Consider the following 72,089-nt stretch of genomic DNA (forward strand, 5'->3'; position numbering starts at 1 on the left):
ATCCACCTCACAACAGCCTCCAACCCATGCACCTTCACCCAAACTCAGCAGACGTACACCTCCTACAACCACTACCTCTTCCTCTATTCCCACACCCCCTCCATCTTCCTGTCCCAGTGTGTCATAAAAACTTTTCCTAGCTAACTTGAACCTCTTCCCTACACCTCCCCCCCATCCTTCCCCTAGGGCCAGGATGTCTAGATCCCAGCCCAGCACTTCAGCCACCAAATCTGCATCCACTGTGGTCCCTGCTACTCCAGTATGGTCTAAGGGGGCACCCGTCAGAGCTGCCAGTGTGCCACCGACAGAAAAGAAGGACCACCCTATTCCACCACCTGCAAAGGTCAAAAAGGGGCTGGCTTCCAGCATGGGACAGTCACGCCACCCACCCAGCAAGGCCTCACCCAAACACCGAGTGGACAGTGCCAAGGTCCCTGCAGCGACTGTCAAAATGGGGAAGGGCCACAAGCCAAAGGTCACGTCACCTCTGGGCACGATGTCTCCTGGTGAGTGGCTGGTGACCACCATATCATCAGGAATGGCAGCCACATGCACCACAGTCACCACCGCCGGTCCGACCGCCACCTGCACCGCCACTTGTACCGCCGCTTCCACAACATCACTCTGCAGCATCCTCCCCAAGGATCAGCCATCCGAGGCTGCTGGAGACGGTATGGTGTCTCCATCCACTACAACAGTCACTTACACCACAGCCAGCACTGGCATCATCTCCGCCGCAGACACCGCCACCTGCACCACCATCAGCACTGCCACGAGCACATCCGATGCCACTCTGTCGGACGTCAGCCCCATCCCCAGTGTGCAGCCATCAGAGTCTCCAAGTGACACCCTGGACCCTGGACACACCACTTGAGACACCACCTCCAGCACTGACACGAACCAGCAATTGGCAGCCAAAGTCACGGCAGGGTGGCGTGTGGCTCTGCCTCCATGGAGTATCATGCTGCCTGTTCCAGGTACATCGCGTGGCTAAGACACCCAGGTGAGACGAAGTGAACTGCCACACCCCAGGTGCAGCATCACTGGGCACAAAGCCCCCTCCAGAACCAGTGGAGAAAGGCATCCACTCACCCAGTCCTTGGCAGGATGAAGCAGACTGGGCACAAAGTCCCCTCCAGAACCAGTGGAGAAAGACATCCACTCACCCAGTCCTTGGCAGGATGAAGCAGACTGGGCACAAAGCCCCCTCCAGAACCAGTGGAGAAATGCATCCACTCCCCCTATCCTGGCAGGATGAAGCAGACAGGGCACAAAGCCCCCTCCAGAACCAGTGGAGAAAGGCATCCACTCACCCAATCCTTGGCAGGATGAAGCAGATTGGGCAGAAAGTCATCCACTCACCTAGTCCTTGGCAGGATGAAGCAGACTGGGCACAAAGCCCCCTCCAGAACCAGAGGAGAAAGGCATCCACACACCCAGTCCTTGGCAGGATGAAGCAGGCTGGGCACAAAGCCCCCTCCAGAACCAGTGGAGAAATGCATCCACTCCCCCTATCCTTGGCAGGATGAAGCAGACTGGGCACAAAGCCCCCTCCAGAACCAGTGGAGAAAGGCATCCACTCCCACAATCCTTGGCAGGATGAAGCAGACTGGGCACAAAGCCCCCTCCAGAACCAGTGGAGAAAGGCATCCACTCACCCAGTCCTTGCAGGATGAAGCAGACTGGGCACAAAGTCCCCTCCAGAACCAGTGGAGAAATGCATCCACTCCCCCTATCCTTGGCAGGATGGAGCAGACTAGGCACAAAGCCCCCTCCAGAACCAGTGGAGAAAGGCATCCACTCACCCAGTCCTTGGCAGGATGAAGCAGACTGGGAATCAAGCCCCCTCCAGAACCAGTGGAGAAAGGCATCCATTTGAGAGACTGTGGCTTTGCACTCCCCAGGAACAAGCAGTGGGCAGTGAACCCACTTGAGAGACTTGTGAGACTGTGGCTTTGCACTCCCCAGGCCCAAGCAGTGGGCAGTGGACCCACTTGAGAGACTTGTGAGACTGTGGCTTTGCACTCCCCAGGACCAAGCAATGGACACTGAACCCACTTGAGAGACTTGTGAGACTGTGGCTTTGCACTCCCCAGGACCAAGCAGTGGGCAGTGAACCCACTTGAGAGACTTGTGAGACTGTGACTTTACACTCCCCAGGAACAGGTAGTGGGCATGGAACCCCCTCAAGGAGCAGTGGCGTCGTACCATCATCCAGCTGAGGTGCCCCCCCTCCCCTGCCCCCTGAGGTGCCTGTTTTTTTTCAACCTAATGCCCCTGCAGTGTTCTCTCCGTTTTGAGGCAGGTGTCATGTGTGGGCTTTGCCCCTGCTTTTTGGGACCACTGGTCAACTGACATTTCATGGGACAGTGTACGGACTTGTGTACATGCTGTAAATATTTGTGTATGCTGATTATTTGCTGTTCTCTTGATCTATCTGATTGTTCCAATATTATGCTAGTTAAACTCATTTCGTTTGGTCCTTGCGTTCTTCCAGGGGGTGACGGTGTATCTGTGATGTTATTGGATATGAGTGTGTGTATGTTGTTGTGGGTGGGGGGTGGGGGTGTTGCGTGTGGGTGTCACTCTCTTTTCCCTCCTGCCCTCCCCTGTGTGCTCGGTGCAGTACTCACCGTCGTCATAGCCGCCGCCTTCTTTCCACTTTGTGGTGTATTAATAGATACAGCAACATGGGTAGGATCTGCAATTCGGGCTCCATGGCGTCCTAGTTCTTCCTTGGGTGTCGAGAGGTGAGTGGTTTCCCTTCTGTGTTTTGTTTCCGCTGTGTTTTTGATGGCTTTGGTACCGCCCCTGAAAAGCTGGCAGATTGGTGCCTTGTAATAGTGTAGGCGGTACGTTGTCTTCCGCCTTTCTATTGGCGGTTACCGGCGCGATGTTTGTTGCTACCGCCGTGGCAGTCGGAGTGTTAAAGTGGCTGTCTGTGTTGGCGGCTCACGCCATGGTCGTGATCCCATTTTTTTTTACCGCCGGCCGGTTGGCAGTATTACCGCCACTTTAAAACTGACCGCCACAGTTGTAATGAGGGCCTTTGTGTCCTTCTGTGCCCTTCATTGTATTCCTGCTCTTCCACCTCACTTCCTTTGTTGGGTTGCCAAAGGGAGTCATTACCCAATGGTGTATGCCGTGAACTTGGCCGACAGCAAAGGAATGAGAGAGCACGTGTTTGTAATGCATAGTTGCAGTTTTGTATGTTCTACGGCGGATGTTAGTTTTAGGTGGAGTGGTCACTCCAACTTGCTTCTGGTATTGTGTGTGTTCCTTTTTTGTAGTATGGTTCTATTGGTTTGTGTTGATTGACATTAATATCATGGGTTGTGGCTCAGGGACGTGGTGAATGTCTAACTATTCCAAACTGACAGTTCAACCATGCTTTACATGTGTTGTGTTGTCCATATTTGAGGCTGTGTCCTATTGATAGTGGGACCTACCAAATCCTTGCACCACAATAGTTTCATTGTTCAGACACTATCGTAGCCCTACCAAGCCAAACTCAGGCCTCTATTTTACCATTTGACACTACGCATGCAGTGTAACACTTTGTGACCCTTTGTGTCAGATGATGCTTGTGCCAGCCATCATGTGTACAAGGTTGTGATTCTCACAATTAAAGGAGTAGCAAAATAGGTGCAGTGGAATCTTCAAGGTTCCTATATATGATTTCTCACAGACTTTCAACATATGCACAGTGCAGGCTTTGCGAGGGAGAACATCATATTTTTGCATGGGTCCCCATGTACGGTGCATGAAAGGTTAGGTATGTTCTCAATACTCCTACAGAGTCCTACTATGGCATCCATTATCTTTACAGTATTGCACCTACTGTGCCCCATGGTGGTACCTTACTGTACGGTGCACACATGGTGGGGTTACGGGATGCTAAGGGCCGCATGTGAAGTGGCATTGGACTAGGTGCAGCACCACTTCTCATTTATCAGCCCCATGGTCTTTCATGGCTGGTAGTGTTGCATTCCTATGTGTGTGGCACAATGCAGCAGACAGGTGAAGGTGCTCACTACAGGTACCTCAGGTACATGCCGGTGATATGTAGTTGGTCATGCCAACACTTGTGTGGCATTTGACATTGGAGCCGCAGGAGACTTGTACACCAAATGTGGGGCTGTGCCAGTGTGTGACTTTCTTTATATTGACATGGCCTATGTCACTCACATGGCTGAGCTATTCATTGTTTGGTGTTATGTGTGTGGGATCAGTATTTAGTTGTCAACCAGTGAACACCTGTAGTGGGTTGGGCCTAGCTTCTGTATGCAAAGGGGACATAGCTCCACCTGTCCTTCCTGTACTGTGCCCGTCAGGTTGTGACTGCATTATGGACATATGTGTGTATGTGTGTGTGATGTGCAATGAATGAGGTGTAGAGTGTCATGTGGCCTATCTGTTGTTGTCTGTGCATCTGTGTTCCCCTGCCATTTGTGTTTAGTGTGATGTGTGTCTTGTTTGTCGTGCAAGGTTGGTGTGTTGTCTGTGTACTGGTTGGTAGGGTGGCTTACCTACGAGTAGACCATTGTCATAGTGCCGATCCTGGAACTGCTCGTTGATGGTGGAATGCCGGAATATGTCAGCATCATGGGTGCTGCCGGGATATTTGGCTAGGATGTTTGTGACGAGCCCAGGGTGTTCCACAATGGCCTGCACATTTATGGAATAGGTGTGATTGCAGTTCCTGTAGAGGTGTTCTGTTACAGAAGGTGGCACAAGTTGGACATGGGTGCAGTCCATTGCACCCAGCACATGCGGGAACCCAGCAATTTTGTAGAAACCTTGCTTAGTCTATTGCAGCAGTTGCTGGGTGTTGGGGAAGCAGATGTGGTGGGGTGTGAGGCAGATGATGAACTCCAGAACCTTTGGTAGGAAGACCGAGAAGGATGGCTGGGAGATACCAGCCACTTGTCCACCCGTTGTCTGGAATGATCCTGACACCAGCATATGGAGGACTGCGAGGAGTTTGGTCATGGGTGGTATACTAGTTGGAGTTTCCATCCTTGTAGTGATGTCTGACGTTATGTGGTGCAGCAGGTGTACAATGGACTCCCACTTCAGACGGCACGTTCTGATGACATCTTGTTCCCTGAGAGCATGGAGGGTTGTGTACTGTCAGAATATCTCTCTCGCCTTCTGTGCTGCCTTTGTGGCTGCTTTGTTGGTGTTTGGGGTTGCTGTGGTGGTGCCGGAGGTACCTGTTGTCATTGCTGTAGTCTGTGGCGTGTGCCAAGCTGGAGCATTAACAGTTCCATGTTGTCCAGGAGGTTGCCAATGCTTATTCTGTGTGTTTTGTGAGAGTTGCGGTGTGTGGGCCTCATTTTAACACCTGGTCTGACCAGGCATTAAAATTTGATGCATTTTTTTAGACCGATTCCTTCCTTTGCATCCTTTTAGCATTGGACAGTAAATATGGGGCTAGAGGGCTAGCGTCTTTTTTTTAAGGGAATGCCTCCCTTGCATTTCATTGTGGCAAAACGACACAAGGTGGGTGGCACTCCCCAAAAATGACGCTAACTCAGATACTTTGACGCCAGATGAGTCTGGCATCAAAATATAAATATGGCAGTAGGTTTGCCCTGGTTTTGCATTTAACAAAATGACCTAAAAATGGGGCAAAGTTTTCATAAATATGTGCCATGGTGTCTCTCCTTGAATAGCCTTAACCTTTTCAAGATTAACAACCTGAGTGGCAATATTTTGACATCCTTATTTATTTTCGCCACAAGATAGATTCATCCATTCCAGTACACCTCTAAAGACCTCAAACCTCTTATCAATAATGGGGGGCAAAATCCTTTTAAATGGGCCATACTTGGTGTTCATGCTCTGGATGGCTTTGGAGTTTTAGCTCCATTTAGCTGTTGCAGTAGCTGCCCTAGTCCAGAGTTGTTAATGGATTACACCTTCTGCAACACCTAAAATTCCAGAGTTAAATACCACCAAATACTGGCCAAGAATGATCTGGAGTACACCGTTTGTGTCAAGAGGTATGTAGTAAAGGAAGCCTAGATGTATTGTACCATGACACTTGGGAGACAACTAGCCCACCTGCTAAGCTAAAGTGGTGATGGTAAATGTCCCTTGGAATCTCTTCTACTACTTTGCTTGTCATCTGTGCAATATCAGACTACAGAGGTTTCAAAGACATGCCAACACTGCACAACACAAGACCCCATCTGAGATGAACCTTGGCCTGAGGCAACCAACGTAAAGCCCCCACCGATGACCAACAAGAACCTGAAGACACTATGGAAGGAATCAAGCTGGACGGCTTTGCTAGGTTCTGACAGGTGGTTCCTATCAATAGAATTAGGTAAGAACATATTTCCTGACTAAAGATTGTGTCATGTTTGTGTACAGAGTGGTAGCATTCGCTCTGGCGGTAGCTGGGGCAAACATGCGGTTTGTAGTTTATTGTCCATATTTTTCTCTTCATTATACCTATTGTATGTCTAAAATGTGTTTTTCTTTTGACAAGTGCATGAGATTAAATTTGATCATTTAATGAAGCTTGATAAAGCTGTGAAATGGTATAAGGACATATGTACTAGCGATCAAACTCAGCGGTATGTTGTCTAAGTAATTTCATACACTTGGCATTAGACTGTAATGGTCTGAGCAGCACCTACAGAGAACCACAGTAAAGATAGCATTGGGCAGAAACATGGTCATGTAAACGTAATTTCAGCCCCTAGATGACATAATCACATAAAAAATAATGAAAAAGAATATTGCAGTGTAACCATATAATAAGTCCATGGAGGGCATAGTGTATTACACGCTTTCAGGCCTAGAAGGCCTTTTAAATATCATTTTACTGTAGAGTCAGTGGCACAAGGGTGCAGTGCCACAGGTCATTACTAGATGTCTCTGTAGAGTCAACAGCAGAAGGTGCAGTACCAATGGTCGTGGCTAGATGTCTCTGTAAAGTAGACAGCAGAAGGTGCAGTACCACTGACCATGGCTAATTGTCCCTGTGGAGCCAAAAGCACTATCAGAAATAAACTGTGTTTGTGAATTAGCAGAAGGTGAAATACCAATGGTCAAAGCTAGATGTCCCTCTGGGGCCTACTGAGTTAGTCATGCCTTGGGGCAATTATCATCCTTCAGCCCTTGGACAGCATAGTGCATTACACATTTGCAGGCTGAATAAGGCTGTCAGAATATTATTACCAACAAGGCCCTTGTAGCACAAACTCCTTTCAGCTGTAAAACAATAAATGTTCGAGCTATAAAAGAGTTTAAACAAGCATTGAATGGCGGAAGAGGTTATGATTTTTGGTCCCCCTCCAACCTAGATGTCCCTGTTGAGCCAACTGAGTTAGTAGTGCCTTGGGTAATTACCATCCTTCAGCCCTTCAAGAACATAATGCAGTACGCATTTGCAGGCCAAGCAAGGCTGTCAGAACATTATTACAAACAAGGCCCTGATAACACAAACTCCTCTCAGGTGTCAATACCAAGATTTCAGCTATGAGGGACTATAAATAAGCAGTGAATGGTGGAAGATGTTAAGACCCCCCCTAATAACCTTGTGTGACCCACAAGATGGACTGGACAGAAAGAGCACATAATTCTGAATGTTTTGGTGGCTGTCCCATTGCCCTAGATCCACCACAGGCCGAGTTATGGGCAAACATGTGTTATAAAAGGAATGCCTACAAAGAATTATGGGGTGAGTTTCCCGAGTGCAATGAATATTATAGTATTGGTGTGCCGGGAGAGCCATTATTGAGGGTTCATTCCTGGGTCGATTTCATGCTATATAAAGTAACAGGAAAAATGTAAAAAACACATACATGACACAACTACTTGTAATTACTGATTATGTAAAGTAAGGACCAAGTGAAGGGCAAACTTGGAAAACAAATGTGCATGTGAACACAAGTGCTTACTGACAAACACGAGAGGCAGGAAACAAAGGAAAATAGTCCGTCCAAACAACAGAAAAACATTCCAGGCGTAATTAAACTGTACGTGGCTGGTGCTCCTCAGCCAAGTACAGGAAGTGGCGTATTCGCTGCCAAACCAGTTAGGAGGCAGCAAAACAAGAGCAACACTGCCTTTAACCTATTGTAGGAGGCAGGCAGCTCTTGTGACAACAGGTCTTGGAGACAGGGCATACGTACTGTCTCGGCTTGACCTAAAAAGCACTTGCACTCAAAAATAAACTGCACAGGTTGGGCTACTAGTACTTCATTATAGGTAGTGCATCCTGTCCTCTGGGATTATGTTACAGTTTCTGGAACAGTTTGTTTGGATGGGGTGCAATGCACAACAGTTTGTTAAATAGCTGACAAAATTCAATAAGCAACTTGCTATTTTTTCATTTACAGCAAGAGACTGCTTTTGTCAGAAGGCCAGAACTGAACTATGGGTTATGTATTTATTTATTTTGGGGAGTTAAAAGTGTAAGTCTTGTGTTTCTTGCCATAACATCTGTACATTCACTCATTGGTATCTACACACTTTACAAATACTACAATCAAAATCAAACAGTAGTTGTTTTACATATTGATACAGAACTGCAGGCAGGGCTTGGAGATATTACTAATATAGGCCGTGCTTGTTAATTGGTCAATGTTTTCTGACCCCTGCACATATCCCTGTTTGCGCAGGGGCCTGACTTCCTTGCTGGGTCGTACTTACTGCACCCGGTGTGCTAAACATCTCACCTTTCATTAATGTTATAATGAGGAGAATAACGATTTCCACTTTTTGAAGTCAGCCTTTATTTTCCATCTCTACTGCTCCATCTCTTCATGCTCTCCATACATCCTTCCCTCATCACCTCCAACTCAACATTCTACTGTGAACTCCTGTCTCCCTGTCAATTGTCGGAATGTTCCACTCAACAGAGGAAGGGGAAGTGGAACATACTATAATCTATAATAATAAACCTACCAAACTATTACTAATACAAAACATATTTACCAAGGAATATTCCCAGCATCACTTATACTTTCAGAGAGGTATATTACAACACATCTTCCCTCCCAACAATATATATATATATATATGTATATATATATATATATATATATAGCATTGATGGAAAGTGGAGCATACTACAATCTATAATAAAACCTATTACTATAATCTATAATAAAACCTATTAAACTATTACTAATACAAAACATATTTACCAAGGAATATTCCCAGCATCACTTATACTTTCAGAGAGGTATATTTACCTTCCTTCCCAACAAAATATATATATATATATATATATATATATATATATATATATATATATATATATATATATATATATATATATATATATATACATATATATATAAAACATTGTTGACATTTTTCAATGCCCTTATGAGAAATCACATCTGAGTTCAGCTGGTGCAATTACACTCAAGTGGTAAACTTATAGTCTTTATGCCATAGGGGAGATTTAGTTTGTCTGCCACTTGTTCTTTTACTGCAGTCCTCTTCTGCAGAACTCCATGGATCCGTCTCCCTTCTGCAAGCTTCATCGAAGTTTTCTCCACCCACTTCAGGAGATGATGGCTGTTTACATGCTCCAACATTGACAATTTCCCAAGACAACCACGTTGTTTTTAACCTTAGCAATATATATAAGACCCATGAATTTGGTATTTTTCATGCCTGACCCCATTCCACCCCCCGTTTTTTTTACATACACCTGATTCCCCACTTTACACTGTTGTTGTTTCGCACCGTGTTTGACATCATACCAATTTTTATACCTATCTTGGTGCAAAGATAACTTAAACTTAGTATGCAGGATCACATGTTCACTTCTTTCCCTTCCACCTAACCAGGAAGGAAATAATTTTGTGCTTAGTTTCCTGCCCTTTAGCGCTGAAAACGGAGACACTTTCGTAACAGAGTTTGGAGTTGTATGGGAAGCCCATAGCATGTCTCTGATTGCATTTTCAACATTTAATCGATTGACACTAGCTAATCGGATACATTCCTTGAGCATGCGGTTGTTTCTTTCAATCAGGCCATTAGCCCGAGGGTAATTCAGGGCTGTAGTGAGGTGATTTACACTGAGGGAGGTGAGGAAATATTTAATCGTTGAGGATGTTAACTGAATGCCATTATCAGTAATAAGAGTAGCTGGTATGCCATTAACAGCAAAAATATCTTTGAGGAAATTAATAACCGATTCAGTGGTAACTTGATTGACTAATTTGGTAGTGGTCCAATGAGAGTTATGATCAATTAACACTAAGGCAAATCTTTTGGATAATCCAGTCACGTTGATTGGCCCAATAATATCTAAAGCCAACTTTGTCCAAGGTTTATCAGGAATTGATACCGGAGAAATAGGAACTTTACAAACTATTTTTGTTTTGCTACTGTACGCACAAATAGAGCAATCTTTGACCTCAGTTTCAATCGTAGAGTCCATATTAGGGAACCAAAACCAATCCCTCACTAAGGATTTGGTGAGACTCCTGCCTAAATGACCTTCATGGGCAAGCGTAATGATTTTGTGTCTTAAACTTTTAGGAGGTATTATTTTATCATTTCTGAACACAAAGTTTCAGTTTTCATTAATTTCATATCTTACTTCCCAGTAGCTTTTGATGATCTCATCAATATGCTTCCTAGATTCTGGCCGCCCTTCTTTGGCTATTGATTTTAGTAAGGACAGGGCCTCGTCTTGTTGACATGCAGAAATCCATTCATCATTACTGAGCAAAGATGTAGAAACTATCATTACAGGATACTCTGGAATCTCAAAGTCCTCCTTTACATCTAACGGGACCCTAGATAGGAAGTCAGCTGCAGTATTTTTATTGCCAGGAAGATAATCAACTTTAAAACAGAAGCTTTCAAGTCCTAATATCCACCTAGAAATTCTAGGAGTGCTGTCGTAAGACCCCTTCATGGAGAATACATACACTAACGGCTTTTGGTCAGTGCGTATGTCAATTGTGTACCCCACAAAAAAAAACTTCAAGTGTTTGACAGCCCAATCACATGCCAGGGCCTCTCTTTCAATAACTGAGTAATTGGATTCTGCCTTGCTTAAGGCCCTGGATGCAAAAGCTACTATTCTCTCCTTGCCATCAATGACTTGAGATAAGGTTGCCCCCAATCCCAACTTGTTGGCATCTGTAGTGAGAATGTTTTTTCTTTTATGATCAAAGTTGCAAAGGTAAGGTGCTGTCAATATGGCCTGTTTAATCTTTTGAAACGCACAATCGTGCCATTCTATCCATTTGTAGGGGATGTGATTCTTCAGTAATTCTCTGAGATCGAACGAGATTTCTTAGAAATTCCTGACATACTTTGCCATGAACTCTGCAAGACCCAGGAATGACTTAAGTTCTTCTTTATTCTTTGGTGTCTCCGCTTTCCTAACTGCATCTACTAGGGAGTTTTGGGTTTGAACCCATCTTTTGAAATGGTGTGCCCTAAATATTCCACTGAACTTACTCCAAATTGACACTTTTCTTTCTTTAGAGTGAGCCCAGCTGTTTTCAGTTTACTCAGAACACTCCTTAGATTACTGTTGTGTTCGTCTTCCGTGGCTCCATAAATTAAAATGTTGTCTTGGAAGCAAAGGGTTTTGGGAGCATCCCCTAAAATATGCTGCATGATCTTCTGGAATACAGCAGCAGCTGACACAAGGCCCGAAAGGCATCCTATTGAACATAAAGGAGCTGAAAGGGGTGGTAAATGCAGTAAGCCATTTAGAATCTGGGTGTAATTCTACTTGGTGATATGCATTGGAGAGATCAAGAACTGAAAAACATACTGCTTCACCCATGGTACTTAAAATCTCATGAATTCTAGGAAGGGGATGCCTCTCAACCCAAATGCTCTTGTTCAAGTCTCTTAAATCAACAAAGACTCTAATGTCATTGCAATTATTTTTTTTTGCAATAGCGATGGGAGATAACCTTTCTGAGCTTTCAATAGGTTGTATTATACCCAGGGACTCCAATCTCTCAAGTTCTTTTCTACGAGCATCCTTACGTAAATGAGGTATAGGTCTGGCCTTATGTACTATGGGTTTAAATTTGGGTTTCAATTTGATTTTATGTTGGAAGTCTTTCAGTAAACCCAGGCTCTCACTAAAAATTTCTGGAAACTCTTGAAAAATGTGTTCTCCCGAGTTGGATGTGTCAATACTCAACACTTGCTCCTGATTGTTCGGGTCCAGTTTAATTCCTAGTTCCCTCTGATGCTGCCAACCCAATAAACTGGAGCCTTTCTCTACCACATAAACGACCCTTGAACAAAATAAGGGCTCTGAACATACCTTTAAGGGGAGTTGGGTCCTTGTTGAAACCTTTGGGATTAATATCTGGTTTTAATAACTTAGAACAGTGGTCCCCAAACTTTTTAATGCTGCGCCCCCCCAGTTGGAAAATAAAAATCCTTGGGCCCGCTCAGAATTTTTCACAGTTATTTTATAAGGATGGCAATGTTTAAATATGTCTAAGCCTATTTTAACATTGCAGTTAAGTATTGTTACCTTTTAAAAAATGCAATAACATGCTTCTGCTCAAAACAAAGGCCTGTCATCTGTATAATGGTTCTTTTGGCTAGAGTCTGGCACCCCCCTAGGATCAGTCCACCCCCCAGTTTGAAGACCTCTGACTTAGAAACATTCCCATCACCAACTTTGTCAAAATCCGAAGCATTTATGACAGTGAAAGGTAAGCATAAATCAGCATAGACTTTTATCGGATTAACATCAATGAAAATCATACCCTCCGGGTATTGTGAAGGAGCAAACCCATCATTTTTAACTTGTAGGACAATCTTCCTAACCATTTGAGAGTTATCATCCAACTTTTTACTGTCAGAGGGTCTGTTTGGTCTGGACATATCCTTGCAAACCCTAGCAAAGTGGCCTTTTTTGTTGCATTTCCTACAGATGGCTTTTCTGGCTTGGCAGGATATCGAGTTAGCGAGATGGTTGCTGCTTCCACAACGGTAGCAACTCAGACCAGAATTTGGATTATTATTTTTTAGAAATAACTTATCTCCACTTTTAACTTTGAGAACCTTCTCATCCTCTATGCTATCTTTGATTTCAGTAACTTGTTCGAAGGAAGGCGGGGATCTGATTTCTTGTAAGCATATTGCGGTATTCTCAATGGACTTTCCCATTTCTATTGCTTCTTGTAAATTTGGCTGTTTTTGTAATAGTTTCTCTTGTGAGTATGCCGATCGCTGGACCTTTTAGAAAGCTGTGCCTGTCAGCGTTTGCCATTGACAGGATACTTGAACTCAAATCAGGAAAGAAACTGTGCCTGCCAGCAAGTATGCCGATCTCTTAGACCACCCAGTCGTCAACAGGTTATATGGATTGGTGCTGCACAAGAACTCCAAAATGAAGCCGCGCTCACCAGCGCTAGCCACTAACAGAGCACCTGGAAGCTGAGCCCCTCAAAAGTGTTCAGCCCGAACCCAAAGAGAATCGGCAAGGCGCAATGATCCAAATGTCTTGCCGATCTTACTGGAATCAGAGGGCGCCGATGTCCGTAGATTAGGTAAGTCGTGGCCGTCAGAATTTAGTGCTCCGAGCGTGCTCCAAGACAGCTTGTGCTTGAGAGCCCCTTGTCAGGTTATGTTGACGTTAAACTGCCAGTAGCACTTGTGATTTGAGAATGCAATCGCCACAAAGGTAAAGCGGCTGTTAAGAGGAAATATATGCTTTTCAAACGTGGCACCATATAAAAATGAAGTATCTTATGTCAGCATAACTGTAAACCTGTTGGTTTTTCGTAGCTTGGTGCATTATTTATAAATCGTCAGAAGATTTATGTGCAATTCTTTAAATGTAGAGAACAAATTAATCTCTGTTGAAAATTTCTGTCTTATTATTTTATGCTTCCTTAAGAAAATATCAAATAGCAGTACGTTTGTAATCATGAGAGCCAGAACAATTAAGAAGTACCAAAAAGGGGTAGAGATGACAGTACCCCCTTACGCACTAACTCGTCGCCAGTGTTATAATGAGGAGAATAACGATTTCCACTTTTTGAAAGTCAGTCTTTATTTTCCATCCCTACTGCTCCATCTCTTCATGCTCTCCATACAGCCTTCCCTCATCACCTCCAACTCAACATTCTACTGTGAACTCCTATCTCCCTGTCAACTGTTGGAATGTTCCACTCAACAGGGGAAGGAGAAGTGGAACATACTATAATCTATAATAAACCTACCAAACTATTACTGATACAAATAATATGTACCAACGGATATTCCCAGCATCACTTATACTTTCAGAGAGGTATATTACCTCCTTCGCTGCCAAGCCTTTTCCCCTTCCTGTGCCGAGCCTTTTTTTGGCTATTTGGGGCAGTTCGCGCTTAGGCCCTCATAACATTTTGTTCACATAAGCTACCCATGCCAACTTTGTGTCCTTTTTTTCCAACATCCTAGGGATTCTAGAGGTACCCAGACTTTGTGGGTTCCCCTGAAGGAGACCAAGAAATTAGCCAAAATACAGTGAAAAATTAGTTTTTTTCAAAAAAATGGGAAAAAGGGCTGCAGAAGGCAGCTTGTGGTTTTTTCCCTGAAAATGGCATCAACAAAGGGTTTGCGGTGGCAAGATCACCATCTTCCCAGCTTTCAGGAACAGGCAGACTTGAATTGAAAAACCCCATTTTTCAATACAATTTTGACATTTTACTGGGACATACCCCATTTTTACTATTTTTTGTGCTTTCAGCCTTCTTCCAGTTAGTGAACAAAATGGGTGAGAAACCAATGCTGGATCCCAGACAGCTAAACATTTCTAAAAAGTAGACAAAATTCTGAATTCAGCAAGGGGTCATTTGTGTAGATCCTACAAGTGTTTCCTACCGAAAATAGCAGCTAAAATAAAAAATAAATTGAAATTGAGCTGAAAAAAACAGCCATTTTTCTCCACGTTTTACTCTGTAAATTTTTCCTGCGATGTCAAGCAATATACCATTCCGTCAGCTGGACTCTTTTGGTTGCGGGGATATATATGGCTTGTAGGTTCATCAAGAACTCTAGGTACCCAGAGCCAATAAATGAGCTGCACCTTGCAATGGGTTTTTATTCTATAATGGGTATATAGCAAATCATTTGCTGAAACATAAAAAGTGAAAAATAGGTATCAAGAAAACCTTTGTATTTCCAAAATGGCCACAAGATAAGGTGTTGAGAAGCAGTGGTTATTTGCACATCTCTAAATTCTGGGGTGCCCATACTAGCATGTGCATTACAGGGCATTTCTCAAATAGACGTCTTTTTTACACATTGCCTTACATTTGGGAGGAAAAATGTAGAGAAAGACAAGGGGCAATAACAGTTGTTTTGCTATTCTGTGTTCCCCCAAGTCTCTCGATAAAAATGGTACCTCACTTGTGTGGGTAGGCCTAGCGCCCACGAAAGGAAATGGCTCAAAACACAACGTGGACACATCACATTTTTTCACAGAAAACAGAGGTGTTTTTTGCAAAGTGCCTACCTGTGGATTTTGGCCTCTAGCTCAGTCGGCACCTGGGGAAACCTAGAAAACCAGCGCATTTTTGAAAACTAGACACCTAGGGGAATCCAAGATGGGATGACTTGTGGGGATCTGACCAGGTTCTGTTACCCAGAATCCTTTTCAAACCTCAATATTTGACCAAAAAAAACTTTTTCCTCTCATTTCGGTGACAGAAAGTTCTGGAATCTGGGAGGAGCCACAAATTTCCTTCCACCCAGCGTTCCCCCAAGTCTCCCGATACAAATGTTACCTCACTTGTGTGGGTAGGCCTAGCGCCCACGAAAGGAAATGGCCCAAAACACAACGTGGACACATCACATTTTTTCACAGAAAACATAGGTGTTTTTTACAAAGTGCCTACCTGTGGATTTTGGCCTCTAGCTCAGCAGTCACCTGGGGAAACCTTGCAAACCAGCGCATTTTTGAAAACTAGACACCTAGGGGAATCCAGGATGGGGTGACTTGTGGGGCTCTGACCAGGTTCTGTTACCCAGAATCCTTTGCAAACCTCAAAATTTGACCAAAAAAACACTGTTTCCTCTCATTTCGGTGACAGAAAGTTCTGGAATCAGAGAGGAGCCACAAATTTCATTCCACCCAGCGTTCCTCCAAGTCTCCCAATAAAAATGGTACCTCACTTGTGTGGGTAGGCCTAGCGCCCACGAAAGGAAATGCCCCAAAACACTATCTGGACACATCAAAATTATCAAATACAAAACTACCTGTTTTTGCAGGGGGGCACCTGCGTTTTTGGTCCTGGGCTCAGCAGCCTTCTAGGGAAACCTACCAAACCCAGACATTTCTGATAACTAGACACCCGAGGGAGTCTAGTGAGGTGTGACTTGCGTGGATCCCCCAATGTTTTCTTACCCAGAATCCTCAGCAAAACTCAAATTTAGCTAAAAAATCACATTTTCCAACATTTCTGTGTGGGATCACTGCAATGGGACACATTTCATACCACCCAATGTTCCCCTCAGTCTCCCGGTAAAAATGATACCTCATTTGTGTAGGTGGGCCAAGTGCTTGTGAAAGGGAAGAGCCAAAAACATGTCGATATTGAGGGGGAACAAAGGGGGTCCAAAAGGGGATTGTGCAAAAAAACATTTTTAGGCTGACAAGTGCAGCAGAATTTTTATCGGTATAGATGAGACAATGCTGGGTGGTAGGAATTTTGTGGATTCCTGCAGATTCCGGATGGTTCCATCACAAAAACGTGGGAAAAATGTGTGATTTCCAGAAAAGTTGGAGGTTTGCAGGGGATTGTGGGTACAAAAATGGTGCGGGGTGAATGTGAAACACACCACCCTGGAATCACCCAGATGTTTAGTTTTCAGATGTGTCTAGGTCTTGTGGATTTTTCTACATGGCAGCGTCCCAAAGTCCATAAAGTGCAGCCCTCACCATTCCAAGTGGGACAATTTTGAGAGTAAGCCAAGTTCTCATGGCCCAAATGTAAAACAAAAACCAAAAATAATCAAATGTCTTCTTGCTTGCTGTGGGATAAGATGTTTTAGAGTGCGGGGGAGAACTGAAAGACTGTTACCCCCTTTAGTTGAGGTGGGGGCAAACCAGGTCCATACTGGTTGATAGCCACCACCCCAATATTTTTTGTTTTTTTAAAATTCCCTGGCATCAAGTAGACTTTCTGCCCCCGGGGTGTGGATCAGGGGTAATTGCCCCATCTACCCACTAGTGGGCAGAACAACTTTGGCCCCATTTATTTGGGGTGGGGGTATGGCCATTTCCCCACCCTCTTATTTTTAGAAAAAAAACTTCCCTGGCCTCTGGTGGGCTTTCTGCCCCCCCATGTGGCAGATGGGCCTTTCAAAAATAGGCCCATCTGCCCCCAATGGGGGGCAGTTATGGCCAACAGTAATGTGCCCCCATGGGGAGCGACCCTTACCCAAGGGGCTGCCTCCCTAAAGAAAACACACGCATACACACACACCAATCCCTGGTGCCTAAGTGGTTTCTGCCCCCATGGGGGCAGATTGGCCTAACAAAAATGGTCTAAATACAATTTGCCCCACAGGGGAGCGACCCTTGCCTAATGGGTCGCTCCCCATCTCTAAAAAAACAAACAAACAAAAAAAAACACACAAAATTGTTTTGCCCTGGCGCCTAGAGTTGTCTGCCCCCGTGGGGCAGATCGGCCTAATAATAATAGGCACATCTGCCCCCAGGGGGGCAGAAATGGCCTAAAATAAATTTGCCCTCCCCACCCCCCCGGGGAGCGACCCTTGCCTATGGGGTCGCGCCCCTTGCGTGACATTGGCACAAAAAAAAATCCCCGGTGCCTAGTTGTTTCTGCCCCCGTTGGGGGCAGATTGACCAAAAATTGCCCGATGGTCTAAATACAATTTGCCCCCCGTGGGAGCGACCCTTGCCTAATTGGTTGCTCTCCATCTCTAAAAAAAAATACAAACAAAAAAAAAACACAAATTATTTTTAGCTCTGGTGTCTAGATGTTTCTGCCCCCCCTGGGGGCAGATCGGCGTAATAACAATAGGCCGATCTGCCCCCAGGGGGGGCAGAAATGGCATAAAATAAATTTGCCCCCCTACCCCCGGGGGAACGACCCTTGCCTACGGGGTCGCTACCCTTGCGTGACATAGGCGCAAAAAAAAATCCCCGGTGCCTAGTTGTTTCTGTCCCCCTTGGGGGCAGATTGACCCAAAATTGGCCGATCTGCCCCCAAGCCGGGCAGAAATGATCTAAATACAATTTGCCCGCCAGGGGAGCGACCCTTGCCTAATGGGTCACTCCTCATCTCTAAAAAAACAAACAAACAAAAAAAAAAACAATTTTTTTTTTATCCCTGGCGCCTAGAGGTTTCTGCCCCCCTTGGGGGCAGATCGGCCTAATAACAATATGCCGATCTTCCCCCTGGGGGGGCCAGAAAAGGCCTAAAATAAATTTGCACCTCACCTTCCCCTCCACCACACCCGGGGAGCGAACCTTGCCTACGGGGTCGCTCCCCTTGCGGGACATTGGCGCAAAAAAAAGATCCCCAGTGCCTAGTGGTTTCTGCCCCCGTTGGGGGCAGATTGACCTAAAATTGCCGATGGTCTAAATACAATTTGCCCCCCAGGGGAGCGACCCTTGCCTAATGGGTCGCTCTCCATCTCTAAAAAAACAAACAAACAAAAAAAAAACACAAAAAAAAATTAGCCCTGTTGTCTAGATGTTTCTGCCCCCCCCGGGGGCAGATCGGCCTAATAACAATAGGCCGATCTGCCCCCAGGGGGGGCAGAAATGGCGTAAAATAAATTTGCCCCCCTACCCCCGGGGGAACGACCCTTGCCTACGGGGTCGCTACCCTTGCGTGACATTGGCGGAGAAAAAAATCCCAGGTGCCTAGTTGTTTCTGCCCCCCTTGGGGGCAGATTGACCCACAATTGGCCGATCTGCCCCCAAGCCGGGCAGAAATGGTCTAAATACAATTTGCCCGCCAGGGGAGCGACCCTTGCCTAATGGGTCGCTCCCCATCTCTAAAAAAACAAACAAACAAAAAAAAAAAAAAAAAATGTTTTATCCCTGGCGCCTAGAGGTTTCTGACCCCCTTGGGGGCAGATCGGCCTAATAACAATATGCTGATCTGCCCCCTGGGGGGGCAGAAATGGCCTAAAATAAATTTGCACCTCACCTTCCCCTCCACCACACCCGGGGAGCGAACCTTGCCTACGGGGTCGCTCCCCTTGCGGGACATTGGCGCAAAAAAAAGATCCCCAGTGCCTAGTGGTTTCTGCCCCCCTTGGGGGCAGATTGACCTAAAATCGGCCAATCTGCCCCCAAAGGGGGCAGAAATGGGATGATACAATTTGCCCCTCTAGGGGAGCGACCCTTGCCTAAGGGGTCGCTCACCATCTGTAAAACAACAACAACAAAAATCCCTGGTGCCTAGTGGTTTCTGCCCCCCTTGGGGGCAGATCGGCCTAATTAAAATAGGCTGATCTGCCCCCGGGGGGGGCAGAAATGGCCTAAAATAAATTTGTCCCCCAGGGGAACGACCCTTGCCTAAAGGGTCGCCCCCCTTGCGTGAAATTCATGAAGAAAAAAAAATTCCCTGGTGTCTAGTGGTTTCTGCCCCCCTTGGGGGCAGATCGGCCTCATAAAAATAGGCCAGTCTGCCCCCAAGAGGTGCAGAAATGGCCTAAATATAATTTGCCGCCTAGGGGAGCGACCCTTGCCTAAGGGGTCGCTTCCCACCTCTAAAAAAACAAAAACAAAAGATCCCTGATGCCTAGAGGTTTCTGCCCCCCCCCCGGGGGCAGAAAAGGCCTTAAAAAAAATGCCCCCCTGGGAGCGACCCTTGCCCAAGGGGTCGCTCCCTCATGCCAATTTCCTAAAACAAAGTAAATCCCTGGTGTCTAGTGGGTGTTTTAGCAGCCGGATTTCTTGCAATCCGGTGCTAAAACGCTCAGAGAGACTTCAAAGGGAAGGAAATTAATTTCCTTCCCTTTGAAGCCTCTCCAGCCTCCTCCACGTGATCGGAAGAGAAATGCTTTGCATTTCTCTTCCGATCGCTTTCCAGCGCGATGGGAGGAGGCCTCTGTGATTGTCAGCACGCGATCGCGCGCTGACGTCACGGGGGGTCGGGGTGTAAGGGGAAGGGCTTCCCCTTCCATCCCTGCCTTGGGGGGTGGGGGAAAACCTCACAGAGGGAGCGCTAGCGCTCCCTCTGGGCTCTATGCTCAGGACGTAATGGTTACGTCCTGGGCACACGAGCACTGTGCCTCAGGACGCAACCATTACATCCTGGGCACAGAAGGGGATAAAACAATTAAGTCTCAACAGATCAAAACTGGCGGAATTTAACAGGGCAAAGAAGTACAGTATTTACTGCACAGATGGATTTGGATGTGTTAATTCATTTCCATATATATACCAGATTTAAGAAAAGTGGCAATTCATTTCATAAAGCACCACTTTTTTGTGGCCCATTGTGCGCCCCTGATGCTATTATGTGCGCTGTATTTAACGTACGGCACACCACGGCGCAGGTTAGGGACAATAGCACCATAATTTTTGATGCCATTGTTGAACTTTGCAGGATTAGCACCAAAACTTTTGGTGCTAATCCTGCAAAGCACATAGAGGCCCATTAAAATTAATGGAGTGCCTCCTTTTAACACCTGCTCTGTGTAGGCATTAAAAATGCTGCTAAAAATAGCGATGTGGAATCTCACGGATTCCACTGCGCCATTTTTGTGGGCCCCCTAATGGGGGAAGGCCCTCTTGCATACATTATGCCTGGCGCAGGCATAATGTGGCGCAAGAGTTTACAAGGTGGCACAATGCAAGCATTGCACCACTTTGTAAATATGGCGCAGCCTTTTTGGCACACTATCACCACATTAGCATAAACAAATTATGTTAATGTGGCGATAGTTGGCTTTAGGCCCTTCTTAAATTTGGGCCATAATTTTTCAACTACATTTTATTTTTTGCTTTTGATCAAAAATAATGAATTAAACTGACTTCAACGTCCAACGTGAAAACGTGCACTGAAAGAAAAACATTAGCAAAACAATAGTCACTCAGGTAACCATGTTTTAGTATTTTCACATGTGGCTGTATATTTTGCTATATAGTAACACATTAATAACAGGGCCACTGGAATTATGAAATTCTCTGGCTAATGCATTTTCTGGGCACTTAATAATTCCTCTAAAGTGACACGTAATCCACCGTTTGTTATAATTTATAATTATCAAACTTAAACAAAGATAATATTGTTTCAAACTGAACTGAATTAAAAATACAAAGTACTACTGCTTTAAAGAATAAATAACTGATACGCATAGCAACAATTAACAGGTCATGCTGTACTTGGGATCCTATGACCTGCTGGGATGGTACAACATTCCCCCAGCAGGCCTTGCCACATACCACTTAGCCTGAATGTCAGGAGGAGGGACTGCAATGCGTGGTGCTTCAAAAGTGTATTTCCCTGCCCACGGCACAGGACCCTGTACTTGGGACCTTATGACTTGCTGGAGTACAGCTTCATTCCCCAGCAGGTCCTGCCACATACCACTCAGCCCCTATATTTGGAGGAGGGGCTGCAATACGTGGTGCTTCAAAAGACCCTATCCCTGCCTGCAATGCGGGACGCACCTAGGCTTGTGATCGGGAGAAATCCAGGCCAGGAGCTGGCCTGTCTACGACCATCAGAGCCCGAGGGGGCTGCGCTGGGCCACCTCTTTTGGCTTGGGCAATTGAGATCTTGTTTCTACATCATCTGCAGCTGAAGGTAAATGGGTAGGAAAAAGGCCAGCGCCATTACCGCAGCAGCCAATGTACGCCAGTCAGCAGGCTAAACTACAAACCATTTGAACACTGCAATGAGTGCCATCAATTCAGAAATTGAAAGTGTGTAAGAAAGACTCAGGGTGACTAGGATGTCCCTATTAATTACAACTAACAAAGATCATGTAGGCAATCCTGATACAGATAAAGCCTCAGCTATAATTGACAATCATGGGGGGGGTTTCTAAGTAAACCTCGAAGCGAGCCTTTCACAGAATCAACTAACCCATGTGTATTCCAGGGGGACTCGGATATTGTAGTGGCCCCACAGGGGCAACAGTCCTGTACTGGAAAACCTTTGACTAAAGATATCACAGACTTGCCATCCACTAAAAGAAAGAAAGGCAATTTGCCCTTAACGCGAGTGCCAAGACCTCCGATAAAAAACTCCCTGAGCAAGCTCGTATGGAGGCTAGAGTGGAAGCTTATAACATGGTTTAATTACATAAGCCCAAACTCTACCATCGGGGGATGTGAGTGTTATCAACGCAATTAATGCCTTTGGAAGCAATAGTCAATGAGAAACAACAATTGGAAAACTGCTTAGCACATGTAGTGTCGGACGCTGCCGACACCGGAGCTACCAAATAAGTAGTCGGCACAAGGTTTGCTGGTGTATATGTCACGTGGCCCCAAGCTGCAGTTGTTCTGGCACTTGTTATGCTCTTGCACTCGCTACCTTCCCAATCGTGCCATCATCTGCCACACCCAGGCCATGCCCTTTATTTAATACCTTGTACCTCGTGACCTCGGGTATACAATAACAGGTGGTTACAGTAGGGGGAAACACTGGTAGAATGGTGGGTTGTCTCAACCCCTACAGCTTGGGCCACGATGGTAGTGGCCAGCGACCAGTTCCATCACTGGCTCGCAACACTACCTGCCCCATGGCGAAGGCACTCCATAGCATTAATGAGACTGTGAAAGAACTATCATTGTTAATGCAAGCAAAGCTGCTGGTCCATCAAAAAGCAAGGAGCGCCAGTACTAACCCCAGGAATTGCATTACTGACAACTAGGCATTGCACAGTCACTACAGCGGATAGAAGACCTATTCAGGCTAATCCATCCATTCACTGAGACACAGCCCGTTTCTGATGGGCTCACTTCTCACTCTAAAAACATGCCTGCACACCACTAATTACAAATTCTGATAATAAACCAACAGATATCAGCAGGAGCCCCCAATTTTTGAAACTACCACCTGAGACCAAGAACGTGGTCGCATTGTGGCTCTCATTGTGGCTCCTATCGCTCACACCTCTAAAACAAAGTTTCACCATTTATTGCACATGTTGTACTATTAATCCTTAAGCTGTCCCGTGGAGTGGAACTTTGTACCCCAGTTGCCCGTGTTTAGAGAAAGATTTGAGAAATTGACCACCCTGCCTATTCTTTCTCAATTGAGATTTGCTACCTTTTAAATTTGTTCAAGCCAGTCGGCTATTCGCAAGTGTGTGACTTTTATACCTTCAGTGTGTCTGATGTAGGTTGCATTTATTGTCCCAATAACTTATAAAGCAGCCTTATAAAGAGGCCTTATCCTTGTACTGAATCTACTGGTGGATCGAGCATTGAACTTTTGTGGGCCTTTTATCTTTACACAGGCTGATTGCCTTGAGTATATGGACAATGATTTGATTGTTATTGTTTAAGAATTTTTGTAATTGTTGTAATTTGATTTTTTAGTTTCTTGTTATTCAGAAAATCTATTTTGGGGTTTATACTCGGGGGCCCTATTTTTTTGTTTCTTACTTTGTCTTCAGCTTATTGAGCCTATCTCTCCATTCCTTTACTGGCTTAGTGGGCCTAGCAAGTAGCGGGACAACAGGAGATTGTTGGAAAGGTTTGCCTGTAAATTAGGATCCCATACTTTCCCATCATGGGCAAACAGAAGGCTGCTGATACTGTGATTTCAATATTTGTGATCCTCACAGAATGGTGCACACCCAGTGGATTTACAGCCCCTGAATCGTGTGGGCCATTCCACTTAGAGTGTATACAGGCTGCCTCACTGACTCAGAGTTCCTTGGGGATTATCATTGGAGGGTACCCCATTCAGACCAGTCTCAGTGTGGGTCATCCCAGGTTTGATCTGGTCCTCACAGAATGGTCAATGTTTCAAAGTTGGGGAAAGAGTGTTTTGAGAGGAGGAAGTTTTTATGCAACAAAGTTTTTCACTGGTTAAGCGGTAGATATAAGTGCAAGTCAGTTGTAATGCAGTACACTTAGAGTGTCCAAAGAAATGCCATGATCCGGGATCATATGACAGTATTGAGGTTGTGGTGACCTCGAGGGAGATTCTGAATGGCCTTTTGGCAATAGAAGCATAGGATATCCATACCACTAGCGCAGGTATTTAACTCACCTTTTGTAATAGCATAGGGAGGAGTGACTTATTGAATGGGAGGGTAATTATAGGAGTGATCGGTCTCTGAGTGGTGTTGATTACCTGCAGTCCATAACTGCTCCTGGTTTCCTCATGTCTGTCTCAAATGAAGTTGGTGTTGTAGCCCAAGTACCCCAGTCAGAGACAGAAGCAGATGTAGTTTTTAGGGGTAGTGATCATCGGATGGCTACAGTGATTTAACAACCTGAACCCACTGGATTGCTGTATAGTCTTTCTTGGAATCTTGTTGGGTTATGTAGCAAGTTGGCCAACCCACACTGGGGTGAATATTAAATAATTTAATCTTTGCCTCGTCCTGGAGACCGGGGCCTTAGATTGTTACATAGGACAGGGTTTATCACCTACTCAGTAGATGCACTACACTCATTGTCTGGTCTCCTCCCTGGGGGTCTTTTGATATGGGTTAAAATCTTATTCAATTGGATTATTGAGGAGCTGGCCACTGGGTTTTCAGATGTTTTGAGGTTGTCTATCAATGTTAGTGATGGGTCCATAATCAACATTTACAACATCTACAATCATAGTTTGGCCTAAAACAGTGCTTCCCTAACATTAACGATTCTTGATAATCACTTGCAATCCCTGTCCTATAAACCTAAGTTCATTCTAGGAAGCAATTATAACACCACTTATGAGCCATTGGATTTTATTACGTTAGTCATCAAACCTGCAGATGAAGCTTTGGGTGTCCCTGAAATTAGTGTCACATCCTTAAAATCTTGTTCTGCCGTGGCCATACAATTAGCTCTGTTACCTATTACTCATGGATTGCAGGTATGTAGTGGCAAGACACCATCTGATATGGGCATGACATTTACATTTTGTAGAGGTTCCTCTAGAACCGACCTTTAATGCTGTCTCTTAATCTGTGGGACTGGCTGTAGGACTTTCATAGAACTGAAGTAGAGAGTGACCATTACCCTCTGCACCTAACTGTTAAGGTGGAGTTGTTTGATTCCTCTACTCAGCATAGAGCTTATGTGAATGTTACTATTGGGAACTCCAGGATGGCCTTAAAGTCATCATACGTTTTCTCTTGTTGTACATGACTTGCCTTAATCCACAGTCTCTTTGCCTCTACTTTATTACCATACGAGGATGATGATATACATGCTATCCCTATTTCTACAATTCTCAAACAGCTGTTTGACTTTTTAAGTCTTTTATTAATGGTAGAGGGGGGGATTGCCAATTCAGAAATAGCTGCCACTGAATCCGCTTCTTGGTTTACGAAGGACTGTACATAGGCTAAAGCTCCATTGATAACAGCCTGAAGATCCTTAAACCCTTTTTTTGGTTCAAGAGGCTAGATGGCACTTCAAGGAGGTGCTTGTGACCAGCAAAAAGATCTGGAAGGACCAGATCTGGAAGGACCTGTTAGAAGCTTCCAAAAGGAAGGTTAGATCCTCATTTTGGCACAAAATTGTCCATGGCAATTTGAATGATTGTACTAAGACTGTACATCACATTCAACAGCAGGTGTGGGTCCAACACTTTGCTAAGTTATATTCCTCACCCTACCCATCCCCAGATCAATTGTCCAGCAGTAGTGTGCAGTGCTTGTCAGCTGATAGCAATCCTCTGCAACTTGCTTTAGACTTCTTTTCCCTTGCTTACACTAAGGAAGTAAGAGCATTTCTAAAGCATGGGAATGTTCCTGGCCTCGATCTTATCCTAGGTGACTTGTACCATTTGGAGATTGAGGTTTTGCACCTAAATATCCTGTTGAATGTCATCATGGCAGGAGCTCCTCTTACTGATTCCTGGAGGGGCAATGTAATGGTGTCAATTTTTAAGAAGGGAGCTATTACAGTGGGGCAAGGATGGGGTGTTAACAGAGAGGATTAGTGTTATATGAGGGGTTCGGCAGGGATCCGTCCTCGCGTGACACTCTTTTCTCTGTGTATAATGATGTATTTAACCACCTAAATAGCTGTACCCCGACACACCGAACTCAGTGGTATTTCTATCCCCAGGTTGCTGTTTGCAGGTGGTACTTTGCTCATCTCAAGAACCCCTGTTGGAATTCAGAACTTACTAAATAAACCTCAAGAGTTCTGTAATCTAAGGGGGCGAAAGATTAATGTTCAGAAAACAAAATTCATGATGCTACGACCATATATATAATTCCCCAAGAACTTGTCACTTGGGCATGTTATTTCAAGAGGTGAACCACTTTGATTACTTGGGAGTTAGAATTAGCAGGTCTCTGATGTGGTCTGCCCATATTAAAAAGAGCAAGGCCACTATTTCACACAATATAGCTGCTATTGGAATAATGTACTGGCCACTTCCCAGAGTGTAGTCTTTCCTGCTGTAGAAGTGTACAGGGCTGCAGCTAAGTTGTCGACACTATATGGGGCAAAAAATTGTGGTCTGACCTCTTTAGATTCTCCCATTGCCAGAGAAAATTGTTTTATAAGATCATTATTTTCTTTGCCTCAGTCCACCCCGCTTGTCCTTTTATACTTTGATTTGGATTTAAACCGGATTGGTGATTTGGCAGTACTGAGATCCCTGGTCTAAGGGGTCAGGGTCTGGTCTACACGATAACTGGAAACCTTTTTGCAGGGCATCAGGGAACTGGTGCAGCTGGATAGGAATTCAACTGTCCACTGGCTGTTGCATGTACAAAAATGGCTTAATATTCTGGGCTTGGAAGGCATGTGGATCATACCTTCTTCTGTTAAACTTTCATCAAAACCTCTCCCTAAAGAAATCATTCTGGGGGTTTATAAAAGCTGAATATTTACAGGTTTGACACAGTGATGGCCTCACTGTTAGGTGTTTAATTAGGACATCTTAGCCGAGGTCTGAAGTATATCTTGATGAGGTTAATCCATACTGGGATAGGACACTTTTTAATAAATTCAAGATTGGTACCCTGGCATTGAATAGTTACACATGTAATTGGAATGGGGTGTGCCCTGGCAAAACATTCTGCACACTTTGTTTGGAATAGGTGGAAACCATTGTACATGTTCTGCTTAGTTGCGCACTGTACAAACATGCCAGAAGTAAGTGGCTGGAACCTTGTAGCTGGAATGGAGGGTTCCGGAATTATTCCTCTGCTTTCCGTATATTTAGCTCAGATACGAGCAGGTTAATGGTTTTCTGTTTGAGCTTCTTACTAGCAGGGGGAGTGATGAGGGACCGCCTGCTCCTCCTTTTTTAGCAGATGTGCGCACTGGATATGAAGTGAACCTGCATCCTCTTATTATACTGTGCTGGGAACTCTGGATGCAGCCTGGATAATTGTTTTTAGTATGCCTGCATGACTCTTGTTTTGCCTCAAAGCTGTTGAGATCATATATTCCTGGTCACATGCTTTTTTCTTGTTTTAATGCAGATCTGTTTGCACTTTATTTAATATGGTTCACCAGTGACATTTTGATGGTTATGCACTTTATTCTGTATGTGGGTGTGTGTGTGTGGGGGGGGGGGGGGGAGGGTGGGGCAAGCAAGTTGTGGGCTGTATCCTGTCCCCCGGGAGGGCCATGCTGTGGTTTTTAGACTTTTTTATTCTTGTTTGTTTTAACTTTGTAATCTTGGAGCACACTGGCGATTTGTAATTATGTCTTTTATTTGTATTGATTATGCTCCTAGTGTTCGAAATAAATTGTTTGATGATGATAAATAAAGCTGACACTAATGTACAGGAGACACATTTCAAAACAACTGGAGTGTCAGATCAAGAGGTGCACCTTTTGTTGCATGAAGTGCGCACATGCTGTATGGTTTTCTGCTGCGTGCAGTGGCAACATTATCCATGTGTTACGCAATGTACTCTACTGTGGAAGTTGCAAGACATGTTGATAGATTCTGTTGAATGTGTATATCTTTAAGAAACCTCTGTACTTTTAAATGGATTCATTTTGCATCCATGTCTAGGTATTAAAAAATAAAAAGTAAATTGGTAATAAAACAACAGAACGTGTTGCATAGTTGTCCTCTGGCACATAATATGTAGCATATTTTGCCTACTATACCTCCTAATTTGCCTTTCGTTAGTACATATTTAAGTGCACATTTCTGCAAACTTTCGTCCCTCTCCTCTCTCATTTTACTATATCTATGAGGCATTTGTTAAAATAGTATAATTATTACTATAATAATGCTTTTCAAATGTAGGAAGACCTGAATGCTTCTGCCAAAAACTAGCAGTTCTGTGTTTAAATATATGTTACAGACGAAAAATCGCTAGAAACATGCATTAACGTCCAAGTGGATGCTTATTTTTAAACTGTCTATAAAACTAAACTACTGCGAATCAAAGATCATCACTGTATGATGGCAGGGTTATAAATGTATCAGGGCATAATCACCATTCCTTATTTGGAGCACGATGCCTCATTACACCAATAATGAATATTAATGAAGCAGGGACTCCAGGGCTAAAATATATTTTCCAGTAACAAAAGGCAATCCCCACTGGATGGTCGTTGTAATGTTGATAAATAGACATGCAGACTAACCATCAGTCAGCAGAGTCATAAATCTGATATATTAATTCGCGTTCAGGTAGAAAATCGTTTTGCCTCACTGATGTTCGATTTATATTCCACTTTCTATGTGAACGATTACAATGAACATTACAAATAAAAATAAATTGGGTTTATCTGCAAGCCCTGTGAAATCTCCTTCCTTTCTGATCGAAAATCATGTTACATGACCACTTACAACAATGGAAACAAATGAGAACTGAATAAACAATTAGGGGCTTTTAGAATTTGGGAGACGGGTACCAGCACCACGAATAGTGCGTTGTGTCGTCCATCGTATTCTGGATATAGAGGTTTCTTAAGTCAATAGAATCACTTGACCGATCTGTTTACCAAAGGTATACGTCTGCAGAAAGAATGACAACTTCAGATAAACAAAATGTTGCAAAGTTCTTACTGGATGTAAGCTCTTCGGTGCTAAAATGTACAGTACTTTCCGCATAGTTCCTTAAATGTTGTGAAGGCAGAGGAGTATTCGGTATGGTTACTTCTGTTCTTTAAGGCTTAAACATTCATGACTAGCACATTATGTGAAGCCCCGGTGGCGCATGTTATTTCCACAATACTTTTTACTTGCTTTGATAATGGTATAGGATTGCCATTTATTACTACTTCAGTTAGATAACAATGCACAACTATCAAAAAACCATAGAATACATTTTAATCTGTAGTCCATCAGTAACATGTCTCGTCACCATTCATATGCACGTCAGAGGTAGCCATCTTTCATTTTCTTCGCTATTGATGGCTCAGACTAGTGCTCATTTTACCATACTCTTGTATAGCACACAGATCGTACCATGGGATTTCTATATGCTTTTCGCCCCCCCCCTTTTTATCAAATACTGCAGTACAAGTGTTGGTGCTTGTAATATTAAACAGGGATTTCCTTTTCCCACAGTGGTGGGAAATTATGATCTTGATTCTTAACAGCATGCAGCAAAAGTCTCAGTGTGTCTGAATACTGAGATCTATCTTTTCAGGTATCGCTACCTCACCTACATAGTTCAACGCGTTAATCGTCTATGGGCCTGATTTAGATTTTAGAGGACGGGTTACTCCATCACAATGGTGACAAATATCCTGTCCACCGAAATATAAATCCCATAGGATATAATGGGATTTATATTTTGGCGGACGCGATATCCATCATCATTGTGACAGAGTAACCTATCCCCTGAAATCTAAATCAAGCCCTATGTCTTTTTACTTTGAGTTTGTTCTTTCTAAAGTGCCTTCACTTGTCTTCACATACACTTGACTCAGGAGTGGCTGAAGGCATCCTTCTTGTTAGTGCCATTATTTAATTGAACTATGTCATAAGCCTTTGATTTATTAGTCAACAAAACCTATTCACATAACTTCATAGTGCAGGTGAGGCATTGTTCATTTATTCTCTTAAATTGTATTCTCAGAGGATTGTTCACACCCTACTTCCTGCTTTGGACAAGTAGTCTATCTCACATTTTTTCAACCACATGCCAATATCTTGGTGCAGGATGTGTTAGGTGCAAAATTATTTTCCTCTGAGCGTAGTTCTCAATTTTGGGCAGACTTGTTCACTGCCATTGGTCCTCAAACCAGATATACGCACTTTTTACCTCTCTTTGTTAGGGCCTATGGTTGATCCACACAAGGGGGTAGATTTATCAAACTCTCACGCAGCACAGCAAGCCACCTTGCTGTGCTGCCTGAAAGGGAAAGGGTAGGAATGCGCCATATTTAAAATTATACAAACCGTTCCTATCCTTTCATTGTGCTGGTGCACTTTTGGCTGCCTAGTACCCTAGGCACCCTTGCGCTGTGGTACACCCATGCTAAACCCATGGAACACATTCCTCGGGCACAGTTATAAAACACAGTGATTTGCGCGACTTTACTATACATTCACCGAGGCATGCAGGGGCCCGCAAGGTGGCCTTGCATGGCTTGATAAATGTGACTTAGGGCCTTATTACAAGTGTGGCGGTCCAAGGAACGCCACCCTTGCGGTGATAGTCAGACCACCGCAACTGTGGTTAGACCGCCAGAAGAACATTGTTCTAGATGAGGTGACTGCAGTTTTGAATGTATGCCACCTGGCTTTTTACAACTCACCTTACTGCTAGCCTTTCTATGGTGGCCAGCCCACCATGGAAAGGGCTGGTGGCAAGGGTGTGGTAAGCATGTGTTGGGGGCCACAGGTGGGCCCATACACTGCCCCCTGCCTAACACTGTGAGAATGCACACTGTCTGAGAGTGCTGGACATCCCCCACGAGATGGCATTGGACTTGGTTCCATGTGGAGCCAATTCCAATGCCGCCACACAGATTCCAATGGGCTGACTGTCAGGAACATCCTAATATGGAGGTTCCTGCCTATCAGCCCAGTGGAAAAATTGAAATGGACCGGGTGGGGAGACAGCGAGTACCGCAGTGGTCTCCTCCTCGTGGGTCTGGTGGTCGGGTTTTCCAACCACCAGACTCATAATCAGGCCCTTTATAGCTGTGCCTCCCTTGCACTCCCTTGCATGGCTCAAGAGTGACGCAAATCAATTAAACATGCCCCTAGATGTTTGCCAGGGCAGGTCCAGCCTGGTCTAAGCTGCTATGTTAGCATCCTTTAGGGGTCTGATGCATGCATATCATATCCTATGCCTCCTATCAATGTATGTTATTTGTAGCCTGCTTTCTTCCTGGAGAGACAGTGTCTGAGTAGCTCTTAACCATACATGAGTCACCTTTTAATAGGACATAAGTGTCACAAGGCGGTTCCATTTGCATTTCTTTTGCGAATCCTTTAGGATACCATTTTGTTTCTTGAGCACTGGACTTACACCAATTATTCTCATTTTAACAACTTTATTTTTTGACACTCATCTTGTTAATTTTGCCTACTTCACCACTCAATAATCATTTACCTGCATTAATTAGGCAAATATCTTAAGCCGAAGTAGTGCCAAAATCGAGATCCTCTTGCACTGCCTGGTGGGTGGTCACACCATCTGTCTCCTATTAAAAGGCCCAAACTTCTAGTCCTTCCCACACAACAAATAAACAGCTCTTCAATTTAGATAAAACCTTCATTTTTACCTGTCCTTTGGAACACAAGTCAACACACCTTGGCTCAGTCAACCTTATAGCTGAAGCAAATGAAGCGTCCTTTTAGTCTTCATACTGGCCCATTAGACGGTTCAATTTTATTGATAGAAGTTGTGTCTCAATTGGACTAGTGCAATGGAATACAGAATGGCTCTTAACTGATACGTTAAAAAATTACAAGTTTCAAAATCATGTAGCTGACTTATCTCATCAAGCTCTCTTATCTGCTCAATGTGCATCACCCCTGTGTTTGTATTGAAGAAGAAATGTGTTGACTTTAAGATGCTCTGCCTCATTCACAGAACAATACATGGCTATGAGCCATGATTTAGAAAGTCTTGAAAGACTTGCTCTGCTTAAGGACCCTAGTATTGCTATCTTTGTTCTTTTCTTAACGTAGCGCTTAAAACATCCACAAAGTATGAGTGCTGAAAAAATGTACCTCAGAAAATACTGTGTTGACTACAACTTAAGGGTGCTTCATATGAAATCCACTTTGCCAAGGGACCATCGTGGCCGAAAGAATATCTCAGTAGTACCTCGCAAGTCACTTTTCACACAAACATGCAGAGTGCTCCGATGCCTGATAGGTTGGAGCTTTTCTAAACCACAAACGTAAATTAAGACAAATCTTTTTTTGAACAAACATAGGCGTCAGCCCATCTCCACCTGAAGGAGAGTTTATTCTCAGTTACATTTTCCAAACATGTGGGAACATATATGAAAAATAATGAAGAGAAATGTAAGGGTTTTTAAGATGTTCTAAAACAAGAAGTTCAATAAGCACCATCATAAAATAAACATTCTCCTTTTATCCCGCACAATGCCAAATGTAAAACTATTTAATGAGATTTGTATTTTTAGTCCACACATAAAAAAAGTGCATTTGTACAAACAATATGTGGCTGTCCCACATTACTTCCTTAGATAAAACCAGTATATTTGCGTGTATCTGAGAAATTATGAATAGGTTGTTTCTCTTATTAAAGCATATGCAAATGACAATTGTGATATTATCTCATTGTGTCACCGCATTAAAAAAAGCATTAAAGAATTGAAAGCAACATGAAACATCTGAACACTAGAATACTCTATTAAAACAGCTAAATACCAGAATACTCTATTAGAGAGACAGAGTCCAACAAAGAAGTAATATACGGATGTCAATCAATCAAAGGTGTGTTACATACCTGTTCATTGACAGTGCGTGATGTAATGATGGTAAATAAATAAATAAAACATGTCTAAAGATACAGATAACAAAGAGATTGTAACACGAAATACCTCACAGTGAATCATATTATATAAAACTAATTTTAATGTCAACGGCTACATTATAGTTTACATAATATATTACATTACAGATTATCCGCAATAACTACAACCACCAACATTTTTAATACACCAAGACCACGTAACAGCTACCTCAAATTAGCATGTCTTTTACTGCTTCATGTAACTAGTTCTAGAAAAGTACAAGGCAGAGAGATGCAACCCTTTGTGATTTATTGTCCATGGGTTGCTCAGTTACTATCAATTCACCATCTGTTTCAGTCATGTTGACTGTAGATGATGCCTGTAATAGGCATATTAAGTGTTAGGGTCTAATCAAGAAACTGTCCATTAAAGCAGCATAATTCGTTCTCTCTTGCTCACAGTGGTAGAATATCAGCTGTTTTATATGCTGAAAAATTCTGCTTTTCACTGGATGATGCCACGTCACCCTTGGACGTCAGTGAAGTTTACATTGAGTAGGCATACTTGATACATACCAGAGTTTCAAACGCCTGCCTCAAACAAGGTTAACTCTCCATGCAAAAGTGAAGTATTTCACACCCAGAGACAGATATCACACATAGCATTACATCACCAGGTGCAATATATATTAGGCTCAATTAGGATCTATGATATTTGTACAATATCAGGATAAGTATAAAAAACAAATCACAATTGTCTTAGATTGTTGAGTTTGTTTGTTCTATCATTTAAAATTCCCTTAGCCAGTCAGTAAAACCTTTTCTCGGTTTCCTCACATGAAACCCATAAAAGTGCAGTTATAAAGGTTTCTAAATATCTTAGATAATTAAACAGACTCAAATACAGATCAACCTATGTTAAAATAGTAAAAAAATATAAAGACAAAAAACAAAGAAAACATGCTCATATCACCATGAACAATAATATCAAGTCACTTTCAATTCAGTGTCACACATTTCTGCTCCCACAAAGTTTGGTTATAACCACTTAAAGTAGAACTTCTGCCAGAAAAAAACAATCCCTCTTGGGGTATCTCATTTACCCCATACCCTTTCTGGTTCACAGAGGTAAACGTTTGTGTAAGTTTACAGTGCTTTTGATATTCATGAACTGCAAATTAATAGTAAGCTTATGACTCCATTGTCTCGGCAGTCAGCGAAGAGAACTCCACACAAACACATTTTGGCCAGGCCTATTTTTCCTCAGTCATAACTTACTATTTACTTGTAATGTGTGAATACAAAAAAAAACGGAAATGTTCACAAACGTGTAAGATGACCTTTGTTAATCAGGTCCATGACTTGTATTATTCATGCTGACACTGCCACACATATATTAGTGGGCTGCAATTGTTCTAAAAAGACCAATGCTGGTCTGTGTTGCCTAAATATACTTCTAACAGTGGCTTAATAAACCTCCTTCTTGGAGCAGCATATAATAAAAAAAAGGATAAGGTGCAGAGCATTTTGAAATGAAAACCTATCACAAGAACAACACATGCGAGTTCTTGACAAATTATTCTGTCAGAGAAATGTCACATTATAATGTATCATACTATTAAAAGCATGTTAAAAAGAACCTGTGATGAATGTTAGTTACCACAACAGATATAATTGTATCCCTTCATTGGCTGTATTTCACTAGTGAGAGACACAATTATATTTTTGACATTCTTTCCTAAACCTTTCTTTCGCCACAAACTTTAGGCACATTCGTTTTAAGTTGCCTTTGCTAATCTCATTTAGCTGTTCTCGGTGAATATGAAACTTGGATTTATCCATTGTGTCACAGAAAGTCTTGATGAATCGTAAACAGAGTATCTCCTAGGCTAAGTCCAAGGTGTGAGGATCTTGCAAAATATGACTATTAAAAAAGAAAGCCTTCGTGTGATGTGCAGATCTTCTGACACAGCAGAGTGAATGCAACCATATAAGGTCTTCCAAGAAACTCATTGCCATCTCCTGGTGACTAAAAAAAGAGGAGCAGAACTTCCAAAAGACTCCTTAAACGTTGATTTTTTTTAAACCTTAAAATCAGTTATGACAGAACAAGTCCATATTCCTGCCCCATGCATAAACAGCCCAACACACATGACCTTGCAGATTTGACTCATTTCTTTAAACAGTTTCTTCCCTAATTTCTTGGTGAACCTAGACACAGCTTTGGTGGTTTCCTCGTATTGAAGTCACCATACCTTTATAATTTGCTTCCTTAGAAACAAATTGCTCCCCAAGGTAAGCAAAAAGACTCTACCAAAGTTAAGTTGGCTTTATTAGGGGTCATGAGATAATCTTTACTCTTAGATGAGCCACCATACATGATTACATATTTACTGTGACTAACACTCAATTCCAGATCTTCCATAAAGCCAGCTAAGGATTTCAAACCTTTGTAATGTGCATTAGGTGTCGGTGCAATTAAAACTGCATTATCAGCATTTAGTAGGGCCGGTACAGGGTGGTGGCCAATCTACAGGAGCTATTTACATCAATTCTTAAGCACCTTCCCTAACTTATTTCTATATAGCATAAAAAGAAAGGATGCAAGCACACAGCCCTGTTTGATCCCCTATTGAATTTAAGGCCCTGGAACACTCCTTAGTAATCCTGTACTTCATGTTTGCTGTAGTACCTGTGTAAATGTCTCTCAACAGCTTCACATTTGCCAAAACAGGTCCTATCAGCCCCATTGAGCTCCAAAGTTTAGAATGGCTAACACAATCAAAGCCTCTTTATAGACCCATATAGGCTATATGAAGTTCCCTCTCTTTGCCCCCTGTGTTCCTACTACTGAGTAAACTAAGGTTTAGGCACTGTTCAATAGTTCCTAGATGTCTGTGAAACCAATATGTGATAAAATCATATTTTCCTCTGCCCATGAGTCTAATCTGGCCAATAAAATCCTCCTTGTCAATTTGACCACGAAATCCAGAAAAGATAGTAGGGTAAGCATTTAGGGTTCCCATAATTTTAAATAAGGGAAATAGGCAACATACCAGGTTTCCTTGCAGTACATACAGCACACAATAGATTTGCCAAAATGGGAGAAAATAAACCCAAGATTTTCTTAAAGACGTTGACCTGGATCCAATCTGGGCAAGTGCGACTGGAGATTATTGCTTGAGTAACTTTTTCTAGCGAAAATATGTGAAAATGTTAAGAATGTATCTCTACCTGTAAGCATGGGTTATGGCTTGTGTAGTTCAGCTTGCTTCTCCACTTACTTGATGTGCTTAGTATCCCCCGACAAAATGTCAATAATTTCTGGATAACAGCTAAGGGCCTTTGACATACTTCTTTCACTTGTTTCCTGGCCCACCTGAGAAGAATCCCTGTTGCCTCCCAGCTGGTGCCTTCTGTGAGTGGTCAGACTGTTGCTTTACATTTCAAATTACAATTCATTTTTCAACTGATCCTCCAAATACATTAACAGTTCCATTTATATTAGTCACGTCCAGTACGGAACGTTTTTCCAGACACATCAGTATGAGAAAGGGTCTTAGGGTAGTTATAGGGGTAACATTTTGGTCATGAGAAATGGCACAAAGACTGATTTGAGACTGATTTGATGAAATACAACTCACTTATAAACAGCAATGAACATAAGGTTTTAATATGTTTACAATATGGGCAACAAAAAATTGTGTTTCCTGATGTTAAATAATATGTGGCTAATAACGCAATGCAAAATAAAGCATGTCAAAACAACACTGCAATTAACAGTTTGCTGCATGAGGAAACAGGGCATTCAAAAAAGGTAATCCAAAATGTGCTATCTGGGGAATAAATAAGAATGCAATAAATTCAATTGAAATTATTTAGAACTGAAAAGAGGATGCAGCAGCTACTGAGACATTTCAAACAAAAGAGCATAGGTCAAACATTTAGGAGGACACCTAATGCAATGCTTGATGAAATGAGAAAGCGAGTCTTTGCGAACACCAATGTGAAGAAAGTCAAACCATTAGACAACAATGTAAAATGTATTACCAAGTTTTCTATTAGGAAAAATGGGATGGTGGTGTTCTGGAAAAATGCTAGGAAGTCCTGAAATTAGGCTAAGGTGTATATAACTTTGTATTGCACAAACCAATGATTAAATAGAGGAGCCAGAGGAGGCAGAGGTAACTATAACTTGCACCGACACAATGCACTGCTAATTATCCCACATATTGCATTACTCATAACATCTCATATGACATAAATGATAATATTACTGCTAAATCTGCAATAACATTATTGACGAGAAAATTGTGCAGGGTGAGGACACGAGTTGTATATACACTCCTCGACTCCACCAGTCAGAGATGCCATGGACACAGCCTTGATGCAATGCATATTTTATTCACCCAATTAAGTCCAAACCGACATGTTTCGGCCGTAGCCTTGATCATGGTACTTTGACACAGGAATTGGCGTGATATATACACATGAGTGTGGAACTAACATCAAAAACAGACTAAGCCAAAGAAAATAGTAACCACAGCACAGTAAATGGTCGCCATGTTACAAAGGTCAAATCTGCAACTATTATACTGAGCATTGCACATCGGATCAGTAATATTTCTGCAAAACTGTGCCGGTGGATACAGCCATTCACATAAACCAGAGCAATATACAGTCTCCCCCACACTTCCGTACAGATAAACTGGCATTGACAACAGTCTCACTTCGATATTAATAAGCAGAATGCATTGTGGGTGATGTAGTGCGAATCACAAGTCGATTCCTTTTCAAGGGGTGTGCCACAACGAATGCTAGTTCCTTAAAATATAAATTAATTTCATGAATATCCTTATATTTATAACGCATGCTAAATACCGTATGTCTCAAATGCGCCTATAGCAATGATTTGCATACAGCTTCCAAAGCTGTAAACAGGCTCAATCACTAAGTAGTTAAAGTTAGGACCTAGTTTCTATAGAAAAATCGTTTTTTGTTTTGCTAATAAATTTGGTGCTGTTTGATGAATCTTCATGACATTTTTTTTTAAATGTGACACTCACATCAGTTGCTGTCTGGAAAGTTTTGGGGTGATCCATCAAGTGTGGGCCGAAGAAAAGGAGGTCTCAAGAAGCTTTTTCCCCCATGCATTTATTCATAGGGATTTTGAACAGGAATAGCGGCTGAACCACTGGACGGATTTATGTCAACTTTTGGTCGAGAAAGTGCCATTTTTGTTATTTGTATAAATCCGGTCAGCAGTTTCTGAGAATTAAAGAAAACATAAATTTGTATATATAGAGACATGAACCCTCCCGATCTTGTGCTGAGATCTTAGGACTTTGCTTCAGCCGACACCAACAGAAAAAAAAAATGAAAAATGCCCGGGTGAGGGACACCCTGATTCCCTAGCTTTGGTGCCCTACCCTACTAGTGCAAAAAAGCATTTTTAAACATTTTTCACAGAGAGTCACAGTGAATCTGTGGATATAGCGCAGATTTAAAAAAAAGCAAGCACAGGCTCATGCTCTTGTTTTGTAAACGGACCCTGGGTGAGCCAGGTCCTGGGGCATTGAAAAAGGAGGAGGGTGCACAAGGCCCTCCTCCTGGGGCTTCTATTAGTCCTGTGGACCACCACCTCCACGGAGCGACTAGAAATAATAATTAAATCTGTATGCAGAGGGGCGCGCAACCCCCCCTGAAGCCCCAAGGACCATCACCTTCCCCTTGGGAAAGATAGAATTGTATCCGGGGGTACCGCGCACCTCCCTCACAGCCCGAGGACTGCCACCACCCCAGCACAAAGATTGAATTGTATGCGGGGCGTGCACCCCCACGTAGCACTAGAAATCGCCACCTCCTAGGCAAAGAAAGTATTGCGTGCAGAGGGGTCTCGTGACTCCCACGCTGCCCCGGGGAGCACCATCCTCCCAGGGCAACAGCCCGCCCACAGCCCTGGGGACCGCCGCCTCCCTGGGGCTGAATTTAAAGAATGAAGGAGTCCATCACGGCCCTCCAGTTTTGGGAACCGCACCTTCCTGGGCTGTTTAAGTCGGAGGGGGGCTATGTCCCCCCCTTGAAGAGCCATATATGGCCCTGGGAACTGCCACCCCCACAGAGACAGCTCCTGCTATGTCTCAGGGTGCCCACCCTCAGGACACAGCTGTTTGCTCTGACTTGGCGGGAGGTTTGACAGCTCCCACCAAGTCAGAGCAAACATTCTAGTTCCAGCAAGTGAGAGCTGTCCAGCAGCTCTCACTTGCTGGAAGTGAAGGTTTCCTCTGTTTCCCTGACGGCACAGATGCAGGCCAGAAAACAGAGGAAATAATTGCTTTCATAGAGAGGGAGCTGCACCTTTAGCAACTCCCTCTGTGACAGAAATGCCAGCTTCCTGGGGAGGCGGGAGAGCGAGAAGTCCCCTTGAGTGCTGCAAGAGGAAGTGTTCTGATTGACTGGCTGTTGGAATGTTGGAAATAAAATGGGTACCATTACTGTTTACTGCAAAAAAAAGGTGGAGGTTTTGTAGAAATGTAATTTAAAAGAGTTATATAAGTGGAAGGCAGAAAGGCATGCTGTCCCTCTTACTTAGAGAAGAGGTTTATAATGGATAACTTCTATGAAGAAAATAAATGTGTATTTTTTTAACTAATTTTTAGAATCTCGCAGGATCATGAATAGTAAAAAGGGGTAGGTGAGGTCTGAATACACTCCACTAGTGGGAATACATTTTGTGGTTGTTGTTTTTGAGAGAACAGGCCCTATTCACAAAGGTAAACTTATATGTTTGGTCTAAACTTAAACCAAACGTCTAAGTTTTCAATTTTGGGAATTCACAAAGGGCATTTACAAGTAGTATCTTTAGCTCCGCACTCGGGGCAGATTCTTCGCCCGATTGCAGAGCTATAGATACTACTCGTAAATGCCCTTTGTCAATTCCCAAAGGCATAAACTAAGACTTGTGGTCTAAATTTAGACCAAACGTCTACGTTTACTTTTGCGAATCAGACCTGAGGTGTGTAAGAGATAAGTAGTGTGATGATTAGATGGTTAATATTTATTTTGAACAATAGTTAGGATCTCACAAGACTCTCCCAGGATCATAAACAATAGAAAGGCATAGGTTATCTTTGAGTACATTGTAACATGCACTATTGCTACTGTCGGGAGAATTATTACTAAAGATGGTGTTTGATGTACACCCACCGGCTGTGTAAGAGTTGTGAATAGAGTATATTCTCTTCCAACACTCTAGCATACACACTCATTATCAGCGAGAGGGGTGTTAGCAGGATGACAGTCCATGGGCAGAGCATACTATGCACAACTGTAATACTAGAGAGAGATCTCAGTGAAGAGAGGTCACTTTCTCTCTACACACCCTACTATGCGCACGCGTCGTCTGAGACAGAGTTATAACAGAAGAGGTCAGCCTATGTACACAGCCTTATGTGCACACCTGTCACCACAGAGAGAAGTCTGGCAGGAGAGGCTAGTCCATGTACCCATCCTAGTACGCACAGACATCATCTGAGAGAGAGGTCTGATAGAAGAGGCCAGTCCCTGTACACACCCTACTAGGCACACTGGTCATCTGAGACAGAGGTCTCACTGGAGAGGCCAGTCTCTCTCCACACTCTCTACTACGCACATTCATCATCAGAGAGAGAGGTCTGAAGGAAAGGCTCATCCATGTACACACCCTACTACGCACACCCATTATCTGAGAGAGAGGTTTGACAGTAGAGGCTAGACCACTGTAATTAATTTAATATTAAATAAAGGATCTCACAAGTGGGTCACGAGAACCAAACAGGAAGTACAGCCAACTTGGAGTTCACACAGAGGATTTGTGTTGTGCTCTTGTGAGAGTCTCACAAGAGCCATAACTTTAAAAAAAATATATAAAGAAAAAAACAACACCCCTTTATTCACTACATTAGTATCAAATTAAAAAAGATGTAGAAGATTCCGATCTTGCGAGTCTCCTGCGAGATTCTCATGATCCTCTTGAGAGAGCATTGACACCGGAAAAAAAACATTGTTGCTGACATCTCTTATAAGCAGAGGTACAATAACTGGGCAAATACATCTCTTCTAATAAATATTTATCTGTTTAATTAATACTCACGCACATTTTACAAACAATTATTTTGGTATAATAGAAACATTGTTTTAGTAAAATAATGTCTAAACACAACATGTATTATACAGTCATTCTATAATAATACATACACTCACAACAATAAATAATTTACTTTATGAAAATCTTAGAAGTTCGCTGAAAAAAATCAAACTTATAGTACCATTATAGTTAGCGATGGGAAAAATATCTGTTTTCATTTCAACTAAACCTTTAATATTCACTGAAGAACCAAAGGTAAACGTAATGGTATAGTTAGATGAATTTCTCAGTGACAATGTTAATGTTTTGACCTAAAAAAATCACAGAAATTCCCTAGTTATAATTAGCAGCGTTACCTATAATTTGCTCCTCAAATGAAACTGTTCCTGTCTCACGCTCTTCTTGACTGTTCATTGGATGACTAAATAACTTACCTCACACATTTGTAACAAATTTTGTTCTTTGTAATTTGATTATGAAAAGTGTCCCAGTGAAAGAACAGATAGCAAGTGAGCACGCATGAATGCATACTCTCTCCTCTTAGCATTCAGAGCACATGACTGCTGGACTGGGAGGTCAGACAGACTTTTTCGCCCTGTCTAGACTATTCTCTATCAGAGTCTGTTGCAGTATTCTTTATGAGCACTGATAGCTTTGCTGACTAGACTGCCTCTTAGACATTTGTTCCTTTTTGCTTTTTTCTGACTAAAATGGTTTACTTTTACTGATCTAGAATACTAGACCCGGAATAGACTATAGGACATGCTTTATGCAATATTTTTTAATTTAAATTTATCTAAGAAAAAGATTTAAAACTTATGAGAAATAAAACTTTAAAATTCTAACTACAAATCTCAATATTGACTCCAAAGAATTAATAACTTTGTGAATTATATATATTGATGTTTAAAATTGCAGTTTCCTTTCAGGCTCATTCAAAGATCCCCTATGCATTTAAGAGTTGCAGAGTGATTTATAAATGAAGGTTTCTCTGTGCTCCCACAGGTCACTTGTTTTTTTTTATTTTTATTTTTTATGTTTTTTATTTTGAATAGCGCACAATAAGATACATAAAAAAACAGCCATCATCTTTGACACCAATATAATTCATCATCTTGATACATAAGAAACAGTCACTATATAACAACAGATTTTAAATTCATTACCTTGAACTGCCACATTCTATTTTGATAGCCATTGTGACAGTGGAGCCCATATTTTCATTCCCCTCTTTCTGCCAACCTTACCTTTGGTTGCATAGAGGCTACTCTCAAAACCGTGCGTTGAAAGTATTCGGGTCAACAATTGATAATGAGCTGGAGGATCAAACTTTAACCAATCTGATGCAATACAGCTCTGCATCGCAGCTATGGCTAAAAACATGAAGCATTCAAATTGACCTGTACATACTTCTTTGTCAATCCAGAACAATGCAAGTTGGGGCGTTAAATATACTTCCTGATGTAGAACAACTTCCAAAAACTTGATTATATCAGTTACAAATACTGCAAACCTGTCACAGCTAAAAAACATATGGCATAACTCTGCTTTTGTACTGTTACACCTTGGACAAGTGACCCCAGCTTTCCCTCCCTGTTAGAAAAGGGGTCTCTAGTTGGCAGAGGTATACACCCTTTTCTAAGTAGGGACTACAATTCTAGTCATGGTAAGTCACACACAATCCAAATGATCCTGTGCCCACCGTCTGGTAGCTTGGCACTGAGCAGTCAGGCTTACCTTAGAAGGGAATATTTAAAGTACTTGTGCAATAAAGCATGCAATAACACAAACATACTCCACACAGGTTTAGAAAAATATAAGATATTTATCTGAGTAAATTAAGGTCAAAACGATCAAGATTTGATAAGCACAAGTTGAAATATCACTTTTGCAATAATAAGAAGGGTCTTAAGTCTTTGAAAATCAACAAATGTCTCTTGTGCGCACAAACTACCTGGTATGCGTCAAAATTCCATGCACGGAAACCGCAGAGGAGGAGATGCGTGGAAAAAGGAAGGTGTGCGTTGGATTTCCAGAAGCACACAGATGATGTGTCGATTCTTCCCATGCTGCAAGGGCTTTGCGTCGATTTCCAGCAAGCAGTCTTGAATCATCACTGCGATGCGGGCCTTTTGATGCCTAGGGACGATGCATGGAAATGCTAGGCGTGCAGGACGAAGTCACAGGTGCTGCTTCGATCTGGTGGGTGATGCATTAGAGTTTCTGTTGCATGGCAGGCATTGCATCGATTCCTCATGCAGAAAGCCAGGCTGTGTCATTCTGGTTCGGCAATGTGTCGATCCGGTGGGCTGTGGGTCAAAGTTCCGGTTGCAATGCTGGCACTGCCTCGATCTCCCCTCAGGGAGCCAGGCTGCGTCATTCTGAGCCGGTGATGCAGTGATTCTTTCAACACTAGTAAGGGTAAGCGTCAATTCCTGCAGGCTGTGAATCAACTTTCAACGCATAAGGAGTTCCTTTGAAGGTGAAGTATTTATGGCCCTGAGACTTCAGGAACAGGAGGCAACCTCAATCGAAGCCCTTGGAGAGCACTTCCCAGCAGAGCCAGGGCAACAGCAAGGCAGCAGTCCTTCACAGCAAAGCAGTCCAGGTGAGTCCTTTGGGCATCAGGCAGCTCCTCTTGGTAGGTTGCGGGATCTGGTTCATAGTGTCTGTCCCAGGAAGTGTCGGAGTTTATGTACCCAAAAGTGCCTTTGAAGTAGGGGAGACTTCAAAGAGTGTTTTTTGAAGTGCACAAGGTCCTCTTTCAGTACAGGTCTGTCTGCCAGGGTCCCAGTAGGGGGTATGGCAGTCCTTTGTGTGAGGGCAGGTCACTAGCCTTTGAAATGTAAGTGTCAATCCCCTCCACCCTTCTAGCCCAGGAAGACCTATTTAGTATGCAGATGTGTGCAAGTGTGATTGAGCATCCTGTGTTTGTGGTTGTCTGGATGAAATACACAAGGGAGATGTCAACCAGCCTAGTCCATACTTGGATTGGAGACCTGCTGTAAGGCACAGATGAATTGTAAGTGCAGAGAAAAGCTCACTATCTAAAAGTGGCATTTCTAAAATAGTAATATAAAATCCAACCTCACCAGTCAGCAGGGTTTTGTATTACCATTTTGACTATACTAAATATGACCTGTTTACCTCTTTCTGATCAGAATCTACCACTCAAATAGTATATGAGGGTAGCCCTAATGTTAGCCTATGAAAGGAGCAGGCCTCACATCAGTGGAAAATGAATGTAGGAGTTTTCCAATAACAGGACATATAACACACAGGTATATGTCCTGCCTTTTACCTACACAAAACCCTGCCCTATGGGTTACCTAGGGGCCTATCTTACGAGTGACATATGTAGAAAAAGGGGAGTTTAAGGATTGGCAAGTACTCTTAAATGCCAAGTCGAAGTGGCAGTGAAACTGCACACACAGGCCTTGCAATGGCAGGCCTGAGACATGGTTAAGGGGATACCTATGTGGGTGGCACAACCAGTGCTGCTGGCCTACCAGTAGCATTAAATCTAAAGGGCCTGGGCACATGTAGTGCACTTTACCAGGGACTTACACGTACATCAAATATGCCAATTGGCTATGAACCAATGTTACAATGTTTTATGGGAGAGAGCATATGCACTTTAGCACTGGTTAGCAGTGGTAAAGTGCACAGAGCCCTAAAACCAGCAAAAACAGTGTAAAAAAAAGTGGAGGGAGGCCGGCAAAAAGTGGGGGGTGACCACCCTAAGGCTGTCAGGTCTAACACTCCCCATTTAGATATTTTGGGGTGGGTATAATTTTGGCATGGGTGTAATATAAATTGAATAGTGTCTTATAATGCTTTGCTTGTGGCTAAACAGCAATTAATACATGCTGACCCATTTCTAAGGAAGCTAAAAATGAGCCTTCACAGGAACCAATGCAACATCTCCAGTTCTCTGCTTGCTTCCCCAGATCATCTGGCATAGAATCCAGAAGAAGCGGATAGAAATTTCTGATATTACACTTCGTTGCGTTCTCAAACAGCTCCATCATTTCAGCCTTCTTCCGCCAAAACTCTCCCTAGAAACAGTTAATAAGAAATCTCTAATCTGCAAAAAAGTTTAAAAACATCTTTACTATCGGGTGAGAATTCCCCTTTAAATTCAGTAAAGTAGTTCATTTGATTACCATAAAAACACCTAATTTTTGATCCCCCCTTCTGCCCATTTTTTACAGTATTCATCACAAAACATCCTTGGCAGGGTTGTGGTGTTCCATAGTGGTGTACAGTAGTTAAACAAACCAGTTCCTATTTTGTGCTTAACCTGGCTCCATAATTTAAATTCATCCCCTAGTGTTTTAGTTTTAACCATTTTAAAACAGCTTGGTTCCACTATTCTCAGAAAAGCAGCATCAGCAACATTGCCCCAAATCATTCTATATGTAGACGGGGGCTTCCCCGACTGAGGTACTAAAGTAAGCAGGTATGATTAACGTTTGAATAGAGTCCAGGGCCTTTAGCCCATTAGTATAATCTGAGGTTAGGCACAGCCCATTCTCCCCTCTGGTAGCACTAAATACTTAAAAGCACGATGAGCTTTGGCAAAAGACCATGTGAAACTACTGGCTAGTTCTTCCATTAATTTAAACCAGTTTTATGCAAATTCCAGTGGAATTGTCTTGAAAAAATCCAAAACCCTAGGAAGAAAGAGCTCTCTAATAACATTACAGCACCCCAATTCTGAGAGATGCAAGTTATTCATACAGTGTGATTCTCTCTTGGTCTAAAACAGGGGCAAGATTATTATCCACTATAGTGTTCAACCTAGCTGTCAACTTGACCCCCAAGTACTTAACTTACTCATTCTTTCGTTCATCCTCCAAGCTTGTCCATTCATTGGTCATCATCTGACACTTGGCCTTGTTTAACTGACATCCCAACACTTTACCAAATCTTCCAGTTTCTTTCTCTATCCTAGCTATTGTTATCTCTGAGTCTGGTGTTACTACTGCAATGTCACCTGCGTATGCTAATGTTTTAACATTCCCCCCGGGCATTTTAATTGGAGTAATTATCTTGTTGTTTAACAGCTTTCTTATGAGTGGGTCAATGTATAGTGCAAAAAGAAGAGGTGAACAAGGACTCCCCTGCCTTGTGCCCCTTGCGATTGCGATGGTGTCAGATTCTATCCCCGCTACATAGAGTCTTGCAGTGGGATTCTTATATAAGCCTTGAAAAGCCCTGATAGCTCCGGGGTCTATGTTGTTCCCTCGAAGCACCGCCCATAATTAAGCCCAGTTCATCCCCAAAGTTTTCTCAGCATCCAGTAAAATCAATGACATAGGAGCCCCATCAACATGCATTGCATCCAATAAAACTATAAGCCACCTAACATGATCAATAATCCCCCGCCCAGCAATGAAGCCATGCTGCCAAGGAGAGACCAATTTACTTATCACCATACTCAATCTAGTGGCAAGAACCTTTGCATAAAGTTTAGCGTCTCCTATAATTAAAGATAGCAGGGCAGAAGAGGATCTTTTTCTTTTTTCAAAAATACAATAATATTTGATGTCAGCCATGAAGCCAGAGGCTGAAAACCACCATGGACATCCTTGAAAAGTGCAAAAAGCTTGTCTCTCAGTTCCCCAAAAAATACTTTAAAAAATTCTAAGGGGACCTTCTCCAGTCCTAGGGCCTTACCACTAGCGAATGAGTTCAGAGATACTGGTACTGCTAGGAGGGGCACCTTTCTTCTTTGTGCAGCTGCCCAGCAGGGACTTTGTCCAGACATTGATTTGTCTCATATTCTGCTATATCAGCTTCCTGCAGATATAAGTTCGGGTAAAATTCTCTGAACACCTTTAGAACTGCTGAATTACCTCTCACTAAGGGGCTGATTTATGGGCAGTGGCACTGCATTGAGTGCAGTGCCACTTTCCCTGCGCCCCTTAGCACCCACCTACTGCCACCATGTGTGCACCGTATTTAAAATACTGCGCACCATGGTGCAGGGTAAGGGAAATAGCATAATTTTTCATGACACTATTGATTTACTCTACAGGAGTAGCACCAAAATATTGGTGCTACTCCTGCAGAGTACATAGGGCCCCATTCTAAAGAATGGAAGCCCCCTTTTAATGGCTGCTCTTGAGCAGGCGTTAAAAGTGCCGTAAACAATGGCGCAAGGAAATCTCATAGATTTCCTTACGCCATTTTCCTGACTTCCCTAATGGGAGAACGCCCCCTTTGCATACATTATGCCTGGCACAAGCATAATGTAGTCAAAAGGGTCACATAGTGGCACAATGTGTACATTGAGCCACCCTCTAAATAAGGCAGGGGGATTTCGGCCTCGAAGGCCACATTAACATCTAAAATAATGATGTTAATTTGTTGCAAGGTGGCGCTAGGGCATTATAAATATGCCCCTATATGTCCATCTATGTCCTTGACTTCGCTAATGGAACCATGCGCCATCTTTTGCCTCATTCTGAAGGCCAATAATTTACCGACCCTTTCTCCAAATTCATAACATTAGTGTTGATGCACCTGAAATTTACCCGCGACCCTCTCCAAATAAGATTGGGCAGTTCTAGCCTTCACCACTAATATATTTTTTTTAAATCTCATTCACAGGCAAATCAGTTCTTACTGCCTCCACTATCTGAGACTCCAGTCACACCAACTCCGCCTGTGCTGCAAGCAATTGTAGAGACTACACCTTCTCCTTCCTTAGACAAAAGCTGAGAGTCTCTCCTCTTATTCCTGCCTTAAGGGCATCCCTCACCACGTTGCTGGGGGTACCCCCCGATTAATTTTCAAGAAATCTGCTATCCATTTCTTCATGTATTGTATATATTCCTGATCCAACAGGAGACCCCTGTCAAATGACCATGTCTTAGGACATTGTTCTTTTCACACTTCCTGTATTTCTTTTACCAAGGGATTATGGTCAGACATAATTCTTGGATATTTTTCAATTGTTAACACCTTCCACAGTGAAGTTGATACTACAAAATATCCTAGCCTGACATGGTTCTTGTGGGGGAAAGAAAAAAAGGTAAAACCTGGGTCGGGAGCTTTGCAATGCTGCCAAACTTCTACCAAAAGAGCTATAGACTGCATATTGTTGCTATAGTAATGGCTTGCAACACTGTTGACTCAGCCTGCATTGTGCTGGTCATCCCTTTTAGAATTAATTTATTGCATACTGCTTCTAAGGCTTGCCTGTCGTATGAATGTTTAAGACCATCAAACAGCAGGGGCCTTTGTCCAAGCATAGGTCTTTTTTTAAAATGTGTTTTGCTGCTAATTTAACTTGCCCCTTTATTTTTGGCATGGCTGTTTGAGAATTTATTACATTGTATTTTTTATCTAAATATGACTGATGTATTTTTATGTGTATTATTTATTATGTACTTTTATGATTCTAATGATTGAAAATAAAGTTTATGATGATGATGGTCTGTCAGACGGCACAAACATGGATGTATTTCGACTTCTGTGTTACTTCAGTTTAACATGGGGTTGACATAATACCACACCACATAGGCATGCTAAATTCCATGTATATTCTACATGGCCACATATTATGATATATACAGACATTACACAGCTGCTAAGTCAGTTGTAATAGGAGTATTTCAACAGTAATTTGCCCACTGATATACTGCTATTATAAGGATAACTGCATCGGTAGTGTCAGGGCCTGATTCCTCAGAAGCAGCTCATTTCCAGATTCCCACATTTCAACAGTCTCTAATCGGCCTTGAAAACACACACAAAGGTGTGTAGTGTTAAAGTAGGAAGGAGGATGTGTCAGGAGGTGATGCATCAAAGTATATATGAAACAGAAGGGAAGAATCTAAAATTAAAGTTAGAACTTTCATTTACAATTTATCCACCACGTTCAAATTCTTATAAGCAGAACACCTCCATACGCCGTTTTTTCAGCTCTCTAACCAGACAACACTAAATGTTGGAATATGTATGCTTTTCTACAACTTGACGAAGACTGAAGACTTTGTTGCAGGCCAAAAAGGATCATTCTTTCTTGTACTAATAACTCAGTGAGCTAGTCAATGAGTGCTGCGATCTTCTTTAAGAAAATGAGTGCTGCGATCTTCTTCAAGGAAACTGTCTATGGTTTTGTGAACTGCGAGGAACTCTCACTGTGAGTGGATGTAATCAATGGATTGTTGGAACTATCTTCAACTCTTTAAATAATGTACAATATTTTGAATATATAAACAATTCAAATTCTGTATTCATAATAACATTATAAAAATATTAATTAACATAGTTAAAAAATACATTTACAAATATTATTTTTTAATTCAATTAAATACATAAAACTGCATGAAAAATTACATGACACATTTCTTTTAATGACAAATGGTTTAATAATGATTCAGATTATGTAATAATGCAATGTTAAAGTAATCCATTTTTTGAAACTTTATTACTATTTTAGAAAAAAATGACTTATTTATCCTCAACATTACCTTTGACAATATTTTGGTGCTTTTCATATTTTGACCTCTATATTAAGGGCCAGATGTGCAAAGCTCTTTTACCGGTTGCAAACGGCTCATCGTGCCATTTGCAACTGCTAAAAGGCTTTTTGCCATGTACCATCCCTAATTTGTGAGTTGGTAACCTGCTACTGACTCGCAAAATTTGGACCGAGACTCGCTATTAGGAAGGGGCATGCCAAGAGTATCCATTCCTAATAGCAAGTCGCAGAGGGATGTAAGAATGTTTTGCGACAGGAATGTAGTTGCAAGAAATTCTAAGTTACCATCAACTACAAGTTGGTGGTAACCATTTGCATAAGGGATGGGCTCCCCAAGGGACCCCATTCCTTTTATAAGTTGGGGTGCAAACATGTATTAAGTGCTAGCAGGGGTCCCACGGACCACTGCCTCTTCTTAAAAAGTGAAAAGAAAACTTTTCAATTGTCTTTTTGTAATACATGCATTACAAAAAAGGATTGTTTTATTTAAAAGCAAGCACAGACATATTTGTCTGCTGACCCCATGAGGCCACCATCCCAGAGATTGTAGCCATTCACAATGGGTCACAAATTGCAACCTGCCTCATAAATATTGATGAGGCAGTTTAATTTGCGTCCCACTGTGAATCAATAACAGTTCAGACACACTGTCATAGATCGCTGTTTACGATATCCCAATAGCGAATCACTAAGATTCTCTATTAGGAAATCCCAAACATTAAACTACATACATCTGGCCCTTAGCACCTTTAATATTTTGGAACTGATATTTACGATCAGCAACATGGGTGATGCTTTCGATTTTACCCAGGCCTAGATGATACGTGACTGCATTTTATGCTTTTGTAGTGATTTATGCAGCAGGAGAGCAAACCAGAGTAGAGTGATTTGAAGCTGTCTAAGGGAGAATTGACCAGGGCTCAGATGCCCAAGGGGCTTTCTTTAAGAGGATTTGACTACTGCTTCAGTTTGGGAGTGGATGCTGTGGACATTGACCAAAAGAGTGTTTAGGTTTTTGATTATCCTTTTGAAACCTAAAGGAGACAGGATGAGGGGAGATGGTGTCAATGGTGTTCAGTAAGTGGAGAGGAATAAAAATTAAGACTTTTGTCTGAGTCCACAGTGCTTGAATGAGTTTTGACTCATTAGGTTTACATTTCCCTGAGGACTTTGGAAATTTTGTTGAATTGATTCTCTGCTCCAGTATCCAACAAATGTATTTGAAAATCTTTGGCATCAAAGTGGAATGGGAGGTCTTGGGGACATCTGAGATCCAGGTGAGGTTCAGTGTGAATGTTGAAAAGTAGGGAAGATAATGAGATACCTAAGGAACCCTGCATGTCAATAGATGGGGAAGTAACTCCCCCCAATTTAAATGTGAATAGTCTTTGAGAAAGAATATGAACAATTCTAGAAGCTGATCTGTGAGCCTGCCCACTGACTTGAGTCAGGGCATGGCAGTGCTGTGTAGTTCATCATGTCAAAGGCCATGAACAGGTCAAAGAGAATCAGAACACAGTGATTCCTGGTCACACTTTTCAGGGCTATCATCCCAAACCTTTAGTAGGGCAGTTTTCATCCCAAGTTTAGGATAAGAGCTGCATTGTTTGTTGTTTCATATATGAGATATTGCTGGGTTAAGTGTGTGGAGGTGGAAGGTGACAGGTTTTTGAATTATTTTAGAGAGCCTTGTGAAGGCCAGCAATGATGTTATAGGTATTGGTATCAGAAGGGTTTTTAATGTTTTTACGAAAAGGGTGACCAAGAATTGTTTAACCTGTTTGAAACATTTGTTGACAAAGGCAGTTAATCCTTGTCCTATGACCAAGTACTACAGTTTTTCCTACAACATGAACCACTTGCGGTTGTTATATACACAGTGACAAAGATAATCTCTGATACCAACCTAAATCTTTCACTGCATTTAAACCAGTATGCCCAGGCACTCATCTGAAAAGGATGGAGATAAAGGATGGCAAATTCTGTTCGCCCCAGGAAACCAAGTAAAACCAGGTTGAGTTAAGGGTGCATTATGTATGTGAAACAAATAACTAGCTGATTCCCTCATGGTGGTCATGGGGGTTATGTGGGGGTCATGAGGATCAGAATGCCTCCATCAGCTTCAAAGGTAGACAGACCTAACCAACTACATCTTTCCTTTCATCTTGTCACTCAACATGGCTAATTTTATGTGCTAATCTGTACATAGTGTCACTAAAATGTCTCCTTGTATATACACCTTACTATTTCTTTATCTTAACACACATTTGTCTTGTTATATTTCACCTATTCATGTAATACACATGACTTTATAATTTTACATTTCCCTGTCAGTAAATTATTTATAGTTTCTTTGTGACCAAAGTTCAGCTACATATAAAAATAAATAAGTAGATAAATTCATTAAAGAGAATTTTTGGAGGCGGTCAGAAAAAGGCCAGTAACTTAAAATTGCCTTTAAAGAAAGATACAGATAGTTGAAATCTACCAACCAATAAATCCCCTATGCTAACCCTCATAAAAAAGGTGATGTAATCAGTTCAAATTGTGCTTTTCAAGGCTCAAGGGAGTGGCCTCATTAGTTGTGTAGCAAGAAAGAGGAAAAGTAACTTGTCCCAGTAATTGTATGCATTATTACACAATTATTACACAATATTATTGCACAAAGGTGACAGCAATAGTGGTAGACAGACGTTTGTGTGCCGGTGTAGGCAGATAGCAAGAATGCGCTGCATAAAGTTAAATACAGCGCATTCCTAACTTCTCCCTTTCACATAGCACAGTAAGGTGGCTTGCTGCACTGCATGAAAATTTGATACATATGCCCCAGCATATTTTCAATCTACGCTTCCCAAAATCAAGAGTTAGGATAGTAGTAGTGTATGAACTATCTTGGTGGAGTCTCTTTTACTAGTTGTCTATCTCAGAGCACCACTGAGGCCCTTGTTGAAGTTGTGCTGCCAGACAGTAGGCCTCCAAATCTGGGAGACAGAGCGCACCCTCCTTTATATCCCATTTTAAAATATTGAGACCTACTCTACTCCTCTTATCCACCCAAACTAAGGAAATCAAGAGTGTGTCCTGATGTTTGAATATAGTCCTGGAATCAGGCACATTGTGCTGTGCAAAACATAACGACTTGGGTAGGAAGACAATGTTGGCAATAGCTACTCTATTAATGCTATTGTGTACACCATCAGCATGTTCCAAAATCAGACTGACAATTGCAGGCCTTGCAATACCCTGCCTATGTTATACTTACATTGATCTCTGCCGAGTGGGTGATCTGGATGCCCAAATACTGGAACTGATCTGTTTTGAGGCTTAGTCCTAGGAGATAACCCATTCTACTGCCACAAGGAGTGCCAAGGAGAAAGCCGCTGTTTTATTCTGTTAACTTGTAATTAAGTCTGGGCTGAGTGCACAGACACGCGCTAAGCAGAACTCTGCAAATTGGTCCAAAAATTCTGACATGCTTCCGCTGGCAGTCGCATTGTGTCTCACATCAAACCCAACGTGAAGTAAGTTCTCGTATTAAAAATTGTGCAAGAACGGCACCATGCAGTTTGCATGGTTGCGGCTATCTTGTTTTTGTAACTCTGTTCATGCGTTGTGCCTAGTTTGAATCCTTCTTTTATCTTTTCAGTGCTTCAATCCCTTAATTATTCTACACTTCATTTTTATTTATTGTTTTAGTGTGTATTTTTATGTCTGTGTATTTTACATTTTTCACAAAAACAATTTGTGCTTTCGTGACTTTTTGTATTTTTCTTTATTATTTTTTCTTTTCCTTCCTTCCTTCCGTCCTTCCTTCCTTCCTTCCTCTGTTGCTTTATGTTGTCTTTTTTTTTTTTACCCCAGCCAGGCCAGCGCCATGGCGAGCAGGGGCACGGTGGTGCCAGACACTCCAAAGCAGCCACCGACCCATCTTTTGCAAGGTGGAGGCAGCAGCATTTGTTTTTTTATGCGCAGCGCCACCTTGTCTCCATGCTGGTAGCAGGCCCAGCAGTGTGTACCCCGTGCAGGAGTATCGACTGTGTTGGGGGCGGGTGCCCCGATGTGTGGGGCATACCAGCCAGGTACAGTGCAACAACCAGCAGCTGATGCAGCGATGTGCGGATATGATTGACCTGCTAGGCATAGAGATTCCACGGGTCAGTGAGTATTAACTACATTATTTTGTTTGTGTACTACAATGCTAATTTTTTTTCAGAATACCTTGCTGCTCACACTCATAGGTAAGTTATGTTTAGTTAACATTAAGGATATTATTATGTGATCTAGTTAGAGCTAAGAAGGTGCTCAGCGTTACCTCATCGTACTTGTCGGCGCTCACTTTGGCTGACTATTTAAGAAGTCATTGCAATGCAGACTCCTCTATCCTCCTGTCACCATAGTGAACTAGTGATATCAGTGAGTTAGAGTTCTCTGTGACTTTCATCTAAGTAGCTTGTACAGTCCCAAGCCATTTCACAGTGATTTGTAGTACTAGTTTGCCTCTATGCATTGCAAAAAAGTGAGAGTTGCTCCATTAAGTGGGTTGGGAAATGAGAATAGAATCAAAGATCATTTATTGCAATGCATTAGTTCTAAATGTAGTTTTTGTAAGGAAATTTGGAACAGAGATTTTAGGAGTATAGCCAACTCAATAATAGTCGATCATACCAGTACCATAGGTGATCTGATTTAGATAAGTACAATGGCCCTCATAGGCCGCCCGCCAGGCTTCCCCCCTCCGAAATACCGCTCCGCGGTCGTAAGACCGCGGAGGGTATTCCGAGTTTTCCCCTGGGCTGGCGGGCGGTCTTCACAAGACCGCCCGCCAGCCCAGGGGAAAACTCCCTTCCCACGATGACGCCGGCTCGTAATAGAGCCGGCGGAGTGGGAAGGTGCGACGGGTGCAGTTGCACCCGTCGCGTATTTCAGTGTCTGCTTTGCAGACACTGAAATACTTTTAGGGGCCCTCTTGCGGGGGCCCCTGCCGTGCCCATGCCATAGGCATGGGCACGGCAGGGGCCCCCAGGGGCCCCGCGACTCCCCCTCCCGCCATCCGGTTCCCGGCGGGAGAACCGCCAGGAACTGGATGGCGGGAGGGGGAGTCGGAATCCCCATGCCGGCGCAGCATGCTGCGCCGGCTTGGAGGATTCCTTTGGGGCAGCGGGAAACCGGCGGGAGACCGCCGGTTTCCCTTCTCTGACCGCGGCTGAGCCGCCGCGGTCAGAATGCCCCGCGGGGCACCGCCGGCCTGTCGGCGGTGCCACCGCGTCCCACGGCCCTGGCGGACTTGTTCCGCCAGGGTCGTAATGACCCCCAATGTCACTACATTTGCCTGTTATAATACTTTTGTGGAGATTAACTGTACCACTAATCTATTTTTGTTACCTTTTTTAGTTCTTACATTAGCACCCAAGGGCAAGAAGAGGGGCATAGAGGCGTGTCCAGTAAAAGCTGGGGAAGAGGCGTTGATCATCAGCGCCAATGCTGAGGATCTGCTCATCACAGTACGTCTATTATTATTATTATTATTATTATTTTCCATAACTTTTACCTCTGCCCACTATTATACTACTTTTAATTTTGCCTTATTTTTTTATTTTTCTCATTTCTTTTCCAACTACCCTATTCAATTTTTGTTTAGTTCCTGTAATCCCTGCATTATCTTTTTTCTGGCTTTTATTAACCATTTTTCCACCCCCTCATTGCACTTCAGTTATTCCAAGACATCCTCATCATAGACTATGGGGGTTATTCTAACTTTGGAGGAGGTGTTAATCCGTCCCAAAAGTGACGGAAAAGTGACGGATTTACCACCAGCCGTATTACGAGTCCATTATATCCTATGGAACTCGTAATACGGCTGGTGGTATATCCGTCACTTTACCGTCACTTTTGGGACGGATTAACACTCCTCCAAAGTTAGAATAACCCCCTATATCTCTGCCCCTCCATTAAGAAACATTTTTGGTTGGTTTGACTACCTGGCCTTTCTATGATTATGAACCAACAAAATGTTCAGAGTGACATTTTAAATAGCAGATGCTGCAGTATTAACTGAACTGTAGCAGTGGATTGCGGTTAATTAAAAAAATTAAGTGAAGGTGTACCTAGCACCTAAAAGTTATATAATGATTTTTGCTAGCCACACCGACCTTCAGTGGCACTAGCTCAAGTGCCGCTGCATGAGGAGGTGGAGCATGGAGAGAAGTGGGGGCAGGGATGGGCAGTGGTAAGTCACATTGCTTGCTTAGTGGCGATTACTATTATGCTCAGTACCTACCAGGGTGTTGTTGTGATCGTGAACCCACCACATTACCAGCTACATCAGTGGTTGGGTTATGGCCTCTTCTATCTGCAACTCAGCAAAAGTACATATATTGTACACAAAAAATGATAGCTTGATGGAAATGGGAAAGAACGGAAGCTTAAAAGAAAGGGTGGGTGAAATGAAAGAAAGAAAAGGATGTGTGGGTGGGTGAAAGGATGCATGGATGAGTATTGGGTAAATGGATGGATGGGTGAAGGGATGAATGAAAGAAATGGTAGATAGTGGATACTGAATGAATGGATAATGGATTGTGAATTTTGGTGATAGACTAGATGAGAGAAAGTAAAGCTTAAATCATGGTGAATATGGGTGAATATAGTAGGAAGAATGAAAGGATGATTGAATATTTGCTTGAATGAATAAACAAGGGAGCTCTTCTGGAGAAAGACATGCTGCTCATCTACTTCACTTACTTTGTTTCATGGTAATCAAAGCTATTGTTGTGGGGGTATTTTGATTTGTGTTCTAATCCCTTGACTCACTGTATATGTTAAGTGAGGTAGATATGTATCCCACCCGTCATCATTCTTCAACCTCCTCCCTGCCCATGACATTTCACCACCCACGACCGAAGAAGAATGGCTCAATTCATGTCTGCAGTGTTGGCTGTGCAATGTGTGTCGGCTTCAGTGAATGCAGCATTTACAAAGTTTTCAATGCTTTGCAAACCTAACACACAAGGGGCCAGATTTAAGAAAAGTGATGCCTCACCCAATGCAGCACCACTTTTCTTGCACCCCTTAGTACCCCCTAATGCCATCATATGTGCGCCATATCTAAGATACAGCTCACCATGGCGTCAAGGAACTAGCATCAACATTTTTTACACTAGTTCCGAACGTTGCAGGATGAGCGTCAAAAATGTTGATGCTAATCTTGCAAAGCCCTTTGAGGCCCATTGTAAACATTGGTGCACCTTCTATTAACACTTGCTCTGAGCAGGAGTTAAAAGTGCCGGAAAAATTACGCAAAGAAATCTCTTAGATTTCTTTGAGCTGTTTTTTTTGGTCCCCCTAATGGGGAACTCCCCCTTTGCATACTTTATGCCTGGCCGGGCATTTTAAGGAGCAACCGGTTACAAAGTGGCACAATGCATGCATTGTGCCACTTTGTAAATTTAATGCTGTGATTGGCCTCGTTGGGCCACATTAGCATAAAAAGATTACGCTAATGTGGCACAAGGGGGTGCTATCGGCTCTTAAATCTTCCCCAAGGTGTCTTTCCCTTCACCCACTCAGTCACCTCTTAGTACTTCTCTCCTTTAATCTTTCCTAAGTTCTTCCATCCCAGGCTACCAAACAAATTGAAAAATCCATTATTGGCATGTGCCACATTTTTATGGCCAAGTGAAGTGTTTCCAAAATATAGTTCATGTTTTCCCATAACAGATTTACTTTACGGCTGTTCAGAATTTTCCCTTTGGAATTTCGATGAATGGATGATCAGTGACACCCCTCTATTCTACAGAAAAAGTTCTACCTACCTGCCTAATCCCTTTGTCTTACCTTACAGTACAGTATGTCAAGGAATGTTTCCTTACTGGCCAGCAAATTCATTTTTTGGAGAAACTCTGTGGTGGTGGGTGAGGCCAGTGATTTCAAGATTGACGTAAGGGATATTCTGATAGTCTGTGACAAATGTGTCAAATACAATCTATATAGCCCATTCCTTTTCCTGTAGTGCAGTGCATTGTTTTCCCCACCATCTACTTATGGCAGACAGGAAAATATATCCACATTTTATTTGTGACACGTGTGATGTATCTTATTTATTATTAATTTGGCTCTTTGGAGTCAGGGCAGAAACTGAGTGAAATGCAATTAGAGAAGAGGAGGGCCATTGGAATTAAAGATAGATAAAGGTCAACAACAGCTGCCCCAGCTGCAGACAGTAGCAAAGTACTCAAAGCGATGGCTAGCATGCCTCCATTAATATGGCACAACAACTTGAACTCCATAGTTCATAATGCCCTACTCAGAAATGAGAGGTAATTAATTTTCAGTTTTTCACTAAAAGTGTCTAATTAGTTACTAGAAAGCGAAACAATTGAAATCACTGTTATTTTAATTTGGTGTTATTCTATCTTAAATCTTTTCTACCAGACAGTCAGTGATTTTTATGTGAGGCATGTGTGGGTAAACAAAATTAGCCCTGTGACTCTCCTAATCACAATCACATCAAGTTCCAATTGTGGGAAATTGGCACCTTGTTGCAGTAACCCCCCCACACACTTTTTCCCTGGCTTCTGGATGCAACTTCGACTGGATTGCACTGGGATCCTGCTGGTCAGGTTCCCAATGCCTGTGTCCTATTCCTAAAACATTATAAAGGTAATTGGAAACACCCTTAACTATGCTAGTAAATGGGTACCTGGGAACCCAGGGCATAGGGTACTATGGGTAGGCCCCTGAGGGCAGCAGCCCTGATTGTGCCAACCTCTAGGGCCATGCATCCAGATGCACCCAGCACTGCCATTGCCAGCTGAGTGTCCTGGTGCGAACCTAAAATACAAACCCGACATGGCACACTGCTTGTGTGCCCTGTCCACCATACACCTGCATTTACTATGGCTAAGACACCCCTCTGGCAGGCCTTACGGCCCTAAGGCAGGGTGCGCCATATTATGTGTGTGGGCATAACTGCATGGGCAGTATGCCCCCACTGTGTTCTTGCCAAACCTGGGACATAGTGAGTGAACAGAGCAGCCATTTTAATATATGTGCTGGACAATGACCAACACAAGTTCCCCTGCTATATGATGGCTACTCTAAACCCTGGGTTGTTTGGTATCAAATAACTCAGAATGATAAATCCAAACTGGTACCAGTACTGGATTCATTATAAAACATACCCAGGGGTCACCTTAGAGGTGGCCTCTGCAAAAGCTAACTATCCTGGAATGGTTGCTGACTGGTTCTATCCAGCCTTCCACCTCCAGACACTCAATCTACAAGCCTTGAGGGAGAGCCCTGTCTCTCTGGTTTGTAAAACAATGCCCTTCCTGGGTGGAAGTGCTAACATCCCCTCCCTCAGGAATGTGCACTGCCCTGCTGGTGAGCTTCAAAGGGCTTACCGCACTTGAAACGTGACCCCCGGCCTGCTGCTAGCAGCAGATGGCCTCCTTCTTTGTAAATCACCCTTTTGCAGGGAACACAGGCGGGAAACCACACAAAGGATAGGTGGAGTGGCCCCACCTGGCATGCATCACCCCTAAGGTGTTGTCTGCGAGGTAGACACTGCATTTAATTTTCCTCCATCTTAGTTGGAAGGAAAATAGCCAATCAGGGTTAGGGAAGTGACCCTTCCCACAGGAAGTGGTCACTACAGTAAGTGTAGCCACCCAAAGTTAAGTGTCCCATTGGACACTACCAGGTACCCCCTAAAATGCCCACTAAATTCAGTATTTAGGTGCCACCCCTGGACCAAGAAATCAGCACAAAGAAGATCCAAGGCATGAGAACTGTGGACCTGCTGCACAAAGAAAAGGCTCCAAACCCTGCCTGCTGCACCCAGGACCTGACAATCACCACTGAGGAGCTGCTGAGCAACTGGACTGACCTCAAGAAACCCAGAGGACCTCCAAACTTCCTCCAGAGTGGAGGTACCACTTTGCAACAACCCAAAGACCCAGCAATCGGACCAATACCCTTGGTACTACTCAGCTAACGTCGGACACCAGAAAAAACAGCCTGTCTGGGGCTGAAAGGAAACCAGGAGGAAGCCCCAGTCAAGGGACTTCAGGAACACCCAAGACCTCCTACCACAGTATCCCTGTTGTCCTGCAAGCGATCCTTAAAGAGACCTACCTCAAGATCCAAAGGGTATCACAGTTCCTGGATCACCAATTTGCTCAGCACCCAGCCACTGTGTGCCCTGCAATGAAGAACCTTCTATGCCCTAAGGGTACCTCACCCCTTTTGACCTCGACACTCCAAGAGGACCCCAAGGAACCAAATCTAAACATACCTGTGCAGTGCTTTTCCAGGTGATCCCCTGCAGTGGCCCTGCACCAGCTTCAGAAACATTTTCCAGCTGCTCCCACCGGAACCAGGAGACACCTGAACTTCTCCAACTGGCACAGTGTGCCCACCGACTACTTTGACCAACCTGCAAAAAGGAAAAATGGTAACTCAACTGTACAATTTTATTTGTACTTTTAAAGGTGACTTTCCATTGATTCATATAGTGGTAATTATGCACAGAAAAACTATTTTCTTTAAACTTCAAAAATTCATATCTCCAATAGTCCTTACCCAATTTTGATAATCTTTTTCTTAAAATGTATATACAAATCTGAAGTATTGTTTATAAATTGGTCTCGAGTTATTCCTTTGAACCTGTGAGTTGCATGATTGATACTGTGAGTACAAAAAATGCTTTGCACTTCTCTAAGACTGGCCTAACTGCTCGACCAAGCTACCATAAAAATTAGAGCATTAGGTGATCTAGCTTTTACCTCTGTAATCCAACATGTGGCTGTCTGGACCACCTGCACAGTGTGCCTATCTTTGCACACTACATAGAGGGCCATCCTCCTACACCAATGTGCCTAGTAGACCAGCAATTAATTGCTACTGTGCCACCACTACCTACTTTTGAAGAAGTGTTTGCTCAGAGCTTTGTTTTCAATTTTTCTTTTTGTTTTTCTCGACATAGCTACTCCTGCCGGTTGACCAGCATCACCCATCAGGCAGGAGATAGTGGCCCATCTGTGGCGGCAGAGGCTGGAGAGTATACAGGCCAAATACCAGCAGCTGGTAGTTCTGGAGGAGGAAGAGGGGGGAATAGCTGCCTCTGTCCCACAATCTAGTTCAGCAGCACGCCAGCACCAGCCTTTAGCATTCCGCCCACTACATCGCTGGTGCTGCCGCCAGCTGTCAGGGTCCCTGACTCCACCTGCTGCCACCCGCTCCCCGCTCAGACAGAACATTGCTCCACCATATCCTGCAGCAGATGAAAGGTATGGAGAGCCGGCTTGCCAGGATCAAGCAGAGCCTGGACTAGCTCTGGAATCATACAGACAGTGCCCTCTTCACAGCCCTTTTTAAAATGTTTTGTTTTGGTGGGAGGAACTTGTTGTGGGTGCAGATGGTGGGGAGGGAGTTGAGACTGGGTTTCACTTTGGGCTTTTGTTGGAATTGTTGGGGACAGAGCTAATTGTTTGGGGAGAGTGATGGACCTGTTGTGGGTAGAAAGAGTGGGATTTCTATGTGTTAAAAATAAAAGGGGTCATTTATTTTACTTGATTAATTCCTCAAATGTTATTTTGGTGTTTTAGTTTGCAATCTTGTCTTTTAGTGTAGCCTGTTTTTTTAAATCTGCTAAAAAGATTGTATGTCATTTACTTTTACCCTTGCTCTACTGTCCTCTGTGACTATTTTGACCACTAGTGGAAGTTAAGTACTAACTCAACATGTTATCTTCAATCCATAGTTCTTCCTTTACCTGAAAAGATGAAGCGAGGGAGTCTTCCTATTGCAGGTTTTTTTCCCAAGGTGGTATCTTAAGGGGGTAGGTAGTAGTAGTAGCAGGCTAGCTCTCTAACAGGGAAGACAGACGGTTCCACTCCCACTTAACAAACTCCAACTGCAGCATTAATCAAAGGGTAATCTATCACTGTCAACCATATTGAAAGGAAACAAAGAGTTAGTGGATCATATTACATCATAACTTTAGGACAACGGAGACCAGACTAACACAATGACAGTATTTGACACACAACAAAGAAGACCTGATATGATAGTAAAAACTAGCAATATCAACTTCTTCTTAGCAGTAGTGGGGAGCTTGTATTTGAAACTAAACTTAAGACATGAAATTATGAGAAGTGGGCTTGAAGTCGGGAGTGGTTGGACAAGTGTTTACCCAACACACAACAAAAGGCCTTAAGGATGATATTGATGGGGCCAGTGTGGAATATTGCCAAGGTAACAGATGTTCATGCAGTGAGTTGGTGTCACATTCATCACACCTATCCCAGTAAGTGTGCGATTCATTTATGGTGTAAAATTAAGTCACACCTCAATAATTCCAAAAGAAAAGAAATTCCCTTTCATATGCCTATTTTGAATGGCAGTAAGTTTCCTTGTCAAAGGCAAATGTAAATGCACCAAAACATCAATGATTTACTTGTGCCCGCATAGTAACACCTAATTTCAAAAACAAAACTCCATACTACAATGTATCTGGGAGAAACGCTATCTGTTTGGCGTAGCATCTGAGATTAATGCATACTCTGTACCTCTTCACAAATCCATTGAGGCTGTTCCAAGCCACCAGTGTATTGCATCTATGCAATGTTGGATGTGTGTTACTCATTCTGTTAGTGGGGTACTGGATACCATGCCCCATGTAGGGCGCCCAAGCTCAATCCTCACCACCCTCAGTGGGATATAGTGTACCTGTCTTTGAGAGATGAAGAGTAACCTATGTCTGCAATGTATGTAGCCCCCTCCCTTCCCACACTAACTGTGTGTATACCCATTTGCCCCCATGATAAAGCTTCAAGAAAAGTAACACGTTTCCCCTCTCAGAGATCCATATGGTGTATAGTTAAACTTCCTCTACATAGACTCTAATGAGGAGGTAACAACACTCAACAGGAGGCCCACCGAATCCCCTAGTAATTCCAGTGAGGCTCAACCACAAAACACACCTCCCACGTGGCCCTACCCTTCTTGCAGAGTGACTTGGGGCCTGACTTAGATCTTAGCAGTAACACTCCTGTTGTTGATTTTCTGTGGAAAAACCCATCCACTGCCTTGGCAATCCACCTGCCCGATTTAGATTTTGGCAAGACCATAGGTGAAAGACTGCCCGAGTCCAGCTGACTCCACCAGAAAACCCCATACACATCAATCATGCCACAGGAAATAGTGGCTGCTAGTGGGACTCTAGCTACCCTTCACAATGAGCAGATTGCGATGGGCCTTCCCGCCAAGACAAATGTGCCAGTGTTACTTCCACCCCTGAGATGGCAGATTGGAAGGAAAATGAGGTGAAACCATACAATTGTTCTCATTTCCACTTCCGTTTCTGACTGAATACGACTGGGCAAGACCTGCTGTCGCTGCTGTCACTTGACCACGGAGGACACACGGCCCCTACTGTTGTTGGACTCATAGGTAAGCATTCCGCTTTACTTGTGTACATTGTTTGGTCAGTGCACATGAGTTCGGGATCACTGCTGTCAAATACATGTCACAGTAATTTTATAAAATTACTTGTGACATGCATGTCTGCAAAACATCTGTGTCAGACATATTTGGGGACATACTGGCATAAGACACAAATCAATCACATGCGCAATTGTTATTTTGTTGTAAGTATTCATTACCAAATTAATGCTTGCACAAAAATAATGATAGCATAACACTTTTCAACCATGGTCTTGTGATATTGTGCATCAAGTTGTGCATGTGAGTTCATGCATATATGTGTGTGTGAGTGGAGTGGCTGGTTGAGGTACAGGGAGCTGGAGTGGGTAATATGGGTGTGTCAGTTTGTGTGCCACTTGAATGTGGGTCTGATGTTTGGTTGTGTGTTGTGTTGCTGTGTGCAACATTCAGGTGGGTGTTGCGTGATGGTTATTGTCGTGATGCGTGTACTTGTGCTCTTCTGTGAGTGTGTGAAGATGAGTGTGTAGTTGTGTTGGTTGTTGTAGTTGTATTTCATGTGGGTGGTGTATCAATAGTGTGCCTGTTGTATTATGGATGTATGGCAATGTGTGTTTTCTGCATGTACTAGGTGTGTTGTGGTGGAATGGCAATGGATAATAATGTGTATGTAGTGTGTTGTGCAGGTGGACACCTATGGCTAAGGTACAGGGTGTGTGTGTGTAACTTATCTCTCTTCCATGGCCACTGCCATTGTACACTGTGCATTGGCTCCCGTGACAGGCACCTTCCGTCACCAATCTGTCACCAGTACACCGCCTGCAGAACTGTAACATCTAAATATGGTCAACAGGAGCCCACCAGTCTGACGACTAGGAAGTGCACTCCATAGTGGTGTTCAGCAGTTCAGCTGCAATACATCTATATACAACGGTCAGAACACCGTCGACTTGACGGAGAACTCAAGTCCGCGACTTGACAGGACAGCAGTAATACCACCAAGATCTAAATCAGGCCCTTGGTCTTCATGGTCCCTGATCCTTATTGCTTCAGTTTTCTTCTAGTACTCTGTTGTCGAATCTAGTGGGTCCTCCCATCTAACCATATTGGAATGTGTCAAATATCTCACAGCCTGCACTTAACATAGACTTCAGCTCAATGTACTGCAAACTTTCAAAGCTGTTACATTCCTGAAATCCATGATCTCTCTAGCTCACCATAACATGTAGCATGCCAGTTTTTAGTATTTGTGGAGAGGTCATCAAATTGTTAGGACTTGGTGTTGTCTGTAGCCCCCTGTGATGAAGGCCTGAGTTCACTTCCAGCAAGGCCTCGTCCAGGCTGATGTTCAAAGTCCAATGATCCTTCCTATTGTACCACTATTCATGCATTGGATGCGCGTACCCAAGATGGACACTCAATGCCAACCATCATGATGTTTTTCCACTGCAACTTTTCTCTATGGTCCAGTCAGCCCTAGTCTAGAGGCCTGCTCCGGGTGGGGCCCACAATTCCAACCAGTCTTACTCCATTTCTGTGGATGTGAAAAAATATGATTTTCCTTCTAAAGTACTCTTAACTTAGCTGGAATCAGTAGTATGTATTTCACATTCATAGATTGTAGTTTTTGTTTGGCTGTCACAAAGGATCTGTGTAGTTTCTGTACCTTCAAGTTATAGTTCATTTCGACTGGCTTTTTGTCATATTTGGGTTTCCATGTTGTCTGGCCCAACTAAGTACTAGGTCCCTGTCCCTGTACTTAAGGAAGCAAGCAACGAAGGTCCCCGGGGAGTACTCAGCAGCGGCATGGATGCCAACACCCTGTGTGCATTTTCAATAAGAAACATTGGAGACAGACCTTCCAACCACCACACCATAGGTATCTATGGTTCAAATGACTTTTCAGGATCACTGGCTTCTGCCCTCCTCGGTATTCCCATGAAATGGAGATTATTGTGCCTTAGCTTGTCATCAGCCTCCTCTGGTTAATTATCCAGGACCAGATTCTGTTCACACAAGGAATGAGCTTTAGTTTTCAGTTCTGTTACTTCATGGTTAATATTTCTACAGCTCTCCTAGTTTAAGTTGATCGCTCTGAGTCCTTTTTGAGGTCTGCTCGCAACAAGTTCACCTGATTTGAGATTGTGGTAATCTTATTTTCCAGTTCCTGTCTGGAATGTTAGTGTCAGCCAGGATTTGTGTATTGGATGGGTCTTGTCTCACTGTGAGTCTCTTTGTAGCAACCAATGGATATAGTTGATTGTTAGACCTGACAGCTTTAGGGTGGTCACCCCTATCTTTTTGCCTGCCTCCCTCCACTTTTTGGATACTGTTTTTGCTGGTTTTTAGGCTCTGCGCACTTTACCACTGCTAACCAGTGCTAAGGTGTATATGCTATCTCCCTTTCAACATGGTAACATTGGATCTTACCCAATGGACTATTTACTTTACTTATAAGTCCCTAGTGTGTGCCCAGGGCCTTTAGATTAAAGGCTACTAGTGGGCCTGCAGCACTGATTGTGCCACCCACTTACGTAGCCCCTTAACCTTGTCCCAGGCCTGCCATTGCAAGACCTGTGTGTGCAATTTCACTGCCAATTCGACTTGGCATATAAAAGTACTTGCCAACCCTACAACTTCCCTTTTTCTACATATAAGACACCCCTAAAGTATGCCCTAGGAAACCCGTATGGCAGGGTGATGTGTAGGCAAAAGGCAGGACATGTACCTATGTAGTTTACATGTCCTGGTAGTGTAAAACTCCTAAATTCGTTTTTACACTGCTGTGAGGCCTGCTCCCTTCATAGGCTAAATTGGGGCTGCCCTCATATATTGTTTGAGTGGTAGCTGCTGATCTGAAAGGAGTAGAAAGGTTATATTTAGTATGGCCAGAATGGTGATATAAAATCCTGCTGACTGGTGAAGTTGGATTTAATGTTACTATTTTAGAAATGCCACTTTTAGAAAGTGAGCATTTCTCTGCACTTAAATCTTTCTGTGCTTTACAGTCCACGTCTGGCTGGGTTTAGTTGACAGCTCCTTGTGCATTCACTCAGACACACCCCAAACACAGGATACTCAGCTTCACTTGAATGCATCTGCATTTTAAATGGGTCTTCCTGGAGTGGGAGGGTGGAGGGCCTGCTCTCACACACAGGACTGCCACACCCCCTACTGGGACCCTAGCAGACAGGATTGAACTGAAAGGGGACCTGGTGCACTTCTGAGCCACTCTTTGAAGTCTCCCCCACTTCAAAGGCACATTTGGGTATATAAACAGGGCTTCTGACCCTTCCAACTCAGACAGTTCCTGGAGAAGACACCTGTAACCAGAACCTGCATCCTGCCAAGAAGAACTCCCTGGCTGCTCAAAGGACTCACCTGACTGCTTTCTGTGAAGGACTGCTGCTTTGCTGTTGCCCTGCTGCCTTGCTGCTCTCTGGCTGTGGTGAAGATGTGCTCTCCAAGGGCTTGGATAGAGCTTGCCTCTTGTTACCTGAAGTCTCAGGACCAAAAAGACTTTATATCATCAAGAAGGACTCCTTGTGCAGTGACGTTTGACACACAGTCTGCCAGAAACAACGCATAGCCTGCATCACGGTGAAAATGTCACCGCACACCGAACCGGAATGATGCAGCCCGACTTCGCAACGAGAAGATCGACACAGCGCTAGCGTAGCAACCGGAAATTCAACGCACGGCCCACTGGATCGACGCATAGCTGAGCCGGAATGACAGAGCCCTACTTCCAGAGAGGAATCGACGCAGCGCCTGCCGTGCGGTAGAAATTTGACACAACGCCCAGCGGATCGACGCAGCTCCTGTGACTTCTTCCTGCCAGCGCAGGAAATCCACGCACCGTCTCCAAGGCATCTGAAAAACCCACAACCCGAAGAGGATCCACAACCGAGCACCAGAAATCAACGCACAGCCATCCCTGCGTGGAAACTAAATGATGCATCGCTGTGTGCGGCCTGAGAAATTGACGCACATCCCTTTGTTTCCACGCATCTCCTCCTCTGTGGCCCTTTGCGGAGATTTTTCACACAAACCAGGTACTTTGTGCTTGAAAGATACTTTGTTTGCTTTAAAAAGACTTAAGACACTTTATATCACTTTTCAGTGATATCTCCACATTTACTTATTGTACCTTTGATCATTTTTGACCTGCATTTAACCAGATAAATATTTTAAAAAATTATAAACACTGTGTGGTGTATTTTTGTGGTGCTATATGGTGGTATTGTATGATTTATTGTACAAATACTTTACTCATTGCCTTCTAAGTTAAGCCTGATTGCTCATTGCCAAGCTACCAGAGGGTGGGCACAGGATAATTTGGATTGTGTGTGACTTACCCTGACTAGAGTGAGTGTCCTTGCTTGGACAGGGGGTAACCTGACTGCCAACCAAAGACGCCATTTCTAACAATGATTATCTGGTGCCATCCACAAATGCTCCACCCTGATCTGCTGTGCCTCCCTCTGTGGCCAGTCTCTACCCATCACATCCAGAGGGTCGAAATAGGAGCTGCTTGCTTGTCCTTCTGCCAGCCAGTAGGTACCAGTATGAGGGGGCTTACCTTTTTTTCTCTGCAGCGATTTAACATTGAGAGTGGAGCAATAGCTAGCGGTATCTATGCAGCAAGCCTGGCATCTTCGTCAGTGGCGAACTAACTCTCGTGTCGCATATCCAGCATTCACAGCAAAGATCCAGGGGCGCCCGCCACTGGACCCGTGACTCCGTGGGCCAGCTCCCGCATCGAGTCCTCTCATTTACTCTCATGCCCTCTGCAAACCTTTTCTGGGAACATAGGCTTACAATTCGCTCCAATCATATTCGGATATTCAATGACTGTACGTTATACACGCTAAATAGATATTTAAGACAATTGTATTTTTTATGCACGTGCTACAAATGATATAGTTCAAATGTACACAATAAAGGAAGGGCTGTGATCTGCTATAGCAATTCCTAGTCTGCGCATTTACAATCGGTTCCCTATTGCTGTAGCCTTCTTATTAAGCGCCACTGTTTCCCATTGACACATTTTTCTAGTTCTACGGTTTGTGGTTTCTATGAAGCGCTTTCATTCAGTGTAATTTAATCAGGATCTACAATGTCTATCAGAATTACATTTTTTCGCCGCTAAGTTTCCCCACAGAGTATGAACACTTTTCGTTTTCTTTTCTATAAGGGAGCCCTTAGTAAAAATGCATAATAAACACATGACATATATAAACAATACCTCAATGATTGTTGAAATTTCAAAACTTTAACTGTTGTTTTGACATTATTTGTTTTACACACTCAGTTAAATGCTTATAAAAAGTAGGATGTGGTTCCTTAAACTTTCTTTTGTGTTTATTTTGTTTGATGTATCAATCTCGCTTCTGCGCAGTTCATTGGGTTCTTAATGTTAGGCAGTGAAGAGACTTGTTTTCTTGTCCACAGCGGATTGGTTTGCAGCCCTTATAAGAGTACATTAAAAGCGGAGATCTTTTGTCTTGTGCTGGCTGGCTGACACGACAATCACTCTTCAAGAGTGCTGCACCTGCAAACTCTTCTTAAAAAGGGAATCACTTTGCTATTTGTAGAATAATTGGTTCTAAGGATTTCATTCATCAACCTCATTTGAGCACGGTCGCTTAAACTCAGTCCCCGTTTCTCACCCAGTTGTGAACTTTCACAAATGAACCTTTCCATTGTAGCTAAACAAACAAGTGAAAATACAGTTTCTCAATTACATGTCTTTATTTCTCTTAACTTAAAGATATACTTTTCTTATTTAATGACTTCCCATAGGACCCTAAAATTTAGTTTCTGCTAAGGCCCTAATTATATTTTTAAAGCACGCCTTCACAGTGGGGGCTCTTGGTGCTAATTTAACCGATGACATCATGGAGTGTGGAAAATATCTGGTGAGGAGCATTAGCATTATAAGTTTTCCGCTTGAAAATGAGGAGATTAGACGATGAATTCGAACCCTCCCCTAACAAATTATTTCCGCATTAGACTTTAAAATGTTTGCTCCTCCCAGTAAATTTCAGCAGGTTTGTTAGGACGACATTCACCTGGGGAAAATTGCACGGATGAGGTAATCACTGTCCTCAGAATTGTGATCCCTACGTAAACAAGAGTTTGGCTAGGAACTGGAATTTAACAGCCCGCTAAGAATCAAAGCTTTAGAAGAGGGATTGAACAACTGAAAGGCGTTCAGGGTAGTGTCTGGTAGGCCTTACACTATGCAGTGTGACAGATTTTGCATTATAGATCATGCCTTAACAGCAGAATAATCCAGGTGAAAACTAATAATGATAATTTGTTTAAATACATGAAGGGTAACCGCTCTAAGAAAACTATAATGGAAGAGATAAAAAGTGTACAACTGGAGACTCTAACCCTGCTGAGGTGGCACTATTTCCCATAGGCCTAGTCACCATCGCAGCAACTGGCCCCAGAGACAGGGGGAGAGGCTTGCTCAGTGCCATTAAAGCACTTGTAACTGCTGTGGCGCGGGACGTGCACTACTGGAGACTGTGACCCTGATGGGGTGGGACTACGTCCTCCAGCAGGCCTTGCCACCATCACAGCACCTGGCCCCAGAGACAGGAGGAGGGTATTTCTCAGCTCTATTAAAGCACTTGTAATTTCCATGGCATGGGATATGCACCACTGGAGACTATGACCCTGCTGGGTTGGAACTATGTCTCCTGGGAGTTCTTGCTACCATCATAGCACCTGGCCTCAGAGATAGGAGGAGGGGCTTGCTCAGCGCTATCAAAGTGCTTGTAACTGCTGCTGTGCAGGACGTGCACTACTGGAGACTTTGACCCTACTGGGGTGGGACTATGTCTCCCAGCAGGCCTTGCCACATCACAGCACCTGGCCCCAGAGACAGGAGGTGGGGCTTGCTCAGTGCTATTAAAGCACTTGTTACTACTGCGGTGCGGGACGTGTGCAGGATGTGTCAGTTTTTCTGCCAGGACTAAGACTGGGCCAAGACCGGGCCTGTCTTCACCCATCATCGCTCAGAAGAGGCCTGGCTGGCACTTGTCTTTTATTTTATATTTGCTGCCCCCTGACCTTTAATCAATTCTTTGAGATTGCTGCTTGTGTAGCCCTTGAGTGGACTCTGACTTTGGAGAGTTGAGCAGTTTTACCCTCCCCCATCTATATTTTATTTGTGACTTTTGTATGTCCAGGAAAGTGTAATGGGCAAAAGGAAAATGCATGGGGATAGAGGTTGCACCTCTACTATTGTTCCATGTTAGACATGGAGTCTCTAATTGGTTGTGGTCTTCACCCTGTCCAAGTAAGGACCCTCACTCTAGTCAGAGTAAGGGAGTCACATAGCAAAGGTAACCCCTGCTTACCCTCTTGGTAGCTTGGCACGAGCAGTCTGGCATATCTCAGAGGCAATGTGTAAAGTAGTTGTACACACACACACACACAGTACCAAAGTGAAAACACCACAAAAGTACTTCACACCAGTTTAGGGAAATAGCAAATATTTATCTGAGTAGAACAAGACCAAAGGTATCACTTTTTAAAGGTTTAAATGAGTCTTAAACCATAGGAATCAATGGTTGTATCTTTTTTAGCACAAAGTACCTGGGATAAGTAAAAAACAAAGTTGATGTGACCTGCAGAGGAGGTGAGATGCTGAAAAAGCAAAGTGATGCATTGGTTCCTAAGTGCGCAGGGGAGGTGATGCATCGATTCTTTCCTCACAGGTGAGGTTGGTTCTTTACTAGCAAGGAGGTGATGAGTTGATTCTTTCCTTGCAGGAAAAGTGATGAGATCCAGACATGCAGCCATGGTTCCTTACTGTGGTGCGGGGTTGATGAGAAAGTGACACCCAGGGACAATGAGTGGAAAATCCAGATGCGCTGTGTTGATGAAGCCATGGTGAAACAGGCACTGCGATTCTTCTGCAACCACGAGGCAGGCCCTGCATCAACTCTCCAAATTCTGGGCAGGCACTGCATCAATTTTGTTTCTGCCGCAGCATGTCGGTATGTGGATTTTTTCTTGCACGTCACCAGCTTACACTTCCAAGGGCCCAGGAAGTGGAGTTGGCACCACTTGGCAAGTCAGAACTCTCAGCAGGAGAGCCCAGGCACTGGCAAGTAAAGTGTTTGATGTTCCTGAGATTTCTTAACAGGAGGTAAGCTCAGTTCAAGCCAGTGGAAAGCAGGATGTAGAAAGCAAAGTCCAGTCCTTTCACTCCCAGGTCAGCAGCAGCAAGCAGGAGGCCAGAACAACAAGGCAAAAGGCAAAGTCACAATCTCTCCTACAGCATTCAGCTCTTCGTCCTGGCAGAACGTCCTTAGTCCAGAAGTGTCCTAACTATGTAGTGTCAGGGGGCCAGTACTTATACAAATTTCTGTCTTTGAAGTAGGGAAACTTCAAAGAGAAGTTCTTGTAGTGCACAATACACTGCCTTTCCCTACCCTGGCTCCAGACATACACCAAAGGGTTAGAGACTGCTGTGGTGAGGACAGGCACAGCCCTATTCAGGTGCATGTGTCAGCTCCTCCTACCACTCTAGCTGAAGAAGACCCATCAGCATGGTGGTGATGGGCCATCAGGATATACAGGGAGCACCTCAGCTCCCTATGTGTGACTGTCTAGAGTGAATACATGTGAGAAACCAGGGCTGATTGCAGAGGCCCCCTAATTGTTTGCCCCAATTCTTCACTTTCTGCTGATGTTTTCCTGACTGCTAACCAGTCCCATGGCCTGTGTGCTGTATACAATAAGTACTCAAATTATGCTAATTACAATTGGTATGTTAACCTACCTATAAGTCAATAGTATATGGTAGGGTAAGTAGGTTTAGGGACCCCAGCATAGGTAGTGTACCCATAGCTGCACTGCTGAGGTGCCCAGGGTCATTTTAAAGGCAGGCTTGTCTTGCTGTCTGCTTTTAAATTAAAGTTAAATGCAAAATCGACTTTGGAACTAAAAGTCCTTCAAAAGTCTTAAACTACCTTAATTTTACATATATGTCACATCTAAGGTGTG

The sequence above is a fragment of the Pleurodeles waltl genome, chromosome 8, assembly GCF_031143425.1.
Source record: "Pleurodeles waltl isolate 20211129_DDA chromosome 8, aPleWal1.hap1.20221129, whole genome shotgun sequence".
NCBI lineage: Eukaryota > Metazoa > Chordata > Amphibia > Caudata > Salamandridae > Pleurodeles > Pleurodeles waltl.